General features: G+C 45.2%; 2 protein-coding genes across 2 annotated transcripts; one reads left to right on the forward strand and one right to left on the reverse strand.

Moving 5' to 3' along the window:
- The first annotated feature begins 602 nt into the window (after nt 1–602).
- LOC142184511 (ly-6/neurotoxin-like protein 1) lies at nt 603–8,172 on the forward strand. The gene is made up of 4 exons (XM_075259408.1): nt 603–654; nt 2,237–2,403; nt 6,808–6,915; nt 7,970–8,172. The coding sequence occupies exons 2-4, from the start codon at nt 2,352–2,354 to the stop codon at nt 8,167–8,169; spliced, it is 360 nt and encodes a 119-aa protein (XP_075115509.1). The 5' UTR covers nt 603–654; nt 2,237–2,351; the 3' UTR covers nt 8,170–8,172.
- A 13,916-nt stretch (nt 8,173–22,088) lies between these two features.
- Nucleotides 22,089–27,096, reverse strand: LY6G6D (lymphocyte antigen 6 family member G6D). Its single transcript, XM_075260549.1, has 3 exons — nt 26,972–27,096; nt 22,854–22,958; nt 22,089–22,431 (listed from the first exon to the last, which is right to left on the reverse strand). Exons 1-3 carry the CDS (start codon nt 27,024–27,026, stop codon nt 22,232–22,234), a joined length of 360 nt encoding a protein of 119 aa, XP_075116650.1. The 5' UTR covers nt 27,027–27,096; the 3' UTR covers nt 22,089–22,231.
- Between the last annotated feature and the right edge of the window lie 44,993 nt (nt 27,097–72,089).

A 72,089-nucleotide genomic window follows, 5' to 3' on the forward strand; every position in this document is an offset into this window, starting at 1 on the left:
TTTCTGTTGAGGTGCCCATACTTTTGCACCGGTCAAATTTTGGTTTAATGCATATTGCGCATTTTCTGTTAGTACAATAAACCTCATTTCAATCCTGAAATATTACTGTGTCCATCAGTTATTAGATATATCAAACTGAAATGGCTGTTATAAACACCAAAATATTTAGAACTAAAAATGATTAAGATTAATAGGGGTGCCCAAACTTTTTCATAGGACTGTATATCCTATTAGTATTATAAAGGTGAAAGTTTGTGAGATTGGATGTTTCTGGGTTCGGATGTTTGTTCCTCAATCTGAATGGATTTTGGGGAAATTTCACACACACACATATTTGCCAGGAAAAGGTATTACGCTACTTTAAATGTGGGTCACACCCCCCCCAAATCGCCACCGTGACCCTCCAAACAATCCCCCGGCTTTCTGCCAGCGCTGGTCTGTGCACGCACCTGCTATTGGTGCAGGGCAGGCTGTGGGCGGGCTCTGGAGCCAGGGCTGCGGCACCATAGGTTGGAGCTGAAGGTGGGCGTGCCGATTCAGCAGGGAAGCACTGAGGAAGATGGCAGCAGCCCACATGGTCCTGGCGCCGCAGCTGTCCCAGCCCACCTACACAGCTATCGGGCGGAGGAGGCTGCTGCACCCGACATACCACAGGTAAGTGCAGCGGGTACAGGGGGTTGGGGTGTCCCGGGGAGGGGGGCCACCACATTCCCCAGCTTCATGATCCCCCCCCCCCGTCATTGGCCCCAGTGTAGTTAGACTCACCTTGCCACGCTCCCCCGACACTCTCTCCGCTCGCTCGATGTACATAGGTGTCCGGCGCCTGGATTGCAGTCTACCTGCCTAGGCTGCAATACAAGCGCACGCCTGACAGGCCAGGGAGGCAGAGCGAGGCTTCGGCTGTCATAGCAACCTGACGCCCTCGCTGTGCCTCCTATAAGCCTCATGCAGCCAGCCGCCCGACACTGATGTGCAGCAAGTGAGCGGAGAGAACGACGGGGGAGCATGGCAAGGTGAGTCCAACTACACTGGGGACGATGTGGGGGGGGGGGCATGAGGCTGGGAGCAGAGATGGGGGGACAAGAAACTGGGGGAAGGTGAAGGGGGGATAAGAAACTGGTGGCAGAGATGGGGGGACAACAAACTGGGGGCAGGTGAAGGGGGGGACAAGAAACTGGTGGCAGATGAAGGGGGGGACAAGAAACTGGTGGCAGAGATGGGGGGACAACAAACTGGGGGCAGGTGAAGGGGGGGACAAGAAACTGGTGGCAGATGAAGGGGGGGACAAGCACCTAGAGGATGAGATGGGGGACAAGAAACTGGGGGCAGAGATGAGGAGGAACAAGACACTAGGGTCAGATGAAAGAGGGACAAGAAACTGGGGGCAGAGAAGGGGGGACAAGAAACTGGTGGCAGATGAAGGGGGGGACAAGCACCTGGAGGATGAGATGGGGGGACAACAAACTGGGGGCAGAGATGAGGAGGAACAAGACACTAGGGTCAGATGAAAGAGGGACAAGAAACTGGGGGCAGAGAAGGGGGGACAAGAAACTGGTGGCAGATGAAGGGGGGGACAAGCACCTGGAGGATGAGATGGGGGGACAACAAACTGGGGGCAGAGATGAGGAGGAACAAGACACTAGGGTCAGATGAAAGAGGGACAAGAAACTGGGGGCAGAGAAGGGGGGACAAGAAACTGGAGGCAGAGATATAGGGGGACAAGAAACTGGGGGAAGACATGGGAGAACAAGAAATATAAGTGGTTCAGCGCCACCGCCAACCCCCGGAAGAAGTCGTGGGTAACTGCTAGTACAGTATATATACAACGTCCAGATGAAAGTGTTTTGGTCACTTCTCCTCCCCAAACAAGCAATAAAAAGAATGATATAAAAGATGAACATACCAGAAAATGACGCCAATAAAAACTACAACATGTTCTGCAAAAATAAAGCCCCCATTAATAAAATAGAGGAAAAAATCCTTTAATAAAAATATAGAATAGCCATAAGTGTAAGGATTTGCTACCTATGTGCCCCCTCATCCCAATGGAGAGTAAACGCCATTACACTGAATACAGACCCCTCTAGTACAACCGTCACCCCCTGTAAGTCTATAATAATATGAGATATTCTCCTGTATGACACGTGCACAGGCTGGAAGATGACGTCAAGTTCGGATCCACAGCAGGTTTGCAGCATATGTGGAAAATGTTTTGTAAATTCTTTTAATTACAAAGGGGCGGAGCTGTTTTCTGGGACATCCCTTCTCCTAAAACTGGGAGGCAGAGAAGTGGGGACCACAGAGAGAAGAGACAGACCCAGAAGCACAAGAGACTACCAGACAGCGCAGACATGAACAAGTGGATAGTTCTCACCTTCTTTACTATTCTGACCTGCCATTTGGGTAACTAGAAAGAAATATATGTGTGTGTACTGTGCTGTGTATACATGACATGGTGTAGTAGTGTATATGGAGGAGATGACACTGCTGTGTGTACTGTGCTGTGTATACATGACATGGTGTAGTAGTGTATATGGAGGAAATGACACTGCTGTGTACTGTGCTGTGTATACATGACATGGTGTAGTAGTGTATATGGAGGAGATGACACTGCTGTGTACTGTGCTGTGTATACATGACATGGTGTAGTAGTATATATGGAGGAGATGACACTGCTGTGTACTGTGCTGTGTATACATGACATGGTGTAGTAGTGTATATGGAGGAGATGACACTGCTGTGTACTGTGCTGTGTATACATGACATGGTGTAGTAGTGTATCTGGAGGAGATGACACTGCTGTGTACTGTGCTGTGTATACATGACATGGTGTAGTAGTATATATGGAGGAGATGACACTGCTGTGTACTGTGCTGTGTATACATGACATGGTGTAGTAGTGTATATGGAGGAGATGACACTGCTGTGTACTGTGCTGTGTATACATGACATGGTGTAGTAGTGTATATGGAGGGGATGACACTGCTGTGTACTGTGCTGTGTATACATGACATGGTGTAGTAGTGTATATGGAGGGGATGACACTGCTGTGTACTGTGCTGTGTATACATGACATGGTGTAGTAGTGTATATGGAGGAGATGACACTGCTGTGTACTGTGCTGTGTATACTGTGTGGTGTAGTAGTGTATATGGAGGGGATGACACTGCTGTGTACTGTGCTGTGTATACATGACATGGTGTAGTAGTGTATATGGAGGAGATGACACTGCTGTGTACTGCTGTGTATACATGACATGGTGTAGTAGTGTATATGGAGGAGATGACACTGCTGTGTACTGTGCTGTGTATACTGTGTGGTGTAGTAGTGTATATGGAGGGGATGACACTGCTGTGTACTGTGCTGTGTATACATGACATGGTGTAGTAGTGTATATGGAGGAGATGACACTGCTGTGTACTGTGCTGTGTATACATGACATGGTGTAGTAGTGTATATGGAGGAGATGACACTGCTGTGTACTGTGCTGTATATACATGACATGGTGTAGTAGTGTATATGGAGGAGATGACACTGCTGTGTACTGTGCTGTGTATACATGACATGGTGTAGTAGTGTATATGGAGGAGATGACACTGCTGTGTGTACTGTGCTGTGTATACATGACATGGTGTAGTAGTGTATATGGAGGAGATGACACTGCTGTGTGTACTGTGCTGTGTATACATGACATGGTGTAGTAGTGTATATGGAGGAGATGACACTGCTGTGTGTACTGTGCTGTGTATACATGACATGGTGTAGTAGTGTATATGGAGGAGATGACACTGCTGTGTACTGTGCTGTATATACATGACATGGTGTAGTAGTGTATATGGAGGAGATGACACTGCTGTGTACTGTGCTGTGTGTACATGACATGGTGTAGTAGTGTATATGGAGGAGATGACACTGCTGTGTACTGTGCTGTATATACATGACATGGTGTAGTAGTGTATATGGAGGAGATGACACTGCTGTGTACTGTGCTGTGTATACATGACATGGTGTAGTAGTGTATATGGAGGAGATGACACTGCTGTGTGTACTGTGCTGTATATACATGACATGGTGTAGTAGTATATATGGAGGAGATGACACTGCTGTGTACTGTGCTGTGTATACATGACATGGTGTAGTAGTGTATATGGAGGAGATGACACTGCTGTGTACTGTGCTGTATATACATGACATGGTGTAGTAGTGTATATGGAGGAGATGGCACTGCTGTGTACTGTGCTGTGTATACATGACATGGCATAGTAGTGTATATGGAGGAGATGACACTGCTGTGTGCTGTGCTGTATATACATGACATGGTGTAGTAGTATATATGGAGGAGATGACACTGCTGTGTACTGTGCTGTGTATACATGACATGGTGTAGTAGTGTATATGGAGGAGATGACACTGCTGTGTACTGTGCTGTGTATACATGACATGGTGTAGTAGTGTATATGGAGGAGATGACACTGCTGTGTGTACTGTGCTGTGTATACATGACATGGTGTAGTAGTATATATGGAGGAGATGACACTGCTGTGTGCTGTGCTGTGTATACATGACATGGTGTAGTAGTGTATATGGAGGAGATGACGCTGCTGTGTACTGTGCTGTGTATACATGACATGGTGTAGTAGTGTATATGGAGGAGATGACACTGCTGTGTACTGTGCTGTGTATACATGACATGGTGTAGTAGTATATATGGAGGAGATGACACTGCTGTGTACTGTGCTGTGTATACATGACATGGTGTAGTAGTGTATATGGAGGAGATGACACTGCTGTGTACTGTGCTGTGTATACATGACATGGTGTAGTAGTGTATCTGGAGGAGATGACACTGCTGTGTACTGTGCTGTGTATACATGACATGGTGTAGTAGTATATATGGAGGAGATGACACTGCTGTGTACTGTGCTGTGTATACATGACATGGTGTAGTAGTGTATATGGAGGAGATGACACTGCTGTGTACTGTGCTGTGTATACATGACATGGTGTAGTAGTGTATATGGAGGGGATGACACTGCTGTGTACTGTGCTGTGTATACATGACATGGTGTAGTAGTGTATATGGAGGGGATGACACTGCTGTGTACTGTGCTGTGTATACATGACATGGTGTAGTAGTGTATATGGAGGAGATGACACTGCTGTGTACTGTGCTGTGTATACTGTGTGGTGTAGTAGTGTATATGGAGGGGATGACACTGCTGTGTACTGTGCTGTGTATACATGACATGGTGTAGTAGTGTATATGGAGGAGATGACACTGCTGTGTACTGCTGTGTATACATGACATGGTGTAGTAGTGTATATGGAGGAGATGACACTGCTGTGTACTGTGCTGTGTATACTGTGTGGTGTAGTAGTGTATATGGAGGGGATGACACTGCTGTGTACTGTGCTGTGTATACATGACATGGTGTAGTAGTGTATATGGAGGAGATGACACTGCTGTGTACTGTGCTGTGTATACATGACATGGTGTAGTAGTGTATATGGAGGAGATGACACTGCTGTGTACTGTGCTGTATATACATGACATGGTGTAGTAGTGTATATGGAGGAGATGACACTGCTGTGTACTGTGCTGTGTATACATGACATGGTGTAGTAGTGTATATGGAGGAGATGACACTGCTGTGTGTACTGTGCTGTGTATACATGACATGGTGTAGTAGTGTATATGGAGGAGATGACACTGCTGTGTGTACTGTGCTGTGTATACATGACATGGTGTAGTAGTGTATATGGAGGAGATGACACTGCTGTGTGTACTGTGCTGTGTATACATGACATGGTGTAGTAGTGTATATGGAGGAGATGACACTGCTGTGTACTGTGCTGTATATACATGACATGGTGTAGTAGTGTATATGGAGGAGATGACACTGCTGTGTACTGTGCTGTGTGTACATGACATGGTGTAGTAGTGTATATGGAGGAGATGACACTGCTGTGTACTGTGCTGTATATACATGACATGGTGTAGTAGTGTATATGGAGGAGATGACACTGCTGTGTACTGTGCTGTGTATACATGACATGGTGTAGTAGTGTATATGGAGGAGATGACACTGCTGTGTGTACTGTGCTGTATATACATGACATGGTGTAGTAGTATATATGGAGGAGATGACACTGCTGTGTACTGTGCTGTGTATACATGACATGGTGTAGTAGTGTATATGGAGGAGATGACACTGCTGTGTACTGTGCTGTATATACATGACATGGTGTAGTAGTGTATATGGAGGAGATGGCACTGCTGTGTACTGTGCTGTGTATACATGACATGGCATAGTAGTGTATATGGAGGAGATGACACTGCTGTGTGCTGTGCTGTATATACATGACATGGTGTAGTAGTATATATGGAGGAGATGACACTGCTGTGTACTGTGCTGTGTATACATGACATGGTGTAGTAGTGTATATGGAGGAGATGACACTGCTGTGTACTGTGCTGTGTATACATGACATGGTGTAGTAGTGTATATGGAGGAGATGACACTGCTGTGTGTACTGTGCTGTGTATACATGACATGGTGTAGTAGTATATATGGAGGAGATGACACTGCTGTGTGCTGTGCTGTGTATACATGACATGGTGTAGTAGTGTATATGGAGGAGATGACGCTGCTGTGTACTGTGCTGTGTATACATGACATGGTGTAGTAGTGTATATGGAGGAGATGACACTGCTGTGTGTACTGTGCTGTGTATATGAATAGATTAGTATTTGTGTATCTGTATACAGTATATCTCCTGTTACTCATGATGTCTTTCTTCCACTAGGTGGCGCTATTAAATGCTATACCTGTGATTATGGGACTTGTTCTGGATCCTATAAGACAACACTCTGTGGGACTTTAGAGATTTGTATGACAGAGAGAATGACGTCAGGTAATGAATTATTCTTCTCTCCGTATACAGCAGTGTGTATGGACATATATATGTAGTTATCAGTCCTCCAGTATACGGCTGTATTTTTTTGGGCAGTTGGATGTTCTTCAATCTCACGTTTCTGGTATATCTCATTGCACAATGGTGAAATCCTTGTATGCAGCCTCGCTATTGTGACATCATTGTGTGTATTATCTAATTATTGTGACATCACTTTATTTACTCGATGATGTCACAATAGCAGGATAATGGACACAACAGGGTATAATAAGACAGCACAGAGTCCGACTAGACTTGATATGTTCCTGATCCTTTATAGGGTTTGATGCTCGATGATGAAACTGTCACTTTCTTAGACTGTTTTATCTATAAGTATGAACAGGTTTTTATCACAAACAATATCTTAAGGTGCAGAATGCACCAAGTGACAAATCCTATAAGTTGGGGTCTAATATACAGTGAGATACCACATAGATTTCTCTGCTCTTGTTTCCTTGGCTCCCTCAGGGTCTTCTTAAGGCCTCCTGGCTGAGGTCACGTCCTTGGGGAACCTCTGAGGCTTGTGATTGGGCCTTACTGATCACCTGGGACATGACATCATCCAGGAGGCCAAAAGACGCCTGAAGAGGACGGTGAGGGAACCAACGATGGCACAAATGCAGTCGGGATAGGTGACGGAAAAGAGTAGAAGACTGAAGAGACCTCAGAGTATAACTTTTGCAAAACTTTGGTCGAATCCAACTCCTCTATGGTATGAATTGTGGCAGGGAGGAGGTCACCTACGTATGGCCATCCAGCTTATCCCTTGTTCAGTAGTGACGCCATTACTCCGGGCTGCAGAGTAGACTTATAAGACTATAACTAGACTACACAACCATAGCTGGGCCTTCTTTCTATCGGTCCCATGTCAAACACTGAACTATAGTATAAGCCGTTGGTGGAAGGTTGTCCATGGGTTGGTGGAATACTTGGCCATGTCTGGTCAACATTCTCTTACATCCTTTGTTTGGGTTTTCTTGCCACTTTTCTTATTCTTATCTCTTTGCCTTCTCAGGTCCATTCTCCTTGCAGAAGAAGTCTTGTTCACCACGCACAAACTGTGTTCAAGATTCTGAGACCACATATGAAGGCATAAAAGTGACAACAACTCCTTCATGCTGTTTTACCGACCTCTGCAATTCAGCCGGCGTTCCCTCGGCGTCCATTCTAACCGCCATTGCTATGGTCATCTCGTTGTGGATGGCCACACTCTGAGGGATTCCCCATATGTCATGGCTGCCTGCGGCCTACTGTATATGCCTGGTTTCTTTTGCACGTTACTATAATCTGTTCTATTCACTAGTATTGGAGGTACGCTTGTTACCTGCTCACGGTAGAGTTGAAGTTGGTCCTTTGTTGGCCCTTCAATGTCACCTTGATCAGTGGATTAGTAGATCTGTTGTAAAGTGACTTTCCTCGCTGTGAGCAGGTCGTTTCTAAGCTAGAATTTGACTTATGTGTGATATCTATATACATATACTTTTTTTTACACCATTGATGTGTACCTCCAGAAAAAAGCTATATCTTCACAGTGCTCTCAGTTCCTCGTGGGCGGGGCCTTTCCCTTCAATGCTTAGTTCTTTGTGCCGCAAATCTCTTCTTCTTTGTAACTTCCTGAAAGTAACTTCCCATATTCCACCATGTTATTGATAATGTGATGCTACAGCCCGGTCCTAGCTCATTCCCTCCTCCTCTCTGCCCTATTGTCTATTAGACTCAGCGCCGATGCTGCTGTAATCCCAGGATTAAGGTAGCAAATCCCATCTCCAGGATTACAGCTTGTCACTCCCTGGGTGGGAATAATGTTCAGGTTATGTCGGCCATACTTCTATATCTAGATCTCCCTCTGTGACTTTCTTGGCAAGGAGGAAGTAAAGTTCTGCAGTAACTGAACCCGACTCCTCCACCGCCCCCGAATGACCCGCACGGAGTCCCCCACTATAATTCCAGATTCATACACTGAGGTTGTCATACTAAGAGGCTTTTATGTACATGACTCGGATTTGTTTAAGGGTTATGTTCCTTGCTCAGTTTTTTATTATTTTTTATGTAAAATCTTGCTTTTTCTATGATATCCTGTAAAATAAAGAAGAATTGTAATATTTAATCACTTGTGACTTTCTGGTGGAATTTTTGATATCATTTAGTTACAACTAACAAAAAATCTATTTCTATTTTTCTTCCAAAGTTTATTATACAATTTGGAATCCAACCAGATTAGATGTGACCAACATGAATCCCAAATGTGTGATAACCAATATGTCTATATACCAAGATTAGCAATCCTCTGTGCCACTGTGGAGGCAGCGGCAGCTGTATTATTACTGATGTTGGGTCTGGTTCTAACCCGGTGGAAACGATCGCAGTGATCATCGACGTTAACTCTACTGAAACCTGTCCGAGGAACCATTTTGCCTGGGATTGACGCCCCATGGAACAAGATCGAGGGGTGGCAATCTCTTGCCTAAGCAGCCCCGGGGTCTATTAAAGGCTCCCAGGTATACTGGTTAGGCCTCCTGTTGCGATGGGCAACCTGTGATAGAACTCTAGAGATTTTACAATACATTGCATTGCATTAGCATTGCAATGTATTATATCAGTGATCAGAGTAGACCAGGCATCTCTGCAATCGGACATGCCCAATCTACAAACTTATCGAAATATTCTACAATATGGTGAACACCTTATATTACGCCCTCCCTGCACAATAATATTGGTGTAGACTGGTGTGACCTCTTCATGGTGTTGCCCACGTGATCTCCCCCCAGATACGTCCTCCATATAACCTTACGGTTCGTCCTTCTTGGTGCTACAATAGCAATGTCGAGGAGTGTAATTTTGTTTCAAGTTCCCTCTTGCAAATGATCCAACCACAAAAGGTTGTATAAACTTCAGAAATTCGGGGAATTACGGCTGTGAAAGGAATGTACCCAACACTCCTAGAGCTGCGGCCAGGAAAGACTAAGACATGCCAATCACTGATTATTAAGAAAATTCTCCGGGATTATCTTATATGTCAAGATGGATTCTTCACTAGCAAGTTACGGCTTAGACGAGGATTCTACAATTAACAGCTCTCAGTCAGTAAGATTGTGCCCCATTATGACTGTGTCCTCCCACAGGCTGGGGAATGTGCTGGGTCTATACCAGACCTAGGATTGGGCACCACCACGCGTTTCTTGGCTCCAAGTGAAGAGCGCACTTACTGGCCAAGTGAAATAATGAAAAACACAATTTCTGTGAAAACTTCCAAAGTGACGGGACAAGTGATCTAAGCAGGCTGAGTCAATGGTACCACACACGGTATCAGCAGACCTCTACATTATTAAGACCCCTAAGTTAATCAGACTTAAGACCAGACCCCTCACCAGCACATGATGTACTGAATACACAGCCATGAGGCTTGGTTCACACTAACTTTGCATCTCCATTGCTCAGGTCCATTGGGGAAAATGGAGAGGTGGACCGCTAAAACACATTACACATGGAGTCTGGCGGACCCCATAGACTATAATGGTGTTGGTCAGGTGCCAAGAGGTTTTAAACTGAAACTGGAGGGAGAAGATGTTCTCTGTGTAGGACATTTCCTCCACTGATTTTCACCAGAGATTGTGATTGTGTCGGAGTCTCCAATGGAGATTCCAGCACAGATGTGAACAAAGCCTGAAATGTAATGGAAGTTACACAGTTACATGGTAGATGAGGTTGGATAAAAACATGGGTTCAAAAGGTCCAACCTACAACCCTACAGCGTTGATCCAAAGAAATGCAAAAACAAGAAAAAAATCCATGAGGCTCATGCCAATATCCACATATCAGGGGAAAATATTCCTTCCTGATTCCAAATTCTGCAATCATTATAAAACCTTGGATTTTCACCAATAATCTAAAGACCATAACCTGTAATATTTTTCCATTCTAGAAAGACATTCAGGTGCTCCATGAACTTGTACAATGGGTCCACCATCACTACATCCTGGGAAAGTGACCTCCATAGTCTTACTGCTCTTACAGGAAAGAATCTCTGAACTGGTGAAATGTTCCTGCCACAAGAGGACGTCCCCTTGTCACTGTCACCGGTCTAGGTGTAGAGGACGTCCACTTGTCACTGTCACCGATCTAGGTGTAGAGGACGTCCACTTGTCACTGTCACCAGTCTAGGTGTAGAGGACGTCCCCTTGTCACTATCACTGGTCTAGGTGTAGAGGACGTCCCCTTGTCACTGTCACCGATCTAGGTGTAGAGGACGTTCCCTTGTCACTGTCACCGGTCTAGGTGTAGAGGACGTCCCCTTGTCACTGTCACCGATCTAGGTGTAGAGGACGTCCCCTTGCCACTGTCACCGGTCTAGGTGTAGAGGACGTCCCCTTGTCACTGTCACCGGTCTAGGTGTAGAGGACGTCCCCTTGTCACTGTCACCGGTCTAGGTGTAGATTATGTCCCCTTGTCACTGTCACCGGTCTAGGTGTAGAAGATGTCCCCTTGTCACTGTCACCGGCCTAGGTGTAGATTATGTCCCCTTGTCACTGTCACTGGTCTAGGTGTAGAGGACGTCCCCTTGTCACTGTCACTGGTCTAGGTGTAGAGGACGTCCCCTTGTCACTGTCACCGATCTAGGTGTAGAGGACGTCCCCTTGTCACTGTCACCGGTCTAGGTGTAGATTATGTCCCCTTGTCACTGTCACTGGTCTAGGTGTAGATTATGTCCCCTTGTCACTGTCACCGGTCTAGATGTAGAGGACGTCCCCTTGTCACTGTCGCCGGTCTAGGTGTAGAGGACGTCCCCTTGTCACTGTCACCGGTCTAGGTGTAGAGGACGTCCCCTTGTCACTATCACTGGTCTAGGTGTAGAGGACGTCCCCTTGTCACTGTCACTGGTCTAGGTGTAGAGGACGTCCCCTTGTCACTGTCACCGGTCTAGGTGTAGAGGACGTCCCCTTGTCACTGTCACCGGTCTAGGTGTAGATTATGTCCCCTTGTCACTGTTCTAGGTGTAGAGGACGTCCCCTTGTCACTGTCACCGGTCTAGGTGTAGATTATGTCCCCTTGTCACTGTCACCGGTCTAGGTGTAGAAGATGTCCCCTTGTCACTGTCACCGGCCTAGGTGTAGATTATGTCCCCTTGTCACTGTCACTGGTCTAGGTGTAGAGGACGTCCCCTTGTCACTGTCACTGGTCTAGGTGTAGAGGACGTCCCCTTGTCACTGTCACCGGTCTAGGTGTAGAGGACGTCCCCTTGTCACTGTCACCGGTCTAGGTGTAGATTATGTCCCCTTGTCACTGTCACTGGTCTAGGTGTAGAGGACGTCCCCTTGTCACTGGTCTAGGTGTAGAGGACATCCCCTTCTCACTGTCACTGGTCTAGGTGTAGATGACGTCCCCTTGTCACTGTCACTGGTCTAGGTGTAGAGGATGTTCCCTTGTCACTGTCACCAGTCTAGGTGTAGAGGACGTCTCCTTGTCACTGTCACTGGTCTAGGTGTAGAGGACGTCCCCTTGTCACTGTCACCAGTCTAGGTGTAGAGGATGTTCCATTGTCACTGTCACCAGTCTAGGTGTAGAGGACGTTCCCTTGTCACTGTCACTGGTCTAGGTGTAGATTATGTCCCCTTGTCACTGTCACTGGTCTAGGTGTAGAGGACGTCCCCTTGTCACTATCACTGGTCTAGGTGTAGAGGATGTCCCCTTGTCACTGTCACCGGTCTAGGTGTAGAGGACGTCCCCTTGTCACTATCACTGGTCTAGGTGTAGAGGATGTCCCCTTGTCACTGTCACTGGTCTAGGTGTAGAGGACGTCCCCTTGTCACTGTCACCGGTCTAGGTGTAGAGGACGTCCCCTTGTCACTGTCACCGGTCTAGGTGTAGATTATGTCCCCTTGTCACTGTCACTGGTCTAGGTGTAGAGGACGTCCCCTTGTCACTGGTCTAGGTGTAGAGGACATCCCCTTCTCACTGTCACTGGTCTAGGTGTAGATGACGTCCCCTTGTCACTGTCACTGGTCTAGGTGTAGAGGATGTTCCCTTGTCACTGTCACCAGTCTAGGTGTAGAGGACGTCTCCTTGTCACTGTCACCGGTCTAGGTGTAGAGGACGTCCCCTTGTCACTGTCACCAGTCTAGGTGTAGTGGACATCCCCTTGTCGTTGGTCTAGGTGTAGAGAATGTCCCCTTGTCACTATCCTTTTTGGAATGAGAATTCTGATTGTGTATTTGTGTGATCTTGAATGTATTATTTACATGATTCTAAAGAGAATACAGTGCGATATAGGACACCATTGGTGACCATTCATTTTGCACACTGAAATGCACAACTTATGACGTGTTCACACCAATCTCCTCTCCTCTGTTCTCAGATACTTCATGTGCTAAACATCCAAGGTCTAAGTTCCAGAGTAATTTTCCAAGCAGTAGTCACAGCGATTTGCTAACATGTCAGATTGCAGTTCTATATCGTGACTTATCTCTAATAGTAAACTATAGGTGGGGCACATTAAACATGGTGCACCCAGGTGGCGTTTTGTACACCCTATAGGCAACACTAACAATTATAATGCAAGATATAGACCTGGGACATAAAGCAACGGCAAAGTGTAATGAACAAAGTGCATAACATCACTGAACAAATAGCATGACACACAAAAAAGGCTTCTAGGAACCGATCTATAATACATAGTGTATGACACTGTCAGGGCTCCTAGGACTATATATATCTATAATACATAGTGTATGACACTGTCAGGGCTCCTAGGACTATATATATCTATAATACATAGTGTATGACACTGTCAGGGCTCCTAGGTCTATATATATATCTATAATACATAGTGTATGACACTGCCAGGGCTCCTAGGACTATATATGTCTATAATACATAGTGTATGACACTGTCAGGGCTCCTAGGACTATATATATCTATAATACATAGTGTATGACACTGTCAGGACTCCTAGGAACCTATCTATAATACATAGTGTATGACACTGTCAGGACTCCTAGGACTATATATATCTATAATACATAGTGTATGACACTGGCAGGACTCCTAGGACTATATATATCTATAATACATAGTGTATGACACTGTCAGGGCTCCTAGGACTATATATATATATCTATAATACATAGTGTATGACACTGTCAGGGCTCCTAGGACTATATATATCTATAATACATAGTGTATGACACTGTCAGGGCTCCTAGGACTATATATATCTATAATACATAGTGTATGACACTGTCAGGGCTCATAGGTCTATATATATATCTATAATACATAGTGTATGACACTGCCAGGGCTCCTAGGACTATATATGTCTATAATACATAGTGTATGACACTGTCAGGGCTCCTAGGACTATATATATCTATAATACATAGTGTATGACACTGTCAGGGCTCCTAGGACTATATATGTCTATAATACATAGTGTATGACACTGTCAGGGCTCCTAGGAACCTATCTATAATACATAGTGTATGACACTGTCAGGACTCCTAGGACTATATATATCTATAATACATAGTGTATGACACTGGCAGGACTCCTAGGACTATATATATCTATAATACATAGTGTATGACACTGGCAGGGCTCCTAGGACTATATATATCTATAATACATAGTGTATGACACTGTCAGGACTCCTAGGACTATATATATCTATAATACATAGTGTATGACACTGTCAGGGCTCCTAGGACTATATATATCTATAATACATAGTGTATGACACTGTCAGGGCTCCTAGGACTGTATATATATAATACATAGTGTATGACACTGTCAGGACTCCTAGGACTATATATATCTATAATACATAGTGTATGACACTGTCAGGGCTCCTAGGACTATATATATATATATCTATAATACATAGTGTATGACACTGTCAGGGCTCCTAGGACTATATATATCTATAATACATAGTGTATGACACTGTCAGGGCTCCTAGGACTATATATATCTATAATACATAGTGTATGACACTGTCAGGGCTCCTAGGACTGTATATATATAATACATAGTGTATGACACTGTCAGGACTCCTAGGACTATATATATCTATAATACATAGTGTATGACACTGTCAGGGCTCCTAGGACTATATATATATATATCTATAATACATAGTGTATGACACTGTCAGGGCTCCTAGGACTATATATATCTATAATACATAGTGTATGACACTGTCAGGGCTCCTAGGACTATATATATCTATAATACATAGTGTATGACACTGTCAGGGCTCCTAGGACTGTATATATATAATAGATAGTGTATGACACTGTCAGGGCTCCTAGGACTGTATATATATAATAGATAGTGTATGACACTGGCAGGGCTCCTAGGAACCTATCATTTCTAGTTCTGTAAGGCCAAAATAGTCAATGTTTTATTAAAGTGTAAGTGTCATTATTATACTCTAGTATCTCTGGAGACCCCAAAGTATAATAGGCGGAGGTCCCAAGGGAGATGGAAGGTAAGAATGAATATTTGTTTTCCATTACCTCTTTTGGGCCTCCATCTTGCTTGAGCTTCTCCTTTGCTCTGGTAACAGCATTTAGTGATCTGCTTTCCAGCATAGTCATGGCCATAGGCAGCAATAGACTAATGAAGACTCATTGAGGTCATGCTGTGTGCAGGGAGGGGGAATAGATCAGCAGTGACACCATCTAGTGTCCATCGTGGATGCAATGATGAATCAGTAGTATTATTTATAGAGATGTTATCTTCTATTGTAACCCTGTCTGTAATGAAAGTGAAGTGACTGCTGCAAAGAAAACCTCTGCAGAATTGACAAATGGTAAGCTATTAGGTTTAGGAGCCAGTGTGGAAATAGCAGGATATAAGTCATATGAAAGGTGGAATAGTGTAAGCAAGGAAGCAATACTGTAATAACATAGCAGTGGTGGAGAAGAACGCACATGGTCCATGGGTCCACCAGATCTATCAAATGATTAACAGGCCAAGACCTGGCACCATGGAGACCGAGCACTGTGTCACCAGCCTTGTCCTTCAGGCCGTCCTGCATACTGATACTGAACAGGTCAACTCAAGGCAACTGCACAGACAATTATAAAGTCAACAAACCGTATCACGACGCCCAGAGCAATGTGTCACTTGGAAAAAATAGTTACCTGGAAATTTTCCATTTTTGCATCATTGTTCGTTAGTCCAGCACTAGTCCTCCTATGGACAGCGACTATTCAGACTAAGTGCCTGTGCTGTCCCCCTGCATGTACTTGTGTACTTACCCCTGCTTACAGAGTACACTAGTCCACAGTACAGGACGACAGGCCTTCCTCACTAAGGCCAGGAGCCACCAGAGATCCCTGCCCATATTATGCCCAATGGACTGCCCATTCAGTGCCTGGTACCTCCTTGGACAGAGGGCACCAACTTAAGGGCACCGTGGGATTAAGGTACAGTTTAAGTTAGAGTTTCCAGCCTCTCTGCTGCCTGAGGTGAAAAGTCAAAGAACACAATACAGGAGTACAGAACTAGTACTGAGCAGAGTCTATATACAGGTTAGCAGAAGCTGTACTGTACAGTGTCTATATACAGGTTAGCAGAAGCTGCACTGTACAGTGTCTATATACAGGATAACAGAAGCTGTACTGTACAGTGTCTATATACAGGTTAGCAGAAGCTGCACTGTACAGTGTCTATATACAGGTTAACAGAAGCTGTACTGTACAGTGTCTATATACAGGATAACAGATGTGGTACTGTACAGTGTCTATATACAGGATAACAGAAGCTGTACTGTGCAGTGTCTATATACAGCATAACAGAAGCTGTACTGTACAGTGTCTATATACAGGTTAGCAGAAGCTGTACTGTACAGTGTCTATATACAGGATAACAGAAGCTGTACTGTGCAGTGTCTATATATAGGATAACAGAAGCTGTACTGTACAGTGTCTATATACAGGATAACATAAGCTGTACTATGCAGTCTCTATATACAGGATAACAGAAGCTGTACTGTGCAGTGTCTATATACAGGATAACAGAAGGTGTACTGTACAGTGTCTATATATAGGATAACAGAAGCTGTACTGTACAGTGTCTATATACAGGATAACAGAAGCTGTACTGTGCAGTGTCTATATACAGGATAACAGAAGGTGTACTGTACAGTGTCTATATACAGGATAACAGAAGGTGTACTGTACAGTGTCTATATACAGGATAACAGAAGGTGTACTGTGCAGTGTCTATATACAGGATAACAGAAGGTGTACTGTGCAGTGTCTATATACAGGATAACAGAAGGTGTACTGTACAGTGTCTATATACAGGATAACAGAAGCTGTACTGTACAGTGTCTATATACAGGATAACAGAAGCTGTACTGTGCAGTGTCTATATACAGGATAACAGAAGGTGTACTGTACAGTGTCTATATACAGGATAACAGAAGGTGTACTGTGCAGTGTCTATATACAGGATAACAGAAGCTGTACTGTACAGTGTCTATATACAGGTTAGCAGAAGCTGTACTGTACAGTGTCTATATACAGGATAACAGAAGCTGTACTGTGCAGTGTCTATATATAGGATAACAGAAGCTGTACTGTACAGTGTCTATATACAGGATAACAGAAGCTGTACTGTGCAGTGTCTATATACAGGATAACAGAAGGTGTACTGTACAGTGTCTATATACAGGATAACATAAGCTGTACTATGCAGTCTCTATATACAGGATAACAGAAGCTGTACTGTGCAGTGTCTATATACAGGATAACAGAAGGTGTACTGTACAGTGTCTATATATAGGATAACAGAAGCTGTACTGTACAGTGTCTATATACAGGATAACAGAAGCTGTACTGTGCAGTGTCTATATACAGGATAACAGAAGGTGTACTGTACAGTGTCTATATACAGGATAACAGAAGGTGTACTGTACAGTGTCTATATACAGGATAACAGAAGGTGTACTGTGCAGTGTCTATATACAGGATAACAGAAGGTGTACTGTGCAGTGTCTATATACAGGATAACAGAAGGTGTACTGTACAGTGTCTATATACAGGATAACAGAAGCTGTACTGTACAGTGTCTATATACAGGATAACAGAAGCTGTACTGTGCAGTGTCTATATACAGGATAACAGAAGGTGTACTGTACAGTGTCTATATACAGGATAACAGAAGGTGTACTGTGCAGTGTCTATATACAGGATAACAGAAGCTGTACTGTACAGTGTCTATATACAGGTTAGCAGAAGCTGTACTGTACAGTGTCTATATACAGGATAACAGAAGTTGTACTGTACAGTGTCTATATACAGGATAACATAAGCTGTACTATGCAGTCTCTATATACAGGATAACAGACGCTGTACTGTACAGTGTCTATATACAGGATAACAGAAGCTGTACTGTACAGTGTCTATATACAGGATAACAGAAGGTGTACTGTACAGTGTTTATATACAGGATAACAGAAGGCGTACTGTACAGTGTCTAAATACAGGATAACAGAAGCTGTACTGTACAGTGTCTATATACAGGATAACAGAAGCTGTACTGTGCAGTGTCTATATACAGGATAACAGAAGGCGTACTGTACAGTGTCTATATACAGGATAACAGAAGGCGTACTGTACAGTGTCTATATACAGGATAACATAAGCTGTACTGTGCAGTCTCTATATACAGGATAACAGAAGGCGTACTGTACAGTGTCTATATACAGGATAACAGAAGGTGTACTGTACAGTGTCTATATACAGGATAACAGAAGCTGTACTGTGCAGTGTCTATATACAGGATAACAGAAGGTGTACTGTACAGTGTCTATATACAGGATAACAGAAGCTGTACTGTGCAGTGTCTATATACAGGATAACAGAAGGTGTACTGTACAGTGTCTATATACAGGATAACATAAGCTGTACTATGCAGTCTCTATATACAGGATAACAGAAGCTGTACTGTGCAGTGTCTATATACAGGATAACAGAAGGTGTACTGTACAGTGTCTATATACAGGATAACAGAAGGTGTACAGTGCAGTGTCTATATACAGGATAACAGAAGCTGTACTGTACAGTGTCTATATACAGGTTAGCAGAAGCTGTACTGTACAGTGTCTATATACAGGATAACAGAAGCTGTACTATGCAGTCTCTATATACAGGATAACAGAAGCTGTACTGTGCAGTCTCTATATACAGGATAACAGAAGGTGTACTGTGCAGTGTCTATATACAGGATAACAGAAGTTGTACTGTACAGTGTCTATATACAGGATAACATAAGCTGTACTATGCAGTCTCTATATACAGGATAACAGACGCTGTACTGTACAGTGTCTATATACAGGATAACAGAAGGTGTACTGTACAGTGTCTATATACAGGATAACAGAAGGTGTACTGTACAGTGTTTATATACAGGATAACAGAAGTTGTACTGTACAGTGTCTATATACAGGATAACATAAGCTGTACTATGCAGTCTCTATATACAGGATAACAGACGCTGTACTGTACAGTGTCTATATACAGGATAACAGAAGGCGTACTGTACAGTGTCTATATACAGGATAACAGAAGGCATACTGTACAGTGTCTATATACAGGATAACATAAGCTGTACTGTGCAGTCTCTATATACAGGATAACAGAAGCTGTACTGTGCAGTCTCTATATACAGGATAACAGAAGGCGTACTGTACAGTGTCTATATACAGGATAACAGAAGCTGTACTGTGCAGTGTCTATATACAGGATAACAGAAGGCGTACTGTACAGTGTCTATATACAGGATAACAGAAGGCGTACTGTACAGTGTCTATATACAGGATAACAGAAGGTGTACTGTACAGTGTCTATATACAGGATAACAGAAGCTGTACTGTGCAGTGTCTATATACAGGATAACAGAAGCTGTACTGTACAGTGTCTATATACAGGATAACAGAAGGTGTACTGTACAGTGTCTATATACAGGATAACAGAAGGTGTACTGTACAATGTCTATATACAGGATAACAGAAGCTGTACTGTACAGTGTCTATATACAGGATAACAGAAGGTGTACTGTACAGTGTCTATATACAGGATAACAGAAGGTGTACTGTACAATGTCTATATACAGGATAACAGAAGCTGTACTGTACAGTGTCTATATACAGGATAACAGAAGGTGTACTGTACAGTGTCTATATACAGGATAACAGAAGCTGTACTGTACAGTGTCTATATACAGGATAACAGAAGCTGTACTGTACAGTGTATATATACAGTGCCTACAAGTAGTATTCAACCCCCTGCAGATTTAGCAGGTTTACACATTCAGAATTAACTTGGCATTGTGACATTTGGACTGTAGATCAGCCTGGAAGTGTGAAATGCTCTGCAGCAGAATGTTATTTCTTTGTTTAATTTTTTTTTAAATTGTGAAAAGTTTATTCAGAGGGTCATTTATTATTCAACCCCTCAAACCACCAGAATTCTGTTTGTTTCCCCTAAAGTATTAAGAAGTAGTTCAGGCACAAAGAACAATGAGCTTCACATGTTTGGATTAATTATCTCTTTTTCCAGCCTTTTCTGACTATTTAAGACCCTCCCCAAACTTGTGAACAGCACTCATACATGGTCAACATGGGAAAGACAAAGGAGCATTCCAAGGCCATCAGAGACAAGATGGTGGAGGGTCACAAGGCTGGCAAGGAGTACAAAACCCTTTCCAAGGAGTTGGGCCTACCTGTCTCCACTGTTGGGAGCATCATCCGGAAGTGGAAGGCTTATGGAACTACTGTTAGCCTTCCACGGCCTGGACAGCCTTTGAAAGTTTCCTCCCATGCCGAGGCCAGGCTTGTCCGAAGAGTCAAGGCTAACCCAAGGACAACAAGGAAGGAGCTCCGGGAAGATCTCATGGCAGTGGGGACATTGGTTTCAGTCAATACCATAAGTAACGTACTCCACTGCAATGGTCTCCGTTCCAGACGAGCCCGTAAGGTACCTTTACTTTCAAAGCGTCATGTCAAGGCTCGTCTACAGTTTGCTCATGATCACTTGGAGGACTCTGAGACAGACTGGTTCAAGGTTCTCTGGTCTGATGAGACCAAGATCGAGATCTTTGGTGCCAACCACACACGTGACGTTTGGAGACTGGATGGCACTGCATACGACCCCAAGAATACCATCCCGACAGTCAAGCATGGTGGTGGCAGCATCATGCTGTGGGGCTGCTTCTCAGCCAAGGGGCCTGGCCATCTGGTCCGCATCCATGGGAAGATGGATAGCACGGCCTACCTGGAGATTTTGGCCAAGAACCTCCGCTCCTCCATCAAGGATCTTAAGATGGGTCGTCATTTCATCTTCCAACAAGACAACGACCCAAAGCACACAGCCAAGAAAACCAAGGCCTGGTTCAAGAGGGAAAAAATCAAGGTGTTGCAGTGGCCTAGTCAGTCTCCTGACCTTAACCCAATTGAAAACTTGTGGAAGGAGCTCAAGATTAAAGTCCACATGAGACACCCAAAGAACCTAGATAACTTGGAGAAGATCTGCATGGAGGAGTGGGCCAAGATAACTCCAGAGACCTGTGCCGGCCTGATCAGCTCTTATAAAAGACGATTATTAGCTGGAATTGCAAACAAGGGTTATTCCACAAAATATTACACCTAGGGGTTGAATAATAATTGGCCCACACTTTTATGTTTAAAATTTATTAAAATTTAACTGAGCAACATAACTTTTTGGTTTGTAAGATTTATGCATCTGTTAATAAATCCTGCTCTTGTTTGAAGGCTCTAACTTATTTGCATCTTATCAAACCTGCTAAATCGGCAGGGGGTTGAATGCTACTTGTAGGCACTGTACAGGATAACAGAAGCTGTACTGTACAGTGTCTATATATACTTTGGGATGAAGGTGCCCTGTGTTAATGGAGCTGTAGTCAGCATGCTCGACCATACACTCTTCACATCCGTGAGATGGAGCACTGGATATACCCAATATAACCTATTGACATTATGTTTGGAAATTTGGCCAAGTCTTGCCCATGAAAAAGGAGATGAGACATCTGAATCAGGGTCAATGACTTTCTGTATAAAATGGAAGAAGGAATGCTAACAAAAAAGTTAAATAAAAATGTTTTAATTGAAAAGTGGAAGACATTCAAGCAAGTTTTTGGGATGTGCACCCCACAAAATATTACATAGTTGCATTGGTGAATACGAACACAAGTATATAGAACAAGGACGCATAGTGCAAATAACATAGGACACCAATACAATTGATCGAGGTTACTAAAATTTGGCAAGTACCAAAGCCAACATGGTGGCAATGCCAGTGATCACAGAGACTTTGGGGGCAGCTGCTGAATTACATAGGTTGGTAATACAGCAGGAACGTGTGGTGGTTATGGTCATGCCGATATAGGTGACAGAAGATTCGGTCAGGCATTCTATAGCGTTCAGGCATCCCTTCTGCTTCAAGCCAATGTTGCCTGCAAGAATACAAGAACAGAGTTAAGAGTGGGCGCCTGGTTGACCAAACCCATGTCATATAGGGGGACAAATTATGTTAGGGCAACATTAATGTGTGAGGCAAACCCTGGGTAACAGTAGGCACTGTGGGTGGGCTCCAAAAGGGGACATACTGCCCCTCCTCCTCCCCCATGTACACATCCAACCTGCTACAAATTTAAATCCCACCCCTAGGCGTGACCTTTTCCCTTTGACCCCCATTAATTCTTCTTGGGACTGCCGCCATCTTGGAGAACTAATCGCAGATCTTCTAAGGATGTAGGCTTGCTTCAATCCATCCGTCTCTCAAGTCATCCCAGACAGACTGGATCATGATGAAGTCAGCGCAAAGATTTCTACACTGTTCTACTCGAAGTGCTTAGCTCTTTCACAGATTACTCACCAGTTTTTGCTGTCGCGGTCCCACAGACTTGTAACGGACTACACGAGGTCTTCATTGGAAATAGACAGGTTCCATAGTCACATGAGTAGCACTCCATGGCATGCCCTAGAACAAAGTGCAAGAAGACGTGAGATGTGCAATACAAGAGTCTATTTGAGTTTGTGAAATCAATGGCCTGTCCTTGGGTGATTGAAGGGGTCGCTATGCTCACACGGGCACGGTGGTCACTTGGAGTGCCTGTGGAGTTTTGCAGTCTTTCAAACAACTGATTGGATTGGATGCAGAGAGCTGAACACCCTATGATCTAACACTGCAATTCACATATGGACCGGTCTGGAAAAAAATTGCAGCATTCTCAACTCCAGTTTATATCCTGGAATGGAAGACAATTGTCTCCTTCATGGACATACAGACCCAACACCAAGAAAAACCATTGGAGATTTGTTGTGGCTACAACTTGGATAGTGTTTCAGGCATCCATATGAAAAAAAAATTCTGAGGTCATATTTTTTCTAAATACGACAGTACAAAGAGTGGTTTTTGTCAAGCCTGATTTGGATGACCGACATGGTCACGTTCAACATCAATAGTATGGTCACAAGAACTGGACAAACTAATCACATGAACCAAGTATCAATCACCTATGATACATTCAGTTCACTTGAGTCAGAGATCCTTGGCCAGAATACGAACATCAAAATACTACTGTCTGAATGAGGTCTAATTGTGAGGCTCCTTCAGGACAATGGTCAACTGAAGGCTTGTTCGGCCAGCTCTACGTTGGGATTTCCATTCTTCGAATCCGCTTAGCAACTTGAAAAGTGGAACCCAATCTGCTTAAAAAGTGGCTACCCATATAAACCTGTGGACCCCATGTACTATAATGGGGTCTGCCAAGTTTCCACCCACTGCGGAATGGGGAATGGGATTCCCAAATGGTCATCGATCGCAGATGTGAACCTAGCCTTAGCCATCTCTCCTGAATTCCCCAATACATAACGTTCAGTGGAGCTTTCTCAAGAATGATGGTAGATCATATCACAGATAACATGTCCTATTCTTCTCTCTGCACCTCCACCATTATGAAAGGCAGGAAGATTCAGAAGGCTTCATACACATTAGCTAGCTGGTCAGGCCTACTGAAGGAAACCTATATGGCCACCATTAAACTGCCTTTATAAAAAAAAACCCTCTATGAGAAGCCAACACTCTTAGGACGTAATAGCACCTCACACCAGGAACCACATCATGGCAACCTATAGCTACATCAATAGATAAAAATTTCCAGTATGCGATAACAGCCACTCCTAAACCAAACAAAACCCCTACAACCTTCACACAACCGGTACCAGAGAACACCAGCTGGAAAAAAAAAGTCTCAGGATGGCGTCATCTATGACTAATCATCAGGTTTTTCCCTTTCACTTGACTCCTGTAGGTGAAGACATGTGATTTAACCCTAACCTTACCACTAAAACAGATTTTCCTATTGACCCAGTCATACAAGATTCAAGGCTGAGATGAGGGTCAACTAGACCACTAGAGAGGAGATGGTGCCAGGGGAGGAGCTCCCATAGCCAGTGGACAACACTACAGATGGTGGCATGGATCAGAGATGAGATGGTGCCAGGAGAGGTGCTCCCATAGCCAGTGGACAACACTATAGATGGTGGCATGGATCAGAGATGAGATGGTGCCAGGAGAGGAGCTCCCATAGTCAGTGGACACCACTACAGATGGTGGCATGGATCAGAGATGAGATGGTGCCATGGGAGGAGCTCCCATAGCCAGTGGACACCACTACAGATGGTGCCATGGATCAGAGATGAGATGGTGCCAGGGAAGAAGCTCCCATAGCCAGTGGACACCACTACAGATGGTGGCATGGATCAGAGATGAGATGGTGCCAGGAGAGGAGCTCCCATAGCCAGTGGACACCACTACAGATGGTGCCATGGATCAGAGATGAGATGGTGCCAGGGAAGAAGCTCCCATAGCCAGTGGACACCACTACAGATGGTGGCATGGATCAGAGATGAGATGGTGCCAGGAGAGGAGCTCCCATAGCCAGTGGACACCACTACAGATGGTGGCATGAATCAGAGATGAGATGGTGCCAGGGGAGGAGCTCCCATAGCCAGTGGACACCACTACAGATGGTGGCATGGATCAGAGATGAGATGGTGCCAGGGGAGGAGCTCCCATAGCCAGTGGACACCACTACAGATGGTAGCATGGATCACAGATTAGATGGTGCCAGGGGAGGAGCTCCCATAGCCAGTGGACACCACTACAGATGGTGGCATGGATCAGAGATGAGATGGTGCCAGGGGAGGAGCTCCCATAGCCAGTGGACACCACTACAGATGGTGCCATGGATCAGAGATGAGATGGTGCCAGGAGAGGAGCTCCCATAGCCAGTGGACAACACTACAGATGGTGGCATGGATCAGAGATGAGATGGTGCCATGGGAGGAGCTCCCATAGCCAGTGGACACCACTACAGATGGTGGCATGGATCAGAGATGAGATGGTGCCAGGAGAGGAGCTCCCATAGCCAGTGGACAACACTACAGATGGTGGCATGGATCAGAGATGAGATGGTGCCAGGAGAGGAGCTCCCATAGCCAGTGGACAACACTACAGATGGTGGCATGGATCAGAGATGAGATGGTGCCATGGGAGGAGCTCCCATAGCCAGTGGACACCACTACAGATGGTAGCATGGATCAGAGATGAGATGGTGCCAGGAGAGGAGCTCCCATAGCCAGTGGACACCACTACAGATGATAGCATGGATCAGAGATGAGATGGTGCCAGGAGAGGAGCTCCCATAGCCAGTGGACAACACTACAGATGGTGGCATGGATCAGAGATCAGATGGTGCCAGGGGAGGAGCTCCCATAGCCAGTGGACACCACTACAGATGGTGGCATGGATCAGAGATGAGATGGTGCCAGGAGAGGAGCTCCCATAGCCAGTGGACAACACTACAGATGGTGGCATGGATCAGAGATGAGATGGTGCCAGGAGAGGAGCTCCCATAGCCAGTGGACAACACTACAGATGGTGGCATGGATCAGAGATCAGATGGTGCCAGGGGAGGAGCTCCCATAGCCAGTGGACACCACTATAGATGGTGGGGTTTCCAGTTGACATGGACCATGTTCTATATATAAGAACAATAAGGACTGGGGAGTACGGTGGGGTCAGGCGGAAATTTAATGAATGATCTCCCATCAGACAGTATCCAAGACTCACTATGGCTGGTGGACACATTGGAAACCCTGGTCTTTGCCACCAAGAAACGTGTCTCTCTTCTATAAGATAACATGTAGGACACACTGGACCATCCAAACCTCGCTCCAGTCTGGGCACGTGTTATCAAGAAGGACCACCCTCCAGGGAATGGTTAACACAGATACCCAGAGATTTTAGGAAAGTGATATTATATCACATTTATCATGACGTCACCTCCAGTCTTACATGACCATCCTTCTAAGTTGGTTAACCCCTGTCCAGACAAGTTGGTGCATTATAAGATGTAATGGAGGACACGATAGATGGCACTACCTCCAACGCCACAACAAGATGGCAAATCTAAGGTTAGCCTTAGCGACAAAAACATTCATTGGCCTATATAAGATTCCCAGACCTAGCCACCGTCTTTTAGAGCCCACCATAATAGCACAAGCCCACATGTCGCAGTATCAGATTCTACAACAGCTGCAATTCCTGACAATCCTACCCCGACACCCTCTTAGAACGGCAACGTAGGGTTTCACACCAGTCCTACTGACCTCCATGTCGTGTGATCATAACATTGTCTATGCGTATTCACAGGCCATTTCTGCAGTCGGTCAATCTGGACTGCAGGACGTTAACCATTTAGAAGCTGCAAGAGCAGAGTCCAGACATAATGTCCATCATGGACATGAGATTCCTTGGATTTCATATACACATCCCATCATATAATACAGTAAAACCAGGCAGTAATACAAGGCTCGTTCTTTGAATCCACCTGCCAAGACCCATGCAGGTGCCAAAATACATCACATAGGTGTATACATAGAGGGTTACATACATCACATAGGTGTATACATAGAGGGTTACGATACCTATATGGCAGCCCAGTAGGAGGAGGCTGGCAACTAGAAATGCTTCCACCTTCATGTCGTCCCCAGGTTCTGGCTCAGCTTCAGCTCTGCAGCCTGTGTTTCTTTGTCTGGATTAAATAGAGACCCCTCCCCACCCCGCTGGTTGGAAGGAAAGGGATGTGTGTGATGGGGGATGGAGCAGTGATGGGCAACTTAGAGGAAAAAGAAACTCAGAAGTCTCAGAGACTGATTTCCTAGTTACGACCTGTTTACACATTCAGGTTTTCAGATGCAGTTTTTGAAACCATCATTGTAAAAAAATATATAGAGAGAGGACCATCTGTCTGGTAAACGTCCCTTCATTTATAAGCCATTTCTGGTTTTGGCAATATTGCGATCTGAAAATCTGAACCATTGTATCAAAGCAAAAAAAAAAAAATGATGCATTTTTTTTAAAGTAACAAAGAAGCAAAAAATTCAAAGAAATGTTCAAAAACAAACAAAAAAGTTTCCCAGTCCGTAGCCAGTAACACGTAATATTTAACAGCAATTTTTTTGCTGCTGTGAGGCTAAAGTCCCCACGTTGCGAAGACATTGCAGTTTACAGTCCCGGGAAAGTGAATGAGATTTTGTTTCATTTCATTTCACACATTCCAGAAAAAAAAAAATTGTAGAAAAGCAGATTTTTCAAAAACTTGTGCAGTTTTGAAAAATGCAACATTGTAATTCTAGCTGCAGAGTTGCAAGTGTTTTAATAGGGGAAGGGAAAAAGCAGAGAAAAAAATACAGGAAAAAATGAATGAAAAACACTGCAGAAAAATATGCCATGCATTTTATAGTTGCATTTCGTTATACTCTGGTCACATGTTGCAGAAACGCAGCAGGATAAAACGTGCGGTGTACAGTCCCAGGACAGGGAATAAGATTTTATTTACATAACCCTTATTTACATATACTTGAGAATAAGCTGAGTTTATTTTATTTTTATTTTTATTTTTATTTTTTTTTTTGGGGGGGGGGTCTATGACCAGCTGCAATTTCAATGCATAGAATCTCCCATAAAATAGTGGGAAAAAACACTTGTAAATCCCTCCTTTCCCTAGAATACATACAAAAGTAGAAAATTACTATGAAACACATACACATTAGATAGATATCCCTGTGTCTGACAGTGCCCGGTCTACTGAATATAGGGGATCTGCAGTGCTCCTGTTCCGTCGGGAAGGGGTTAATAGGAGCACTGCAGATCCCCTATAGTCAGCCAGGCTGAATTCCAAGTGGGGAAAAAAACTCTGTCCTCAAGCTCAGGGAAGGGGCAGACAGACAACCAAAACACCCCCTCCCCTCCCCCAGCATCTACTGCACCCAAAACTGTGACCATTTTAATTTTTGAAATTTTCCAGTAGCTGCTGCATTTCCCCCCCTCGGCTTATACTCGAGTCAATAAGTTTTCCCAGTTGTTTGTGGTAAAATTAGGGGGCTCAGCTTATATTCGGGTTGGCTTATACTCGAGTATATACGGTAAGTAAAAAACCAAAAAATTCTACTACTCTATTGGATACAGTGCCATACAGTGACCACCACCACAATGCAGTGCCCACAAGGGCAGCGACCTGGTGGTCCAGCAATAGCCTTTTCCCCAGACTCTGGGCCACTCCAAAGTGTCGGGCATTTTTGAGGGCGGGAGACCTAAAGTGTTTATACTTACTTATATATGTGATCTATGGAAGGGGGAGGGGAAGTGGGATGGGGGATTTCAATTTGTGTTTTTTTTTTTTTTGCACATTGCACAAAGCGAAGTTCATGATGGCATGGTAGTGGGAGTTTGATGTAGAATGACTTGACTGTCCGCAGAGCCCTGACCTCACCCATTACCCAAGGCATGTAGCAGGGCAGAGATGGCGAGCCGAGTCCTCTCATCCAATATCAGTGTCTGACCTCATCAATGAAGGTTGCGATGAGTTATACAGGAAATCTAGGCTGGTCCCCGGCAGATGTAGATTTCAATTCTGGTGCACAGGACTTTCCAAAATTATTAAGAGACCAGAACCTCTTAATTCTACTGCATGTTTTGCCACCAGGGAAATTGGTTAAAAACATTAGAGATGGGAAAACATCTCAGGATTTGTTTTGGGTGGCTCAGGTCCCAGATTCATGTTGAACAAGTTTAGTCTGAACCACACCTTATATGTATGACACTGTCAGGGCTCCATGGAACATATCTGTCATGATAATAGTTATCAGATCTGGAGTCCAGTTGGTGAGGAAAACAGCACAATACTTCAACAGCTGGAGATGAGCACTAAATAGAAGGAACAGAACCTCAGGAGTCGACCAGTCATGGTAAGATATTTGCAGAATGAGGCAAACAGGAGCAGTGTAGTAGTGGTAAGGATCAACAGGATACAGACAGCCAGAATAATAAGGCACAAGATGGAGTCTATCCATAAAACATAGTGTATGACACTGTCAGGGCTCCTAGGACTATACTGTATATATCTATAATACATAGTGTATGACACTGTCAGGGCTCCTAGGACTATACTGTATATATCTATAATACATAGTGTATGACACTGTCAGGGCTCCTAGGACTATACTGTATATATCTATAATACATAGTGTATGACACTGTCAGGGCTCCTAGGAACCTATCTATAATACATAGTGTATGACACTGTCAGGGCTCCTAGGAACCTATCTATAATACATAGTGTATGACACTGTCAGGGCTCCTAGGAACCTATCTATAATACATAGTGTATGACACTGTCAGGGCTCCTAGGAACCTATCTATAATACACAGTGTATGACACTGTCAGGGCTCCTAGCAACCTATCTATAATACATAGTGTATGACCCTGTCAGGGCTCCTAGGAACCTATCTATAATACATAGTGTATGACACTGTCAGGGCTCCTAGGAACCTATCTATAATACACAGTGTATGACACTGTCAGGGCTCCTAGCAACCTATCTATAATACATAGTGTATGACCCTGTCAGGGCTCCTAGGAACCTATCTATAATACATAGTGTATGACACTGTCAGGGCTCCTAGGAACCTATCTATAATACATAGTGTATGACACTGTCAGGGCTCCTAGGAACCTATCTATAATACACAGTGTATGACACTGTCAGGGCTCCTAGCAACCTATCTATAATACATAGTGTATGACCCTGTCAGGGCTCCTAGGAACCTATCTATAATACATAGTGTATGACACTGTCAGGGCTCCTAGGAACCTATCTATAATACACAGTGTATGACACTGTCAGGGCTCCTAGCAACCTATCTATAATACATAGTGTATGACCCTGTCAGGGCTCCTAGGAACCTATCTATAATACATAGTGTATGACCCTGTCAGGGCTCCTAGGAACCTATCTATAATACCAGTGGTGTAACTACCACCATAGCAGCGGTAGCAGCTGCCACAGGGCCCGGGACATTAGGGGCCCGGTGACAGCTGCTACCGCTGCTATCATTATTCTCGGAGGTCTTTTCGGACCCCCGAGTATAATGATCGGGGCCCCCTGTTGGTGGAATACTTTCCACCAACAGGGGGCCCCGAAGCTGCAGCAATGGCTGAGACACAGGAGCTGCAGGTCTGGCTCCTGTCAGCGCTTCAGGACGTTCCCCCTCTCTCCCCCCTCCCTTTCTCTGCTGTCCTCTGCCCACCAATGAGAGGAGGAGGCGGGGCTTATCCCTGCCGAGCTCCTGCCGTCTGCACTGGAGGAAGAAAGGAAGAAGGAAAGTGAAACTAAAGCTACACAGGTACGTACTGGGGTTACTTATTAATGTCAGGCATTACTTGTGTTTTAGTAACTTCATGTGCCTCATATTAATAGCAGTTAACCCCATCATCTCCCTCACATTAACCCCCTGTTTGCCTCACCATAAGAGTTACTGATATGTGAGACATATGGGGGTAATAGTAATGAAGATACTTTATTATTACCTCCATGTCTCTCACATATCAGTAACTCTTATGGTGAGGCAAACAGAGGTTAATGTGAGGGAGATGATGGGGTTAACTGTTATTAATATGAGGCACATGGAGTTACTAAATTGTAATGCACATGACCAGATTTTTTATCCACAATTTGTCCTGGTATAGCGGTCAGCGGGTGACGTGACAGTATTTAGTCCTGTAGGGGCCACTATAGGACATAATACTGTGTGCAGTGGCCACTATTGGGTATAATACTGTGTGCAGGGGCCACTATTGGGTATAATACTGTGTGCAGGGGCCACTATGGGACATAATAGAGCGCGCAGGAATGCGTAGGAGGGACTCGGTCGAGATGTTCGGTGTCGGGGGGGCCCCATGTCAAAAGTTCGCCATGGGGCCCCGCCATTCCTAGTTACGCCACTGTATAATACATAGTGCAGGAGTCCTTAAACTGTGGCCCGCGGGCCACATGCGGCCCACCAAGCACTTCTGTCTGGCCTCGCCGACAACGCCGGCAGGCATGCATTTATACTGAAGCTCCTGGGGAGCTCGGGCCAGGCCATGGAGTGCACTTCACTTTACCTATTGGAGGGCACCGCTCCCGATTTCTGTGCGACCTGTTCTGCCTCCAGCCCACTGTTTAAAAAGTTTGAGGACCCCAGACAGTGTATGACACTGTCAAGACTCCTAGGAACCTCTCTATAATACATAGTGTATGACACTGTCAGGGCTCCTAGGACTATATATATCTATAATACATAGTGTATGACACTGTCAGGGCTCCTAGGAACCTATCTATAATACATAGTGTATGACACTGTCAGGGCTCCTAGGACTATATATCTATAATACATAGTGTATAACACTGTCAGGTCTCCTAGGACTATATATATCTATAATACATAGTGTATGACCCTGTCAGGGCTCCTAGGACTATATATATCTATAATACATAGTGTATGACCCTGTCAGGGCTCCTAGGAACCTATCTATAATACATAGTGTATGACACTGTCAGGGCTCCTAGGAACCTATCTATAAAACATAATGTATGACACTGTCAGGGCTCCTAGGAATCTATCCAGTCAGAGTATAATAGGTGGAGGCCCACAGGAAGAGTAAAAAATAAAAAAATCATACTCACCTTCCATTACCTCTTTTGGGCCTCCTCACAGCGTTCCTGATGACATTATTATGCGCCCAGGGTCACTGCTGGGGACTGTGATTGGGCCTTAGTGATGACATGGGATCGTGACGTCATGATGCTCGCCATGCCCATGTGACTACTGGCCTCAGTGGCAACCTCGGTCCCATGTTGTCACCAGGGTCTCCACCTATTTTAATTTGTTCACCTCCTCTGACCTCCACCTATTATACTCTGTTGTTCGAAACTACACAAGACAAATCTACATTTGTTCGGTTTGGTAAAAAAACGTTCAGAATATTTGGGTCTAACCCGGCTCGGTATGGATTGGTTCACCCATCTCTATAAAGCAACTCTTAATGAATTCCCCCTAATGTTACATGTATTTCCTGCGGCCTATGTGTAGGGATCGTCACCCCTCCTATCAGTCACGTTCCTCCATAGGGCTCACAGTTCAGTTCTGATATTTTAGGCAGGGGCTTCATGGCCCACGTGTGGACTCCTTCTGCATAAGGTTTGGCAATGTCAAGTCTCGATTGCATCACAAATTGGTATCTTATTTGCTACCCAAATAATAGTAAATAGGGAGGCTATATTTACTGCCGCACATCACGCATGGATGACACTGCATGTACCTCTAGGATCCCGTAGGAATACCTTGTATAACAACAGCCGTACATATTTATACTGTGATGTTCTCACAAGGGACACAAGCCTGATCAATGTATGCAGTGTCCTCCATAGAACCAGCCTGTTATTTGTCCTGATGTGCCAAATTATGGAGGTGCACTGGAGTCTTTTTTATTGAGGTTAGATTTGCACCATCTTAACACAAAGTGGCGAAACAGCATTGGCGAGCAGAATAGCCAAGAGTTCAAGTCAATGGTGGAAGATGCTGGATGGGGTTGGATGTACTCGAGCAGTAGCAATGGGGGATCATGTAGAGTTATGAGAAAGGAGATATATAATCGATGTATCCAACCTACATAGACACTTGTCCTCCTGTAATGGAGGTGAAGCTGGACCTCCTTAGTCTAGCGACCTTAGGGTAACCATAAACGGCCATATATTGGATCCCTGCCCAGGAGAGATTGGTAATTCCCATCCAGTAGTAGGTAACAGTTGTAATGTGATGGATTTGACATCATGTCTGGGTCATGTAGTCCTGGCGATCAACTTCTTTCCGCATCTTTTTTTGTTCTATCCCTTATTGCTCCACTGTCACGTGTGAACTCAGTCCTGCAAGGTAGAGCTGAGAATCTGCTGGTGGCCATAAGAAATGACTGGGTGAGTCCCCAATTTAAGGGTCTCCTGGAACATTATGCTTGAGGGACCCATAGTGGCACATCGCCATTCTAACAATTTCTGGTCTCCGCTCTGCGGCGTCATGACTCGGGGCAGAAATACTCCTGGTGTCTCCTTAAGTGGTCGAGCTCCAATGGCATGAAGATGGGGCCTTGGCTTAAAGATGTTGTTGATCTGAATAGCAGATGCATTGAATATGATATATAATACTGTATAGTGTCAAGTGGTGAAACTAACACAACCTGTCTCCGCACCTAAACATATACGGGTCATTTAATCCCATTGACTCCATGGAACTAAAGAAAAAGGTGAAACAAACACCACAGTATGAATGCAGCCACATTGTCTCGGGGAAACGAAACTGCTTTCCAACCATGTAAAGGCCACCAATTTCCCAGGAACAATATTACACTACCCCTCCCCCCCTTATTTTCCAGTAGTATGAGATACATGAGCTTTACTAAAAATACCCAAATATTTTGGTCCTTGTAGTAGGACATTGTGAAGTTCTACTCTACAGGGAAGAACACTTCCCTATATTGACAATGAGGCTCTTTGTTCCCCTGGTCTGTTGTATTCTTCCTCCTCTTCCTCTTCTTCCTCTTCTTTGATGTGGATAATCTAAACAGTAAAAATATACAAATTCCTCCTCATGTTGTAGTAAATAAAACAGTGGGTCAAGCCAAATATAGATTAATGTCAATGGGCTCTCCAGGCGGTGGGCAAACCATGCCATTTCCAGGATTGGAGACTAACAATGCATCTAGGGTGTCTTATATTAGGAGACCGGAGGAAATAACCGAGGCGGTAGGGCACTGTTGGCCGAGGTATCAGCCACCAAAACCGTGGAAGTAAGTAGGACCACAGCTGTTTCCACTTCACTCTGTATTTTGTAGCCTGAAGAAAACATAGGGGCCATTGAGCTGATGTCAAAGAGGCCGGGCGGGGGAAGACTTGAGGCAGGATTATCTTGACTTTTAGCACTAGGTCTCTGCCAAAACTCTTCTTCAACAACATAAATAATAAAAAAGTAAAAATTCACAATGTGGATCCTCGCAAAAAATTATCTGGGTGTAATGGTGGAGGAGGATAAGTAAAAGGCAGATCTAGGAAATGCCTTCTTCACTACTGTATTTAGAAAATCCACTGACCGAAGACAAGATTAGGGGTAAGGCAAATTTTTCATTAAGTTTCACATGTTTAAATCAGTGGACAGTTCAGATCCGCCTTGAAGATACTAAACAGACTGGACACTGGTAATGGAGTGGACGTGGTGTATCTGGACTGGACATGGGTGATGCGGTGGACGTGGTGTATCTAGGCTGGACATGGGTGATGCAGTGGACGTGGTGTATCTAGGCTGGACATGGGTAATGGAGTGGACGTGGTGTATCTGGACTGGACATGGGTGATGCGGTGGACGTGGTGTATCTAGGCTGGACATGGGTAATGGAGTGGACGTGGTGTATCTGGACTGGACATGGGTGATGTGGTGGACATGGTGTATCTAGGCTGGACATGGGTGATGCAGTGGACATGGTGTATCTAGGCTAGACATGGGTAATGGAGTGGATGTGGTGTATCTGGACTGGACATGGGTGATGCAGTGGACGTGGTGTATCTAGGCTGGACATGGGTAATGGAGTGGACGTGGTGTATCTGGACTGGACATGGGTAATGGAGTGGATGTGGTGTATCTGGACTGGACATGGGTAATGGAGTGGACGTGGTGTATCTGGACTGGACATGGGTAATGAAGTGGACGTGGTGTATCTAGGCTGGACATGGGTGATGCAGTGGACGTGGTGTATCTAGGCTGGACATGGGTAATGGAGTGGACGTGGTGTATCTGGACTGGACATGGGTGATGTGGTGGACGTGGTGTATCTAGGTTAGACATGGGTAATGGAGTGGACATGGTGTATCTGGACTGGACATGGGTGATGCGGTGGATGTGGTGTATCTAGGCTGGACATGAGTGATGCAGTGGACATGGAGTATCTGGACTGGACATGGGCAATGCAGTGGACGTGGACATTTGTATTGCGATCAATGGGATAATTGCAGGTTCCAGCCCCCTAGGGGTTAGTAAAATAACAAAAAATAAATAAATAAAGGTTCCAAACTGCCTTTATTTCCGCTGTTTCCCCTTTGATAAAGAATTTTAAGAGAAAGTGATTAATTGTGTGATTGGTGTTCATGGAAAAAAATAAGCCCTACCCTATAGAATAAGCCCTGGTCCTTTTTTTGGGAGGAAAAGATAATATCAGATCCTGTCTTATTTTCCAAAAAACACAGTAATAAAAAAAACTTATTAAAATAAGTATTTAGGAATGTTTTTTATTGTTAAATGGTTATAAATAAAGTTATATATATTCAGTATCGCCCAAAAGTATTTAAAGTGATCACAAAAGGGCATAAATAACAATGTTGCAGTTTGATCCATTAAAAATCTGGGGTCTAATATTGTTATGTGGGGTCTGAATATATATATATGTATATATATATATATATATATATATATATATATATATATATATATATATTAGCATCTGCCTGCGACGTCGTCTACAGGTTGGTGTTGGCGCTGAGCCACTTATATTTAGCCAATTGCTGTTGTGGATGATCCGCCTGCTCCTGCGTCTCGGCTCTGCTACATGGCAGCATATGCGCAGCATACTCAGTTGTATGTACATCTCTGCATATGGAGAGTGTACTCAGCTGTGCTACAGCGCTTCCTAAGCTCTGCTACATCTGGCCATTTAGATTAGAGGGGTGCTCTTATGTCAGTGTCTGAGCAGCTTCTATGTTGGAAACGGCTGAACGGATGTTGCAGAAGTTTGCCACAGTTCGATCAGCCTGCTCCCGTGTCTCGGTCTGCTACATCGCTGCATATGTGTAGGATACCCAGCTGTATGTACATGTTTGCATATGGAGAGCCTATAGAGGTGTGTTACAGCACTGCCTAAACTCTGCTACATTGGTCAATTGTGATTACAGGTGTTTTGTTATGTGACTGTCTGAGCAGCTTCTGTGTTACAAAGGGCTGAATGGATGTTGCTGAAATATGCCAGAGTTTGCTCCGCCTGCTCCCGCGTCTCAGTTCTGCTACTTAGCTGCATATGTGTAGGATACCCAGCTGTATGCACATGAGCTTACCTAGCTTTGCTACAGCGCTGCCTAAGCTCTGCTACATTGGGCAATTGTGATTACAGGGGTTTGGTTATGTGACTCTCTGAGCAGCTTCTATGTTACAAAGGGCTGAATGTATGTTGCTGATATGTGCCAAAGTTCTCCCCCCTCCCCCATCAGAGGCAGAACACCATATTCCCCGTTGTACTCACTAAAACTCTACACCCGTTATACTCCTCTTGCCCACACACAGCCTGCATGTTCTGTAGTCTCCTGAGCTTCCATGAGACTCCATTTTCTTCGGCTTTCACGCTGTGCAGCTTCATCCTATATAGCTCCGCCCACAAAATAGTGTGTAGCTCCGCCCACTGCCTAGCATGATCCTATCCTAGAATGGCTCAAGGACCTGAGATGACGTCATCACAGGTCCTTTAGGGGTTTGTGAACCTAAATTCCCTCACTGCAGTCGTGTAGTGACGTCATTTACTGAGATAAAAAGTAGCCTATGTTTTAATCGGGGTTCCTATCTATGTGTGTGGCAAATTGCCATGTCCCATAAAATGTGAATGATGCGAGTGATGAGCGCATGTGTACAGCACTATGGAGTATGTTAGTGCCATACAGTATATCTGATAGTAGTAAAGCAGACCCCTATATACTGCAGAGGTGAAGCTCGATATATTGTTTTAAGATGGGTGTTTGTGCTTGAGAAGGAGAAATCTGAGACCAGAAGAACAATGAGACCTGATATTGCTGCACCCACAGCTGTCAGCGGCGACTTCCTGCATCAGACCCTATGGCGGGAAATTTATCGAAATCTTTAGGCCATAAAAATGCTGCAACTTTGTAACATGTCAGCAATTCGCTGGAGTCTTAATCAATTCCCCTTAATGTAGCTGAGAAGAATCACACACAAGACGACAGGTCCGGGCTCACAGGCAGTGAAGGTCTTTATTTTTGGCCACAGGTACATGATATGATCACAGACAGGACAGGTACACGCTAAACATGACCAGTCCGAAGGAGACCACAGAGAAGATGTCAGGGATGGAGCCAGCGTTGCAAAGGTCGGTATCGCAGCATTCTCTAACAGCGTGTCCAACTGTTGTGTTACATTGGTCCTTGGCAAGGCAGCCTTTAAATATAGCTTCAGAGTCACCTGGAGATGGAACATAGGTGTGAGGGTAAAACAATGTATATGTATAATGTGTAGGTAACAGTATACACCACACACTACAGGGTAATAATAAGACTTACCCAACTGACTCTCTATACTGTAACAGCTCTCAGTATCAGTGCAATTGGTCTGTGACATAGACTTACAATAGTCACTGCACGAATAACATTGTAGAGCGTCGCCTGTAATGACATGGAGAATAGAGTCAGTACAGTCACCCAATACACCATGACATGTATACAAAGCAGTGTAATATCCTCCATATATACTACTACACCATGTCATGTATACACAGCACAGTACACAGCAGTGTCATCTCCTCCATATACACTACTACACCATGTCATGTATACACAGCACAGTACACAGCAGTGTCATCTCCTCCATATACACTACTACACCATGTCATGTATACACAGCACAGTACACAGCAGTGTCATCTCCTCCATATACACTACTACACCATGTCATGTATACACAGCACAGTACACAGCAGTGTCATCTCCTCCATATACACTACTACACCATGTCATGTATACACAGCACAGTACACAGCAGTGTCATCTCCTCCATATACACTACTACACCATGTCATGTATACACAGCACAGTACACAGCAGTGTCATCTCCTCCATATACACTACTACACCATGTCATGTATACACAGCACAGTACACAGCAGTGTCATCTCCTCCATATATACTACTACACCATGTTATGTATACACAGCACAGTACACAACAGTGTCATCTCCTCCATATACACTACTACACCATGTCGTGTATACACAGCACAGTACACAGCAGTGTCATCCCCTCCATATACACTACTACACCATGTCGTGTATACACAGCACAGTACACAGCAGTGTTATCTCCTCCATATACACTACTACACCATGTCATGTATACACAGCACAGTACACAGCAGTGTCATCTCCTCCATATACACTACTACACCATGTCATGTATACACAGCACAGTACACAGCAGTGTCATCTCCTCCATATATACTACTACACCATGTTATGTATACACAGCACAGTACACAACAGTGTCATCTCCTCCATATACACTACTACACCATGTCATGTATACACAGCACAGTACACAGCAGTGTCATCCCCTCCATATACACTACTACACCATGTCATGTATACACAGCACAGTACACAGCAGTGTCATCTCCTCCATATACACTACTACACCATGTCATGTATACACAGCACAGTACACAGCAGTGTCATCTCCTCCATATACACTACTACACCATGTCATGTATACACAGCACAGTACACAGCAGTGTCATCTCCTCCATATACACTACTACACCATGTCATGTATACACAGCACAGTACACAGCAGTGTCATCTCCTCCATATACACTACTACACCATGTCATGTATACACAGCACAGTACACAGCAGTGTCATCTCCTCCATATACACTACTACACATGTCATGTATACACAGCACAGTACACAGCAGTGTCATCTCCTCCATATACACTACTACACCATGTCATGTATACACAGCACAGTACACACAGCAGTGTCATCTCCTCCATATACACTACTACACCATGTCATGTATACACAGCACAGTACACAGCAGTGTCATCTCCTACATATACACTACTACACCATGTCATGTATAAACAGCACAGTACACAGCAGTGTCATCTCCTCCATATACACTACTACACCATGTCATGTATACACAGCACAGTACACAGCAGTGTCATCTCCTCCATATATACTACTACACCATGTCATGTATATACAGCACAGTACACAGCAGTGTCATCTCCTCCATATACACTACTACACCATGTCATGTATACACAGCACAGTACACAGCAGTGTCATCTCCTCCATGTACACTACTACACCATGTCATGTATACACAGCACAGTACACAGCAGTGTCATCTCCTCCATATACACTACTACACTATGTCATGTATACACAGCACAGTACACAGCAGTGTCATCTCCTCCATATACACTACTACACCATCTCATGTATACACAGCACAGTACACACAGCAGTGTCATCTCCTCCATATACACTACTACACCATGTCATGTATACACAGCACAGTACACAGCAGTGTCATCTCCTCCATATACACTACTACACCATCTCATGTATACACAGCACAGTACACACAGCAGTGTCATCCCCTCCATATACACTACTACACCATGTCATGTATACACAGCACAGTACACAGCAGTGTCATCTCCTCCATATACACTACTACACCATGTCATGTATACACAGCACAGTACACAGCAGTGTCATCTCCTCCATATACACTACTACACCATGTCATGTATATACAGCACAGTACACAGCAGTGTCATCTCCTCCATATACACTACTACACCATGTCATGTATACACAGCACAGTACACAGCAGTGTCATCTCCTCCATATACACTACTACACCATGTCATGTATACACAGCACAGTACACAGCAGTGTCATCTCCTCCATATACACAACTACACCATGTCATGTATACACAGCACAGTACACAGCAGTGTCACCCCCCTCCATATATACTACTACACCATGTCATGTATACACAGCAGTGTCATCTCTTGCTTGTATATATATATCATTTCTTACCATGGTACACGTAGATGTAGATACATAATATAATAGCTATGTAACTTCTAGTCATAGTTTCCTCTCTTTGTCTCCTCTGATCTTCTCTGATATAATGCTTCTTACTAGATTGTATCTGGCTCGCTCGGTGGGTACATACATTTTGGGGTGTGCACTTTTGACGCCTTTTCTAAGTATCTAGATGAACAAGACATGCCAGTTATTGCCCAATATGAGATGTAATTTATTGCCGGCTCTACATAAAGCTGAACTTCCCTTTTACAACTGGCATTGAATAGAGATGAGTGAACAGTGAAATATTCGATATTTGATATTCGTTTCGAATAGCTCCTCAATATTCGACTATTTGAACGAATATAGAATCCCGTTATAGTCTATGGGGAAAAAAGCTTTGTTTCAGGGGAAACCACTATTCCACTCAGGAGGGTCACCAAGTCCACTATGACACCCCAGGAAATGATGACAACACCTCTGGAATGCAACTGGGACAGCAGGGGAAGCATATCTGGGGGCATATAACATGCCCAAGTACCTGTATTACACCACTAATAATGCGGGAGCTGACTTTTTCCCATAGGAATGCATTGACTAGTATTGATTGGCCAAATGCCATACAGCAGAGTTGAGCGCACAGCTCTACTACATCTCAGATGTAGCAGAGTTCAGCGCACAGCTCAACTCTGCTATACCTGAGATGTAACAGAGCTGTGCGCTCAACTCTGCTACATCTGAGATCGGACCACAATGGAGACTACTGTGGACCGATCTTAGACTCCGCCTCCTCACAGACGAGCCTCCGGCAGAACCAGCGTTGATTGGCCAATGCTGTACACTGTATGGCATTCGGCCAATCAACACTGGTCAATGCATTCCTATGAGAAATAGGCAGCTCCCGTATACTGCAAGCTGCCAGGGATCCCGACTAGCATACAATGGGCTGCCATGAGATGTGCTTGCAGGTGAAGTTTGAAAGTGATGAGACCTTGCCAGCCAGAGCTAAATGTGAGAGTAAGTTCAATGCAAACACATCATGGCAGCGCACCATATGCTAGTCGGGATCGCTGGCAGCTTGTGGTTTGTGGGAGCTGACTTTTTCCCATAGGAATGCATTGACTGTACTCTTGCATGTATCTCGGGCTGGCAAGGAAGGTATACAGAGCTGCAAAGAGCTGTTTGAGTAGATTCCTACCTAAATAAAGGTAATCCCTAGCTAACCCTGCCTGTACATCTGTCCCTGTCTAGTTCACAGTCTCATATGAACCGAATCTGAAATCCACCATTCGTATAAAGTGGAGGTCACCTGATTTAGCCAGCCAATTACTTTTTCCGATTTTTTTTCCCATGCCTACATTTTCCTACTTCCTATCCCACCTCCCCTGCACAGATATTGGTGCAAAAAAAGCGCCAGGGAAGGTGGGAGGGGATGCAAATTTTTAGTGCCTTTTTTCGCATGGTATTTGAATCGAATACCTCGAACAGCCTGATATTCGATCGAATCCAATTCGATTGAACGCCGTTCGCTCATCTCTAGCATTGAAGTGTCTTTCCCAGCGTATTCTGCTGCACTCCGTCACTTCTATGGTATTGCTTAGGTAGTCCCATAGATGTGAATGGAGAGGTGTTTGAGCCGGTGCTTTGCCACTCACATGGGGTGCGTGGAGGAACTCGCAGGCTCCTGTTGTCCTCATCTCCAATCCTATATAGGGGATATATTCTGCTTACTTATATTGGGATTATTGCATTTAAAGAGGACCTTTCATGGTTTGGGGCACAGGCAGTTCTATATACTGCTGAGTGCACTGTCGGCTTTCCCGGTCTGTGTCCCAGGTACAGAGCTATCGGTCCCGGTACCGGCTCCAGTCTGTCAGGAACGTCCTTCTGCACAGCAGCGCCTATAGCACTGTACAGTGTGAGCGGGGAGGAGTGCCCTCTCCCCTCCTGATAATACTCGTCTATAATTGAGCACTGTGATCAGAGGGAGGGAGCGTTCCTCCCCGCTCACACTGTACAGCACAATAGGCGCTGCTGTGCAGAAGGACGTTCCTGACTGACTGTCTGTGCCCAAATCCATGAAAGGTCCTCTGTAATAGAAAACTCCATATAACTGTGAAAACACCACAAACACAAAGGGCACATATTTTAAAATACCAGAATCCTCAAAAATGATCGTCTGGACGCCTGATTCTAATGGGACTAGGATCCTAAGATGACTGTCCTTAGATGTTCGATAGAATGGGCAGGAGGGGGACGCAGATACAGTTAGTGATGGGGTGGGGGGCTTACAAGATTTGTCACACGAATGTCTGCCAGGAAAATTAGTTTTGAAGTGAACTTGTTTAGTTCTAACAAGAAGTGATGAGTGAAGAAGATTACTATTCTCTCTTCAGTGTAACAACTAGTGAAAACTTCTATCATGAATGATCCCACCGAGAGACAAGAAATCTTTTTGCGTTATTGTGTTTTATTCACAAAGCTTCTCCCAAATGTAAAGCACCATGGAATTAATGGTGCTATATAAATAAATAATAATAATAATAATAATAATAATAATAATACAATGCTTGGTGAGAATGAAAAATAAACGTTTTCGGCCTGACCGGCCTTCATCAGACTCTACAAAATAAGTATAATACAAAACAAAAGACAAAAGTGAGTATCACACCATAGCATGTGTCTTATACATTAGAGGTGGGTGAACAACAATGACTAGACATAATATACAAAGTCATCACTACTGCGTTATGTTGGAAACAAGAAAAGATTATCAAGTTGATATCACGAGAAACAATCCTGGAGCGTGCAAGCTGGTTATCATAAAGTACATAGAAAATATTTCGCCGTCTCCTCGTGTATGTCCTTGGTCACTTATAAGTAAGTATGAAGCATAGAATTGTACTGAAAGATAATATCACCGTCACACTGATAGTTTCTGTAGTGATCTCTCCATCCTCTCCGCACCCCTATAAGATGTAAGTAGAAATAAGAAAGTGATTAGAGATAAATGTATAATAGGACATACTGTTTCAGGTTTTGGTAAGGTAAGAGATAAGAGGACTTCCACAGAAGGGTGTGTGGTCCTGTGGGTGGATGCACAATGTTATACGATACAAGATAGTTGGAGAGCTATTTAATGCAGAGTTAGGACGTGGCTTACCCTCAGTAATTGTCTAGAGTGTTAACTGATTGTTGTTACCAGGACAGGGTATTGGTGTCATCACAGATACAGTGTAAGAGAGCTGTAGGCGAACACACAAACGTATGATTAGGGCCATGACAAGAGCGTGTATGGTTACATAGCATGGATAAGTAGCCAACAGCGTAGAGATAAAGTGTAGCTTACCCTCTGTAAATGTATAAAGTAGTTCTGCACAGACCAGGATGCTGGTATCATCAAAGGGAAAGAATATGATAACTGCGGGCAAACATACAAATGATGCTTAAACCTGAGTATGACCATGTATGTGAGTAGTTACCCTGATAAAGAGGTTTACCTGAATGGCTTGTCCTCACAGTCCTGGCTGAAGCATTGGTGGTGCAGTGTGCCCTATGGGGTAGAGGGATCACAGATGAACTGCTGAGACCACTAAGCCATTTGCCTAATTGTGAAGTAGATCGGGTCCCCAGATCACCCCCTTACCTGTGGAGGAAGCGCAGAGTGTGTCCTCTATCATTGCTGGTGTGGTAGAGACTGCGAGTGGCCCGCGCTTTATCGCGCGCTGAGCCGTCCTCGCTCTGACGTCACGATGCATGCGCGTCACTCGTCATGCCGTCTCGCCCGACGTGCGTCTCCTCGCTATGCAAGGGATTACGGCGTGCGGGGAGACGGCAGGACATTAAATAGCTCTCTTACTATCTTGTATCGTATAACATTGTGCATCCACCCACAGGACCACACACCCTTCTGTGGAAGTCCTCTTATCTCTTACCTTACCAAAACCTGAAACAGTATGTCCTATTATACATTTATCTCTAATCACTTTCTTATTTCTACTTACATCTTGTAGGGGTGCGGAGAGGATGGAGAGATCACTACAGGAACTATCAGTGTGACGGTGATATTATCTTTCAGTACAATTCTATGCTTCATACTTACTTATAAGTGACCAAGGACATACACGAGGAGACGGCGAAATATTCTCTATGTACTTTATGATAACCAGCTTGCACGCTCCAGGATTGTTTCTCGTGATATCAACTTGATAATCTTTTCTTGTTTCCAACATAACGCAGTAGTGATGACTTTGTATATTATGTCTAGTCATTGTTGTTCACCCACCTCTAATGTATAAGACACATGCTATGGTGTGATACTCACTTTTGTCTTTTGTTTTGTATTATACTTATTTTGTAGAGTCTGATGAAGGCCGGTCAGGCCGAAAACGTTTATTTTTCATTCTCACCAAGCATTGTAGAAGCTTTGTGAATAAAACACAATAACGCAAAAAGATTTCTTGTCTCTTGGTGGGATCATTCATGATATAGACTACGGATTGGGACCTTATCCCACCCTCTACCCACCAACATCCATCACACTCCTTCATATAACTAGTGATAACTTCTCGTATTTGGGTTTAACGGCTCAGGCCCCTGATTTGTGGAACAAATTTGGAACAACCAAACCTTAAATTTGCTTTAAACATTATGTAGAATACTATGTATCACATTGCCAGGGCTCATGGGAACCTATCTATAAAACATAGTGTATGACACTGTCAGGGCTCCTAGGACTATATATATCTATAATACATAGTGTATGACACTGTCAGGGCTCCTAGGACTATATATATCTATAATACATAGTGTATGACACTGTCAGGGCTCCTAGGACTATATATATATCTATAATACATAGTGTATGACACTGTCAGGGCTCCTAGGACTATATATATCTATAATACATAGTGTATGACACTGTCAGGGCTCCTAGGACTATATATATATCTATAATACATAGTGTATGACACTGTCAGGGCTCCTAGGACTATATATATCTATAATACATAGTGTATGACACTGTCAGGGCTCCTAGGACTATATATCTATAATACATAGTGTATGACACTGTCAGGGCTCCTAGGAACCTATCTATAATACATAGTGTATGACACTGTCAGGGCTCCTAGGACTATATATATCTATAATACATAGTGTATGACACTGTCAGGGCTCCTAGGACTATATATATCTATAATACATAGTGTATGACACTGTCAGGGCTCCTAGGACTATATATATCTATAATACATAGTGTATGACACTGTCAGGGCTCCTGGGACTATATATATCTATAATACATAGTGTATGACACTGTCAGGGCTCCTAGGACTATATATATCTATAATACATAGTGTATGACACTGTCAGGGCTCCTAGGACTATATATATCTATAATACATAGTGTATGACACTGTCAGGGCTCCTAGGACTATATATCTATAATACATAGTGTATGACACTGTCAGGGTTCCTAGGACTATATATATCTATAATACATAGTGTATGACACTGGCAGGACTCCTAGGACTATATATATCTATAATACATAGTGTATGACACTGTCAGGGCTCCTGGGACTATATATATCTATAATACATAGTGTATGACACTGTCAGGACTACTATGACTATATATATCTATAATACATAGTGTATGACACTGTCAGAGCTCCTAGGACTATATATCTATAATACATAGTGTATGACACTGGCAGGACTCCTAGGACTATATATATCTATAATACATAGTGTATGACACTGGCAGGACTCCTAGGACTATATATATCTATAATACATAGTGTATGACACTGTCAGGACTCCTAGGACTATATCCTATTAATATTATAAATGTGAAGGTTTGTGAGTTTGTGGGTTTGTGTGTTTGGATGTTTGGATGTTTGCATGTTCGGATGTTTGTTCCTCAATCACTGAAAACCCGCTCCACCGATTTGGCTGAAATTTTCCACAAACATAGTTAATACACCCGATTGCGCAATAGGCTACTTTTCGTCACAATAGCGCACATATGTTTGTGCCAGGACCCCCACAAAATCCAAACTCACACCACCATCTCTGCAATCTCACACACTTTGGACCATAGCAAGCCACAAAATTCCTATTACCCTCTACAGCCTCGCCCCTAACCCCACACAATCTCATATACATAGACTTTACCACTTTGCCCCTCACCTTAATGATACTCCAGGAGGCTACCTCTTTAACGCTCCGGAGCAGCCATGTTTGCCGACCCCCATCACTCTGATAATCCGCGACACCACCCACCCATGTCAATACCCCTAGGCGGTCTAATAAATGCAAAAAAAAAGTTTAAAAAAAGTAAAAAAAAAATATAAAAAAAAAAATAAAAAGGATTAAAAATTCAAATCACCCCCCTTTCCCTAGAACACATATAAAAGTAGTTAAAAACTGTGAAACACATACATGTTAGGTATCCCCGCGTCCGAAATCGCCCGCTCTACAAAGCTATACAAATATTTTTCCTGTTGGGTAAACGCCGTAGCGGGAAAAATGGTCAAAAGTGCCAAACCGCCATTTTTTCACTGTTTTGATTCTGATAAAAATGTGAATAAAAAGTGATCAAAGCAATAACATTTCCCGAAAATGGTAGAACTACAAAGTACACCCGGTCCCACAAAAAAATACGCCCTATACATCCCCAAACACTGACGTATAAAAAAGTTACGGCTGTCGGAATATGGCGACTTAATTAAGACCTCCTATGGCTCTGGGAGCGGAGAAATAAAAAAGTTATGGGGTTTTGAAGGAGGGGAGTCAAAAATGAAAATCAAAAAACGCCATCGGCGGGAAAGGGTTAACTTCAAATACTTCTGTCCCAAAGTCACTATGTAAAGTTTCTCACAACACCGTATATATAGCAGCTCAAATACAAAGTAACTTCAACACAAAAGTCTCACGTATTCTCTGAATTACAGCAAAAACAAGATACAAAGTTACATTTCATATCCCATACCTTATACACACTACGAAAACCTTACCCGCGCCTGTATATACCCACTGCTACAATCACCGCAGACCAAGTCGCGGGTACCAGCTAGTATATCTATAATACATAGTGTATGACACTGTCAGGACTCCTAGGACTAATAGTGTAGAATACTCTTAGGGCTACAGAGTTTAATAGTTGGGGGTCCAGGGAAGATGTAAAAAATAAAAAAAAACATTCCCGAGGACTCTGTGTTGGGGTCCAGGGAAGGTGAGTAAATGTTTTTGTTTGTTTTTTATTTTACATACATTTTCTGCACCTCTGAAATTTCCATTTCAGTAGAACCCCTGACTTTTTGGGAAACTTTGTAACAAACCCAGCTCATTATGAATCAGTTCACCCAATGCTACCATGACATGTTTCAGTGTAACACTATGAGAGGAGGGGGCATTGCAGAGGACACAGGGGCATTCGGGCAGGGAGCCATTTTTTGGCTGTGACCCTGACTATGATTCGTAGCAGGGAGCGTCTCTCCTTCCTGGAGCCCATTGTTGCTCACCACAGCCCTTTTATGTAGAGACTGTAGACAACGCCCGCCTGTTTATATTCTGGTTTGTGGTTATTACTTCCTAATGAATTCTGCTCGGTGTGTAAGTGATTTGCTGGCAGCCCAGCCCCAAGATGATAACAGCCGCCAATGCAGGGCAGATGTTGTTTGTGACCTATATATGTCAATTCTTTACTGTGTCGTAAACAGATTGGCCAATGTTCACACAGCTAGTGATATCCCTTATATATTAATACTACAACCTGTACAACGACGTCTACATAACACTTAACACACATAGTATATAGTAATGTAGCAAGCGCCAAACAAATGCTGGCTGCGCCAATGGCCACAGGTTTGGCTCTCTATGCAATTTCCATTGCATGACCACAAGTGAAAGATCGAGGGAAAGAGCCAAACAGGCTACTAAGAGTGTTCAGGAGACCACGTGGGCAACACCATGGAGATGCCTTCACATGGGAACGTCACACGGGTCCTACTCCTGGGATTGTGGTGTAAGGCGACATAATGTAGGGTAGTCGGACCCCTCTAGTCTTCATTTCAGGTACATTGGCAGTTTGGCATTACATGGACTTGGACATAGAACCAGAGATATGGCCATTTCCCCAATGTGGGACTATTAAAGGATTATCTTATTACTCCAAAGGTTTTCATGTTGGTCGCACTACTGTGAGCAACCTGTGTGGCATAAACATGTTACCATGGCCCGTAGCGTCTCCAGACTTGTCTCTCATCGAGCACATCTTGGACGCCATTGTTTGCAAGCCACCAATCTTAATATCTTAACCCATTAATATCCTAATTGATAACATCCATATTATAACAATATATTGTTATCGTGTCTGTCCATCCCGGGATATCCGGAATTCCAAAACTTTCTCATCGATGAGAAGTGTGGCTATTACCCCTGCGATATATGTCTTGTACTGATTCGTGAAATCTTCTGGACTACATCTTGGAGGACATTGTGTCCCTTACAGATCCCAGTAGCTGTCTGTAGATTACAGAGTAGGCGGGGCTTGTGGTTATTAATTTTTAATTAAAGACTTTTAATTAGTTATGTTTGATGTAATGTGTAACCAATTAGCAGCTGAGCCCCGAGATGATGACAAAAGCAGAAGATGCGCAGATGTTGTTTGTGACTTATATATCGGGAGTTCTTTACATTCTTTGTTAATAGATTGGTCAATTATTATCCATAAATATCTGCTAATTATGTCAAATAATAATATTAATAATCTATAGATACAGCTAATGCACATTATTAGTCACATCGCTAATAGGACTGATAAAAGACATGGGGTCATCAAGTCCAACCTTTAACCCTACCGTGTTGATCCAGAGGAAGACAAAAAAAACAACCACCGGCCAGGAAGTTTTTTTTTCCCATAATAGAAGAAAAATTCCTTCCCAAATCCAAATCAGAATAGATTTTGGGATCACTGTCTTTTGTAATGTTAGACTTTTTGAGAACTGCATCCACGCCCATCATGAACTTATGGCAGAGACTTCAATAGTCTTAGGGTTCTTGTAGAGCTCGATACTGGCGGTGAAGACGAAGAGAATGAGCCCTTGTCGTGGTTTCTGTAAAGCTAGGGCTTTGCTCTTGCCAGCGCACTACCTTTCCCAGCAGACCTTGTGACCTGTTACTGTTGCAGGTTCTCCTGTTTATGTAAGGATTAGTGTGCTCACCTGCTTCCTTCCTCCCGCCAATCCCTGACTATCTGTGTGTATATAAGTCGACATTTAAATTTAGATTTTTAGGAGAAAAAAGTAACAATGAGAAGAATCTGCAGAACTAATGATATGCTAAATAGTTCCAAGTCACATTAATGTATGAGATGACCAAGGTGGTTGTTTATACAATGATGGAAGTCTCACGTTCCAAGCTGTAGCGGATGGTGAGATCTGGAGCCTGAAAGTCACAAGGTCAGAACATTGTTACCCTTTTGCTTGTCCGTGTATTCCCAATGATAGATTCTTATGCTCCATATTCTACTCGTGACACTATAGACTACCAATATCTCACAGTGATATCTTCTGGACTACAATTTGGAGTTGTCTTTTGGAATCACTGACAAGTTCCAGTAGCTGTCTGTAGGTTACAGAGGAGGCGGGGCTGGTGCTGATTAGTTTTTAATTGGCTTTAATTACATAATTATGTTTGATGAAAGAATAATCTGCTTTATATTAACAGCTGCGCCCGGAGTGATGACAACAGTGAAAGCTGATCAGATGTTTGTGACTTACATTCTATATAAGGAATTTATCAATTATTTTTATATTCGTTAATAACGTGTCCATTACTGATGACATCACAGATTGGTAAGGTTTTGCCCGGGTTGTTTTTTTCAGCCGGAACTTGTTTGCAATAAGGTTGATACGTCCCACATTGCCCAGGAGGACAGAAGATGCCATATACAGCTCTTATACTTTATTTATAAAATCTAAATTTTTTGAGGTTCATGGACAATTCTAATTTTAATCTTCTTACTTTTTCTACTAACTAAAAAAGTTCAATGACCAGGCAAAGGTAGAAGGGATTGACCATACCTGATGCAGGCGTCCTCATCTATCAACCCAACATCTCAGGAGGTCCAAGACACCAGAAATCTACCCCAGCCAGGTTTCTGGCCTGATATATATTACATCTGATGGACTGAGACATCTCCACCCCAGTTGACTTTGATTCTTGGCTACCTCTGCCTACTTGCTTAAAAAGTGGGGACCCATCCCCTGTCCCTACCTAATTGCCACAATTGTCCTAATGACAGAGACAACTGGGCGACAGTCCCTTCTCTAAATAAGTGCAAACACTAAACACAGACAAGACAACACAACACAGAAGAGGAGTCGGCAAGCCAAGGGTCAAAGCCAGAGAGACAAGCAGTACAAAATCGTAATCCAAAAGAGAAGTCACAAGGGAAGCCAAAGGTCAGAAGTCAGTAACACAATACAATAGCAAGAGAAGAGCTTAGCAAGGACAGGGTCACAATAGCCAGCAAACCTGTGTGGGCAGATGACCAGTTTATAGGAAGTCCAGAACCCGACACAAACTTTATAGGAAGATCGTCTGTCAATCACACACATAAAGCTAACATTAACTATTAGAGGAGCAGAGGGCAACCAAGGTGAAGAAGATGGGTGTGGTGGAAAATCAATCACGGAGGTGAGAAAGTAGGACAGTGTTCAGACAATACAAGAACCTAAAGCAAGGAATAATGACTAGAGATGAGTGAACGGCGTTCGATCGAATTGATATTCGATCGAATATCAGGCCGTTCAAGGTATTCGATTACAATCGAATACCACGAGGCAAATGCACTAAAAATTTGTATCCCCTCCCACCTTCCCTGGCGCTTTTTTTTACACCAATCACTGCACAGGGGAGGTGGGACAGGAACTACGACAACGGAGGCCTCGGAAAAAAATCGGAAAAAGTAATTGGAGGCTAATTCAGGTGACCTCCACTTTATACGAATGGTGGATTTAATATCCGGTTCATATGAGACTGTGACCTATGTGACTGTGAGACAGGGATAGATGTACAGGCAGGGTGAGCTAGGGATTTCCTTTATTTAGGGGGGAATGTTACTCACCCAGCTCTTTGGGGCTCTATCTGCTCGGGATCCCTGTCCGCTTGCGATATGCGCGAGATGACTTTTTCCCATAGGAATGCATTGACCAGCGTTGATTGGCCGAATGCCATACAGAGTACAGCATTCGGCCAATCAACGCTGGTTCTGTCGGAGGAGGCGGAGTCTAAGGGTGAGTTCCCATGGAGTAACGTGCCGCGTGATGTGGCACGTATACGCCGTGTGAGCTTTTGCGGGCCGTATATGCTCCCATTGATTTCAATGGGAGCCGGGATCGTATACGCGGCGCTATTTTGCGGACACAAATTCACGGCCGCAAAATAGCACAGCGTATACGATCCGGGCTCCCATTGAAATCAATGGGAGCATATACGGCCCACAAAAGCTCACACGGCGTATACGAGCCACATCACGCGGCACGTTACTCCGTGTGAACTCACCCTAAGATCGGTCCACAGCAGTCTCCATTCTGGTCCGATCTCAGATGTAGCAGTGTTGAACGCACAGCTCCTCTACACCGGAGATGTAGCAGAGCTGAGTGTCTATAGGTCTAATTACTGACTGTGAGCAGCACATTATCCTAAAGGTAAAAGACGTGGAGGAATCAAAACATTCTATATACAATGTATCCATATTATCTATTACAGGAATTCTATCTATCTATCTATCTATCTATCTATCTATCTATCTATCTCCTATCTATCTATCTCCTATCTATCTATCTATCTATCATCTATCTATCTATCTATCTATCTATCTATCTATCTATCTCCTATCTATCTATCTCCTATCTATCTATCTATCTATCTATCTATCTATCTATCTCCTATCTATCTATCTATCTATCTATCTATCTATCTATCTATCTATCTATCATCTATCTATCTATCTATCTATCTATCTATCTATCATCTATCTATCTATCTATCTATCTCCTATCTATCTATCGATCTATCTATCTATCTATCTATCTATCTATCTCCTATCTATCTTTCTATCTTTCTATCTATCTATCTATCTATCTATCTATCTATCTGTCTCCTATCTATCTATCTATCTATCTATCTATCTATCTATCTATCTATCTCCTATCTATCTATCTATCTATCTATCTATCTACCAAAACGAGCCATTACCATGTTGTAAATACTAAACAAGTTGCTGAGTGAGATTGCGTAAAATCACTTAATTCTATTAATGTTATTATCTTGATTTTCTTTCATCGTGTCTAGACTATCCTGCCGGGCAGAACACATTACAATGCACAGCTTCCACCCGGGGCCAGGCAGTATCCTAGGATGGAGCGTATACATGGAGTCTACATATAACTACGCATACGTCTCACCGGTCAGGAAATAATAATCCACTAAAATGTTCTTAAAGATTTGGCCGTTGCTCAAGGACAGTCTGATATAGGAAATTGTTCTTGTCTTTGTATGGATTGGTGATGGCTTCACATCCGGTCTCGGGCAGGTCTAGATTCTTTTCACGTCCTCACCAGTGGATGAGATAATTGGTTCCATCCATTAGTGAGGAGGGGTCTCCATCGGTGACCCCTGTAGGGTAAATCCTCAGCTCATCCTTGTGCTGTAATAAGACTAAGTGGTCGCTCAATTCGACCAAGAATAGATCGAAGCCATAAAACTTGGTGCTGTTATTAAAATGCATAAGAACATGGAGCTGAAGGCCTTCGGGGGGCGCCGAGTAGGGAATGAAACATACTCAAATGCAGAGTAGAGATTGTGCATGGCGGAGGGGGCCGCCTGACTCTCCACCAACAGATGATATCAGAGGAAAGAAAGATCGGACATGTTGAGTTTTACTTACCTGATACTTTTGTCCTCACAGGACATAACCTAGAGGTGAGAGCCAACTCTCTTTCACCCATAGCACATGCACACTCAGCCGAGCCAAGCATGCAGGTGTATGGGGAGTATGAAGGAATAGCTGCCAGTAATAATAAGAGTAAAAAGACAGTGAGCTTTAGTAGAACATACATTGGAGGGAATGTATGAAGACTGATGTGCGGTAGTATATACATAGCACATTACAGGTCTATACAGTATATTGTCATATTTTTGTTCACATGTTTTGTACCGTCTGCAGGTTATTTGCTTCCTTGAGTGGGTGCAAATGCAGAAAGTTTCCCCAGATCAGCTCTCTGCTAGTGGTATTACTGCTCGGTCTACTGAATATAGGAATACTTGGATATGAGGTTCTTAGCCCACAGTTTGATCAAATTGCAAGAGCCCATCTGCTAGCGACAAGCAGCGCCGCACCTCCCATGAGGCGACCTAAAGCGACCACTTCAGGCGGCGCTATGTCAGGGCCCCGGGGAGCGTGGCATTTTTGCTGACCTAAGCCAGTCCAGGACAAGCTGTCCTGGACTGGCTTAGGGTCACCGTCACTGAGCGGTGGATTGGGGAGGCCGCTGGAGCAGCACTGCTCCAGCGGCCGCCCCTCACGCTCAGGCAGAGAGCAGGTCCTCTCCCTGCCTGCTCTCTGCCTGCTAAAGACGCTGGCTCCGCTCGGCCCTGCCCCCTCCGCGCAGCCCCACCCCCTCCGCTCCGCCCCAATAGGGCGGAACTGCAATTGGGAATTACACCAATCGGGGCTAGAAACTTTTCTCCAGGATCCCCGTTGTAGGTGCATGGTCGGGATTTCTGATACATCTGGTATGATATAGAAATGATCTACGTTACACCGCTCCATGGGACAGAAAGAACAGAACATTATGGCGTCTCTGATGGTCAACATATATTTTTATTTTTGGGATTTATCTTCTATGAAACGTCTTCTATGTGAAAAGTGAAAATAAAGTCTGATTTTTTTAACTGCATCGACAGCTCCTGCAATATTCACAGGGGCGAATGCATCAAAGAAAAGACGGCTAAAAACAGCGCTCACAGTATATACAACACCGGCCTTAGTGAATGTGACCCAGGGTAAGTTTGGTCTTGAACATATTTCCATTACTATAAGGTTGTTTTGCATAGAAAACCCTTTTAGATCAGTCCTGTAGATCCGATACTCCATCATCAACATACATCGGTGTCATATCTGTACTATCGAGAAGGTGAAGCATTTCTCACTGGGTATTTCCAAGCTGATTCATTACACGTAACGAACCTTGAACTGTTGTTCAAATGGGAGGAGTATTGTGCTAAAATTTCTCCAGTGGTCACTGGACATTAACAGGGTGCATATTTAAGGACAGACCTGTAGATAGATAAGTTACTATGGACTGGGGTGATATACTGGTTATGGTGACAGTAACCTATCTATCTGCAGGGCTGGAGTGATATGCTGGTTCTGGTGACAGTAACCTATCTATCTGCAGGGCTGGGGTGATATGCTGGTTCTGGTGACAGTAACCTATCTATCTGCAGGGCTGGGGTGATATGCTGGGTCTGGTGACAGTAACCTATCTATCTGCAGGGCTGGGGTGATATGCTGGTTCTGGTGACAGTAACCTATCTATCTGCAGGGCTGGGGTGATATACTGGTTCTGGTGACAGTAACCTATCTATCTGCAGGGCTGGGGTGATGTGCTGGTTCTGGTGACAGTAACCTATCTATCTGCAGGGCTGGGGTGATATACTGGTTATGGTGACAGTAACCTATCTATCTGCAGAGCTGGGGTGATATGCTGGTTCTGGTGACAGTAACCTATCTATCTGCAGGGCTGGGGTGATATACTGGTTCTGGTGACAGTAACCTATCTATCTGCAGGGCTGGGGTGATGTGCTGGTTCTGGTGACAGTAACCTATCTATCTGCAGGGCTGGGGTGATATACTGGTTCTGGTGACAGTAACCTATCTATCTGCAGGGCTGGGGTGATGTGCTGGTTCTGGTGACAGTAACCTATCTATCTGCAGGGCTGGGGTGATGTGCTGGTTCTGGTGACAGTAACCTATCTATCTGCAGGGCTGGGGTGATATGCTGGTTCTGGTGACAGTAACCTATCTATCTGCAGGGCTGGGGTGATATGGAGGGGTCTGGTGACAGTAACCTATCTATCTGCAGGGCTGAGGTGATATGCTGGTTCTGGTGACACTAACCTATCTATCTGCAGGGCTGGGGTGATATGCTGGGTCTGGTGACACTAACCTATCTATCTGCAAGGCTGGGGTGATATGCTGGTCTGGTGACAGTAACCTATCTATCTGCAGGGCTGGAGTGATATGCTGGTTCTGGTGACAGTAACCTATCTATCTGCAGGGCTGGGGTGATATGCTGGTTCTGGTGACAGTAACCTATCTATCTGCAGGGCTGGGGTGATATGCTGGTTCTGGTGACAGTAACCTATCTATCTGCAGGGCTGGGGTGATATGCTGGTTCTGGTGACAGTAACCTATCTATCTGCAGGGCTGGAGTGATATGCTGGTTCTGGTGACAGTAACCTATCTATCTGCAGGGCTGGGGTGATATGCTGGTTCTGGTGACAGTAACCTATCTATCTGCAGGGCTGGGGTGATATGCTGGGTCTGGTGACAGTAACCTATCTATCTGCAGGGCTGGGGTGATATGCTGGTTCTGGTGACAGTAACCTATCTATCTGCAGGGCTGGGGTGATATACTGGTTCTGGTGACAGTAACCTATCTATCTGCAGGGCTGGGGTGATGTGCTGGTTCTGGTGACAGTAACCTATCTATCTGCAGGGCTGGGGTGATATACTGGTTATGGTGACAGTAACCTATCTATCTGCAGAGCTGGGGTGATATGCTGGTTCTGGTGACAGTAACCTATCTATCTGCAGGGCTGGGGTGATATACTGGTTCTGGTGACAATAACCTATCTATCTGCAGGGCTGGGGTGATGTGCTGGTTCTGGTGACAGTAACCTATCTATCTGCAGGGCTGGGGTGATATACTGGTTCTGGTGACAGTAACCTATCTATCTGCAGGGCTGGGGTGATGTGCTGGTTCTGGTGACAGTAACCTATCTATCTGCAGGGCTGGGGTGATATGCTGGTTCTGGTGACAGTAACCTATCTATCTGCAGGGCTGGGGTGATATGGAGGGGTCTGGTGACAGTAACCTATCTATCTGCAGGGCTGAGGTGATATGCTGGTTCTGGTGACACTAACCTATCTATCTGCAGGGCTGGGGTGATATGCTGGGTCTGGTGACACTAACCTATCTATCTGCAAGGCTGGGGTGATATGCTGGTCTGGTGACAGTAACCTATCTATCTGCAGGGCTGAGGTGATATGCTGGTTCTGGTGACACTAACCTATCTATCTGCAGGGCTGGGGTGATATGCTGGGTCTTGTGACACTAACCTATCTATCTGCAGGGCTGGGGTGATATGCTGGTCTGGTGACAGTAACCTATCTATCTACAGGACTGGGGTGATATGCTGGGTCTGGTGACAGTAACCTATCTATCTGCAGGGCTGGGGTGATATGCTGGTTCTGGTGACAGTAACCTATCTATCTGCAGGGCTGGGGTGATATGCTGGTTCTGGTGACAGTAACCTATCTATCTGCAGGGCTGGGGTGATATGCTGGTTCTGGTGACAGTAACCTATCTATCTGCAGGGCTGGGGTGATATGGAGGGGTCTGGTGACAGTAACCTATCTATCTGCAGGGCTGAGGTGATATGCTGGTTCTGGTGACAGTAACCTATCTATCTGCAGGGCTGAGGTGATATGCTGGTTCTGGTGACACTAACCTATCTATCTGCAGGGCTGGGGTGATATGCTGGTTCTGGTGACAGTAACCTATCTATCTGCAGGGCTGGGGTGATATGCTGGTTCTGGTGACAGTAACCTATCTATCTGCAGGGCTGGGGTGATATACTGGTTCTGGTGACAGTAACCTTGGGGTGATATGCTGGTTCTGGTGACAGTAACCTATCTATCTGCAGGGCTGAGGTGATATGCTGGTTCTGGTGACACTAACCTATCTATCTGCAGGGCTGGGGTGATATACTGGTTCTGGTGACAGTAACCTTGGGGTGATATGCTGGTTCTGGTGACAGTAACCTATCTATCTGCAGGGCTGGGGTGATGTACTGGGTCTGGTGACAGTAACCTATCTATCTGCAGGGCTGGGGTGATATACTGGTTCTGGTGACAGTAACCTATCTATCTGCAGGGCTGGGGTGATGTACTGGGTCTGGTGACAGTAACCTATCTATCTGCAGGGCTGGGGTGATATACTGGTTCTGGTGACAGTAACCTATCTATCTGCAGGGCTGGGGTGATATGCTGGTTCTGGTGACAGTAACCTATCTATCTGCAGGGCTGGGGTGATATACTGGTTCTGGTGACAGTAACCTATCTATCTGCAGGGCTGGGTGATATGCTGGTTCTGGTGACAGTAACCTATCTATCTGCAGGGCTGGGGTGATATGCTGGTTCTGGTGACAGTAACCTATCTATCTGCAGGGCTGGGGTGATATACTGGTTCTGGTGACAGTAACCTATCTATCTGCAGGGCTGGGGTGATATGCTGGTTCTGGTGACAGTAACCTATCTATCTGCAGGACTGGGGTGATATGCTGGTTCTGGTGACAGTAACCTATCTATCTGCAGGGCTGGGGTGATATACTGGTTCTGGTGACAGTAACCTATCTATCTGCAGGGCTGGGGTGATATACTGGTTCTGGTGACAGTAACCTTGGGGTGATATGCTGGTTCTGGTGACAGTAACTTTGGGGTGATATGCTGGTTCTGGTGACAGTAACCTATCTATCTGCAGGGCTGGGGTGATATGTTGGTTCTGGTGACAGTAACCTATCTATCTGCAGGACTGGGGTGATATGCTGGTTCTGGTGACAGTAATCTAAAAAAAATGCTGCAGTTTACTCGTGTTGGTAATAGTACGAAAAAATCGAGGTATTGAAAACCGCAGCACGTTAGTTACACCAACAGACACCCCCGCAGTTTCCCTTTGAGTATATTGGAAGCAGAAAGGAAACCTCTGCAGAATGTCTGTGCTGTGGGAAAAACTGCAATGTGTCGCTGCACAATTTTCCTACATCACTTTATAGCTGCAGGACGCTATATGGCGCCGTAGCCTAAGGTGGTTTTATATTCCACATGTAAATTTCTGCTTTTCATTTGCATTTACCAGTTGGCTTATAACAGTGGAAAAATTGAGTTTTTACGGCTGCGGCTTGCATGATGATGATGATGATGATGATGAGATGGCTACAGACTGGTCCTATTGGTTCAGTTATCACTGGGGAGTCTCCAGCTGGCAGAGGGTGTGGTGAGGAGCGGGCAGGGGGAGCAGCGGCTGATAGCACCGCATTACACACATCCTGCGTCAGAGGTCAGGTCACTAGACTGTCAATCACTGTAGTTCATTTATGATGATCGCAACGCTGATAAGGGGGATTGGTCCTATCAAGGCTCTGTTTAAGGCTTTGTGGCTTCCACCACCTTACATGACCACACGCTGCTCTATAGCCCTACCCACTATGGGTTAAAATAAAACCTCCTTGAATTCCCAAAATGTTCGCTAAGAACAGATCAGCATTTTACTGTACGGACAGCACTAGGATATCAGTCCACGTTGTAAAGTGATGAAACTATGATGATGGTCACCAGATATGACTCACGGGCCTCATAGTCATCCACCAGTTCCGCCCTTACTTGGCCTCCTCTGGGATACGGACTCTGACCCCGCTGATTGGTTTTATTGTTAGGTTGTGATAACATATTCAATATATTCAGTACTAGCTGTTACCCGCGACTTGGTCTGCGGTGATTGTAGCAGTGGGTATATACAGGCGCGGGTAAGGTTTTCGTACTGTGTATATGGTATGGGATATGAAATGTAACTTTGTATCTTGTTTTTGCTGTATTTCAGAGAATACGTGAGACTTTTGTGTTGCAGTTACTTTGTATTTGAGCTGCTATATATTCAGTGTTGTGAGAAACTTTACATAGTGACTTTGGGACAGAAGTATTTGAAGTTAACCCTTTCCCGCCAATGGCATTTTTTGATTTTCGTTTTTGACTCCCCTCCTTCTAAACCCCATAACTCTTTTATTTCTCCGCTCCCAGAGCCATATGAGGTCTTAATTTTTCCTGGGACAAATTTTTCTTCATGATGCCACCATTATTTATTCTATATAATGTCCTGGGAAGCAGGGAAAAAATTCAGAATGGGGTGGATTTGAAGAAAAAATGCATTTCTGCGACTTTCTTACAGGCTTTGGTTTTACGGCGTTCACTGTGCAACCAAAATAACCTGTCCCCTGTATTCTGTGTTTCATTACGATTCCGGAGATACCAAATTTCTATGGTTTTATTTACATTTTGACCCCTTAAAAAAATCCAAAACTGTGTTAAAAAATTATTTTTTGAAAAGTCACCATATTCTGACAGCCGTAACTTTTTTATACGTCCGTGTACGGGGATGCATAGGGCATCTTTTTTTGCGGGACCGGGTGTACTTTGTAGTTCTACCATTTTCGGGAAATGTGATTGCTTTGATCACTTTTTATTCAATTTTTTATCAGAATCAAAACAGTGAAAAAATGGCGGTTTGTCACTTTTGACCATTTTTCCCGCTACGGCGTTTACCGAACAGGAAAAATATTTGTATAGCTTTGTAGAGCTGGCGATTTCGGACGTGGGGATACCTAACATGTATGTGTTTCACAGTTTTTAACTACTTTTATATGTGTTCTAGGGAAAGGGGGGTGATTTGAATTTTTAATCCTTTTTATTTTTTTTATATTTTTTTTTTACTTTTTTTAAACTTTTTTTTTTTTGCATTTATTAGACCTCCTAGGGGTATTTACATGGGTGGGCGGTGTCGCGGATTGTCAGAGCGGTGGGGGTCGGCAAACATGGCTGCTCCGGAGCGTTAAAGAGCGCCTCCTGGAGTATCGTTAAGGTGAGGGGTAAAGTGGTAAAGTCTATGTATATGTGATTGTGTGGGGTTAGGGGCGAGGCTGAAGAGGGCAATATGAATTTTGTGGCTTGCTATGGTCCAAAGTGTGTGAGATTGCAGAGATGGTGGTGTGAGTTTGGGTTTTGTGGGAGTCCTGGGAAAAACATATGTGCGCTATTGTGATGAAAAGTAGCCTATTATTTAATCGGGTGTATTATCTATGTTTGTGGAAAATTTCAGCCAAATCGGTGGAGCAGTTTATCCGTGATTGAGGAACAAACATCCGAACATGCAAACATCCAAACCCACAAACTCACAAACTTTCACATTTATAATATTAATAGGATAATACACATGTGTGATTTGGATCACTGACCGTGCGGTATTACACTATTGGGGGGCAACCATGTTATTGGGGGGGGGGGCTCATAGCGCAGTCTGTCACATAAACTCTTACAAGCGGGATCCTCAATCCCATCGACTCCTTACTCTGCAGTGTCTCATTTTGTCCGTATTAGGTCCCTTTGTCATTCATAAATCAGTCGTACGTTGCGCCCATTGGGGCCTTTATTACAACTGGCATATAAAACGCCAATCTTAATAAATCCACCACATTTTGGATTAAACAAAAATACACAATTTTTGTCTTTACAAAATGTATTTAGTGATTCTACAATCTTCACATTTACAGAATCAAATTGTCAGCCGCAAAAGTTTACTTTGTGCCCGGAATTCTATTCTGTTGCAGACTGTTACTTTGTTGCACGGACCATTCGTTTATGACCAAGTTATAATGTGCGACATAATGTGTTTTGTATTAGCAACTTGTGCCTTACAAAATGACATCCCTTGTCACATATTAACAATGTCCACAAGCAACACCCATCGCCGACGTTGGTTACAAAATGTAATTTTGTCACGAGGGGGGCGTGGCCTAGGACATGGCGCTGTAAAGACGTGGTCTCCCTGAGCTCCCGGACCCCGTCGGCAACTTACCTCTCTCCACCGGTCCTACCGCTTCTCTGCCTCTTGCCTCACGATGGTCCGACGGGTGGGCCGAAAGACCTCCACTCCGGCCCGCTTGGAACCCCCGATAGCGAGGTTTCTTCTCGCAGCGGCCTCCTCCAGCTCTCCGGCGGGGACATCCAAAATGGCGCCGGCGCGCGCCTCCGACCTGCAGCCTGAAGTTCCGGCTCCCTCCTCGCTCCGTCTGTCAGTGTCGGCTCCAGCTCCGGACCTGTCCGGCTCCTCTCCTGCCTCTGCTCGGCTCTCCCCTGGCATGGGGACTCCTGGGGCTGCTGCTGACAAGGTAGGCCTGGCTCCTGAGACTGTCTGCCCTGACCGCATGGCGGCCCCCCTCCCCCAATCACTCTCCACTGTGCCTGGCCCTGGCTGTCCCTGGACACTCCACGCTGACCCTGTGTCCCAGTGCAGTGGTATGCCTCAGGATCATGGCTCCCCTCTCCCTCTGGACTCTGCTGGACTACCTCCCCCCCGGGCCCTTTCCTCAGTTTTGGCTCATGACCCAGATGATCCACTGGCCCAGGTGGCCCAGGTTTTGGCCCCCCAGGCCTCCTCCACTCTGCCTGCAGTTCTCCCTCCTGGGACCCCTCCTGGGTCTGTCTCCCTAACTCTGCAATCCTCCCTATCCTCCTGGGCTGACCCCCAAAGGCCTCAGCGACCCCCGGATTGTGATATGGATTTTTCTTCTACTCCGGCAGCCCTCCGGGCCCCTGTGGACTCTGATTCCTCTGGCTCTTCCTCACATGCCTCCCTGTCTCAGGGACGACCTAAACGCCCTAAGTTATCGGATGTCTTGGAATTGCTTCGTGCTATGCCTACTAAACGAGACATCGAGGCTATGGTGCGCAGAGTGGAGGAGAAACAAGACAAGATTCTGTCGGGGTTCAAGGCGGACTTGCACACCCTTTCGTCTTCTGTCACGTCCCAACAGCAACGCACGGATTCTATCGATCAACGTCTCCTTGCAGTGGAGGACTCTCTATCTGCTCAACGCATGTTTAATCGCCATCTTATCCTGCAAGTAGACGATCAGGAGAATCGGGGTCGCCGGAACAACATTAAACTGAGAGGCATCCCCGATGCTGTTGCTTCCAAAGAGCTTCGCTCTATTGCAGTTTCGGTTTTCAACACCGTTCTGTCCCGACCAATGGATACAGAAATCAATATCGATAGGATCCACCGGGTGCTTGGACCTAAAAGAACCTCCTCTTCTGACCCTCGGGATGTCCTATGCCGGGTGCATTTTTATAAAGAGAAAGAGGACATTCTTCAGGCGGCATGGCGCCATGGTCCGGTTCCGTTTCTGGATGGCTCTATTTCCTTACTCCCTGATGTTTCCCGCCGCACTCTGGCGATGCGGCGCCTGCTGAAGCCTACTCTTCGTAAAATCCTGGACTCTGGAGCTACTTATCGCTGGGGTCACCCCTTTCATCTCCTGATCCGCCGAAATGGCGCTAACTTTGCTTTGCATTCCCCTGACCAGGTGGAGGATCTCGCCCATTTTCTGGACATCTCCGATTTAACTTTGCCGGACTGGCTGGAGTTCCCTCTTCCGCCCCCTTCATCTGCTGCTGGCTCTTCCTCACCCCCACTGCCCCGTCAGGGACGCCGTGGGAGGGACCCCTTGGGGGCCCCCCTGGAGAACGTTTCATCTGAGCCGATGGTCTAGACTGTGCTGGGCCCTCCGAGGCCGCCTAACTTCTATTGTTTTATGCTCTTTTGTATTTTTTCGTTAGTGTCTCTATGTCTACCCTGTTATTTGCTCCCTATGTCCGGTTTTGCGCCCTGGGGGTGCAAGGGGTGGATTCCTGTCCCCCCCTTCCCCCTAGCTGTACGCTGTTTTGCCTGCCTTCCTTCTTGCCCCCCGGCCGACCAGGGTTGCTCCATGTATGCTTTCCCTACGCCGTGGTCTCTGCCTGTTGAGGCTTCGTTGTACGGTGACCTGTTTTGGGAACCCTTATTGTGTTTGCCCTTTCCACGGGGCGCCAGGATTGGCCGGGGGGTGGGCTGTTTGTTCTCCGCAATTGTGGCTGGCCTCTTCAGCTGGCTTTCCATTGCGACCCCCGTTGTTTTCTCAATTGTTGCCGTGTTGCCGATGTGGGAATGGGTGGCTCTGTGTTTTGAGTTACCTCTCCCCCATCTAGTTAGGTTTAGCGACTCTCTGGGTGCACTCTGCGGCGTGCCCCTGAGACCTGCTCTAGTGGGTTTTTTCCCACCGATTGGTGTTTTCCCGAGCTTGGATTAGCTAAGCTCGGTCTTAGCAGTTGTTTGCTTTTTTGTCCTCTTGTTTCTGTTTGTCTGTCTGCTTTTTTTTTTCCCTTGTCTCTCCCAGTTCTTCCTCCCTTTCCCCCTCCCCCTGCCCATTCCTCCCACCCCTCCTCCCTGGTCCCCTCCTCCCTCATCTGCTCCCTCCCTCGCCTTCCTTCCTCTCCCTTCCTCCTGGGGGCGGTCCCGGGCCCCCTGCCATGGATTCTTTAACCTTCTCCTCCGTTAATGTGAATGGGCTTAATACTCCTGAAAAGAGGTCCTCCCTTTTGCGATTGCTTTGGAGTAAGAGAACGGCTGTGGCTTTCGTGCAGGAAACACACTTCAGGGAGGGTTCTGTCCCCTCTCTCTCCTCTTTCAGATACCCTGACGTATACCATAGCTGCTTTTCGGAATCCAAGTCTAGGGGAGTTAGCATTTTAGTGGGGCGTTCGGTGGCTTGGAAGTATCGAGCAGCTCTTTCAGACACTTCGGGTAGGTTCCTGTTTGTTAAGGGGGAGCTGGCGGGAACCTTGTTTACCTTCGCTAATCTTTACCTTCCCAACTCGGATCAGATTGGTTCCCTGGAGCGCATCTTGGATAGGCTTTCCGATTTTGCTGAAGGGACCCTTTTGGTTGGAGGAGATTTCAATCTAGCTTTAGACCCCGCCCTGGATGTCTCTCGTGGTGTGTCGTACATGTCTTCTCGTGCCTTATGCCGGGTCCGTAAGCTTCTTCATTCTCATCAACTGATTGATGCTTGGCGCACGATCCATCCGGATGGTAGGGACTACTCATTTTATTCGCACCCCCGAGATGTCTACTCGAGATTGGACTATTTTTTCGTCCGTCATTCGGATGTCCCATTGCTTCGGGGTTCCGTGATCGACCCTATCACTTTCTCTGATCACGCGATGGTCCATGTTGAATTGTCGTCCCCCTTGAGGAGGCCTAGATCTTGGCAGTGGCGCCTCAATGAGTCGCTTCTGCAGGATGTCCCGACTTCCCTGGCAGTCACTTCTGCTCTGGAACTCTATTTCAAGGAGAATAACACACCTGACACCTCCCCTGTTATGCTTTGGGCGGCTCATAAATGTGTTATCAGAGGGGTGTTGGTCCAACATGGTTCTCGCTTGAAAAAGGAGAGGTCTAGGGATCTTGCTGCTCTGATAGCCGATGTGGTCTCTCTGGAGCAGTCTCATAAGCGCTCGCATGCGCCTGATGTTCGCGCTGCTCTTCTTCTGGCCCGCAGGAAATTGCGTGAGAGACTCGACGTTCGCACCCGTCGCCTCTTAGCTAGGGGGCGCCGACATTTTTATGAGTACGGTAACAAGTGCAGCAGAACGTTAGCCCGTTCCCTTCGGGAACAACGCTCGCGTAACTTTGTCCCCCTCGTCGCTGGGCCCTCGGGTACGCGCCTCACGGATCCGAATCGCATCGCGGAGGAGTTTGCTAACTTCTACCGGCGCCTCTATAATTTATCTCCCCACTCCGAGGTTCCTTCGTGTCCCCCGGTCCTCCCGTTGATTGATAGGTACATACGTGAATCGGGTCTACCTCGTCTTTCGGAGGAAGTGCTGGCGTCCCTGGAAGCCCCTATTTCTGGTGAGGAGGTTGCGCAGGCCCTTGGTTCTATGCAGCCTAGTAAGGCCCCCGGCCCGGATGGCTTCCCCGCCGCTTACTATAAAAAGTTTGCGCCTTTGCTCTTGGGCCCCCTGACGGGTGCCATTAATGCGGTTTCTGATGGTGCGCCATTACCCCCAGACATGACCAGGGCCCACATCACGGTCATACATAAGGAGGGTAAGGACCCCTCCTTGTGCTCCAGCTATAGACCCATCTCCCTCCTTAATGTTGATCTAAAGGTTTTTTCCAAGGTCCTGGCCACGCGCTTGGCTCCCCTCCTTCTTGACCTAGTGGATTCGGACCAGGTTGGTTTTATCCCCTCTAGAGAGGCCAGAGACAATACTGTTAAGGTCCTTAATGTTGTTCATCTCGCCCGCTCCCGCAATCGCCCGCTATGTCTTCTCTCCACTGATGCGGAGAAGGCATTTGACCGGGTAGGTTGGCCCTTCCTCTTTGCGGTGCTGGACCATATTGGCCTTGGCCCCTCTATGAAGACTTGGATTTCCTCATTGTATACTGACCCCTCCGCTTCCACGAGAGTCAATGGGTTCTTGTCCTCCCCTTTTCCGATCCGAAATGGCACTCGCCAGGGCTGTCCGCTCTCCCCCTTGATTTTTGTCCTCACTCTGGAGCCCCTTCTCCGGACACTCAGAGCTAACCCTGCCTTATTAGGTGTTGAGATGGGGGGCAGACATGTGAAAATAGCGGCTTATGCCTCAGGGCATCTCTTGCCCTTGCTTTCCCTTTCCGTTGGTCTCACACTGCCATAAAATATCTCGGTGTTTGGATCCCTAGTTCCCTTGACGAACTCTTCTCTCTTAATTATCTGCCGCTTCTTAGGACGGTCCGCCTTGATCTGAAAAAGTGGTCCAGGGGCACTTATACTTGGTTCGGCCGATGTGCCATCTATAAAATGAATGTCATGCCCAGATTTCTGTATTTGCTACAAACCTTGCCCGTCCATATTCCTCCTAGTTTCTTCAAATCGCTCTACTCGGATCTGATTCGGTTTGTTTGGCAGGGTAAGCGTGCCAGGCTGGCGCGTACCATCCTGACGCTCCCAAAGACTCGGGGCGGCCTGGGTCTTCCGGATCCTCGCCGCTACTATGAGGCTGCCCTTTTGCACAGGGTCCTTGACTGGTGCCGTCACTCTCTCTTCAAGCAGTGGATATCTTTGGAGGGTTCCTTTTCCCATGTCCCGTTGCATCTGCTCCCCTGGCTTGACTCGGTCCCTGCCCCTGCCCTCGCCTCTCACCCCACGATTGGACCTACCCTTCGGGTGTGTCGACTGCTCTTTCGCAAGGACGGCCTTTCTCCCTCTCCTTCCCCCCTCCTTCCTGTTTTGGGCTCTCCGTCTTTCCCTCCGGGGCTTTCTCCAGGCCCTTTTCGATCATGGTTGAGGGCTGGGGTGCAGAGGGTGTTCCATTTCCGGGCCAATGGTCAATGGCGCCCCCTGAGTGACATTCAATTGGACTTGGCTCTCCCTTCTCTGGGGCCCTGGGGAGGCCTGCAGCTTACCCATTTTCTCTCCTCCTTCGCCGACTCGACCTCCTTTGATAGATCTCTTACGGTCTTTGAGAAAGCCTGTGTTGGCTCTGGTCTTCAACGCCACTCCCTGTCGGAGTTTTATGCCCTTTTGGTCTCCCCTCCTCCGAACCACAGACCCTCTTTCCTCTCCAAGTGGGAGGCGGATCTTAACCTCTCCTTCTCGGATGCGGACTGCTCTAGAATCTTGGAGCTCGCTCACAAAAGTTCATTGGCCTGCAAATACCAAGAGGCGGGCTACAAGATCCTTACCAGGTGGTACCATGTCCCTTCCCTTCTACATAAATTTTTCTCGTCTGCCTCTCCTCTTTGCTGGCGGTGTGGTTCGGAGGAGGGGACGCTCCTCCATGTTTTCTGGAGCTGCCCAGCTCTGAGGGAGTTCTGGGATGGTGTTCATCGCTTGACTTCCCAGATCTTTCAGATCGACCTGCCTAACTCCCCGGCCTGCTTCCTCCTTCACTTGTCTGGGGTCGCCCGCAAGACCTACCGGAAGTCAGCTTATAGGCACCTGATTAACGCAGCTAGGGCCTGCATCCCGGCCTTGTGGAAGTCCCCTCATCCCCCGTCTCTTTGCCATTGGGTTCGCAAGGTGGAGGACCTCCAAGCTATGGAGGATTTCACGGCGTCCTTGCGCGATGCCTATGACGCCTTCCTTGGAGCTTGGACTCCTTGGATCCTTTTCCAGGGCTCTGACCAATACAGGTCCATTGTGGGCAGTGGGTGAGGTCTTGGAGTGGGTGTTTCCCGGGACTCCTCCCCTCCCCCCCTACCCCCCTCTCTTTTTCTCTTCCCCTTCTTTTCTTTTTCTTTCTCCTCTCTGTTGACTTCCCTCTGTTTCTCTTTCCCCTCCCCCCTTCCCCCCCTTGTCTACCTCTCGTCCCCCCCCCCTCCTCCTCAGGCGGTTTTTCTCCCGCTTTGTTGTCCCCCCCCCTTTTTTTTTACTCTCCCTCATTTTTTGTATTGACTCTGTGTTGGCCCCTCCTCCCCCGTATTGTTGGTTGTGGTGAGGTTTGGCCTCTGATTTTGTCGGGCGACCCCGCTTTTGGTCGGGTCCCCCGTGTTTTGCTATGTGTTTGTTTTGGATTCATATATCCTTTATTTCCTCTTTTATGTGACCTTGCTTTCATAAATAAAGAATTTATAAAAAAAACAAAATGTAATTTTGTGTGCACAAGATTTATTTTGTGGTTCGATGGTCACAAAGATGATCAGTGACAAAATGAATTTTGTGATACAAACTGAATTCCCTACTGAATGACCCTGAATAGCGTAATATGTAACTGTAACCCAAGGTATATACTCACTAATAAAAATACCAATAATTAACTGGATCATAAAATAACATCAGAGATACTGGATATAAAGAGCCAAGGAAGGGGCCACACGGTGGCTCAGTGGTTAGCACTGTAGCCTGGCAGCGCTGGAGTCCTGGTGTTCAAATCCCGCTAAGGACAAAAAACCATCTGTAAGGAGTTTGTATGTTCTCCCCGTGTTTGCATGGATTTCCATCCCATATTCCAAAAAAGACATACTGATAGGGAAAAATGTACATTGTGAGCTCTATGTGGGGCTCACAATCTATAAAAAAAATAAAAACAAATAAAGAGCCAAGGAAACTGGGAAATGCAAGAAGAGAAAAGGAACCATGAAAACCGTTATATCGCTTGTCTTTATCATTCTACTGAGCAGCCAGACTGGTAAATCATAATGTAAAAGTGCAAGAGTGTGACTGTGCTGTGTATACATGACATGGTGTAGTAGTGTATATGGAGGAGATGACACTGCTGTGTACTGTGCTGTGTATACATGACATGGTGTAGTAGTGTATATGGAGGAGATGACACTGCTGTGTACTGTGCTGTGTATACATGACATGGTGTAGTAGTGTATATGGAGGAGATGACACTGCTGTGTACTGTGCTGTGTATACATGACATGGTGTAGTAGTGTATATGGAGGAGATGACACTGCTGTGTACTGTGCTGTGTATACATGACATGGTGTAGTAGTGTATATGGAGGAGATGACACTGCTGTGTACTGTGCTGTGTATACATGACATGGTGTAGTAGTGTATATGGAGGAGATGACACTGCTGTGTACTGTGCTGTGTATACATGACATGGTGTAGTAGTGTATATGGAGGAGATGACACTGCTGTGTACTGTGCTGTGTATACATGACATGGTGTAGTAGTGTATATGGAGGATATGGATACAGTGTATACACTTTATGGTGTGTTATGTGGTGATATTGAGTATATAGATATATATTCTGTGCTTTGTAATCTCTTACAGCTCTGGCTCTCAGATGTTATTCTTGTATCAGTGACTGTAAACATCCTGTGGTTCAGACCTGCTCGGGTTTCTTTGATGTTTGTCTTCAGCATACACTTAATAACTGTAAGTCACTATAGACCCAGCCCTGCAGATAGATCGGTTAGTGTCACCAGAAACAGCATATTATAGACTACTAGCCACTGCCCAGGACTTTGTCTGCGTGTTGTTGGCGTTGAGGATCCGCCTATATTCAGCAAATTGCTGCCGTCGATGGTTTGCCTCCTCCGGCATTTGGCAGCTCTTAAGCTGTCCTGTTGCTGAACTCATTCCTCGCGCTGTGCCCATGATTGTTCCGGTATCTCAGCAGCTCGCTGGGACGCCATGTAATGAATGTGTTGTTGGCACCGATGATCCCCGTCAGCTCCGCTTGAGGAGAACTCTGTGACTTCTGGCTCCTTCATAGCTCTCGTTGTTTTCGAATTCTGCAACAAATTAGATTTTCTTTTTCCCGACATGTTTAATAGTAGCAAACTGACAATGTGGATTAAAGGTGTTTTCCTATCCAGTGTGTCTGCACTGCCTGGAGCAGATCAGATAATATGCAGATGCTTGTACACAATCCACTGAGGGTTAGATGAGTTTTTACATAGAGAGATAACAGCTCTGGGACCTGAGATAAGGCCGCTGCAGGAGCAGGGTAATATAGTATGTGAACATAAATTCATAACATTTGTGAAGCCATGTCATTTACAGGGATAAAAAGTAGCCGATGTGTTACTCCAGGTTACAATCTATCTATGTGCAAAATTTCATTCAAATCCATTCAGATGTTTTTGCGTGATTAAGGAACAAACATCCAAACACACAAACTGTCCCATTTATAATATCAGTAGGACATATACTGTGTATATACATATATACTATAGACTACATCTAGCATTCCAGATTGGTGAGTACTGACCATTTGGCTTCTTTCCTCTGTGTCCTCCCCTGTGTCCTTCTGCTGCTCTCACATGAGGATCCACCACCCAGATCTGCTTTATATTCTCACCTCCAACCTGTTCCTTTGACATATCCAGTAATTGTTCTTGCTACAATGTAATTCTCATTGTTTCTATGTTGCAGTTCCTATTAAAGCTTGTGCACAGAGCGTTTCCTGTGTCAGTGGCGTCTCCTGCTGCGAAACCGATCTCTGCAACTCGGCCATCAGCCCCAGGATGTCCATGCTCCTTGGAGTAACAGTCCTTGTGGTCTTGTGGGTCTCCAAAGTCTTCTGAATACAATGTAACCATTGATAATCCTCAGGGGATGATACATTGGCAGATATTTAGGTGGTTATTCTCTGTTAATCTTCAGGTAAATTCACACGGAGGAATTTGCTCTTCATTTTCTGACTTGTGAACTTTCCCTGAATACTATAGGGGGGGTCAGTCACCAGAAGCAGCATGTCACCCCAATGTCACCCCCTCTACCTCATAGATTGTAAGCTCTTGTGAGCAGTGCCCTCGGTCCCTTTGTGTGACGTGACTTCTCTGTCATGTATCTTTGTCTGTACTTGAGCCCTACATTTTGTACAGCGCTGCGGAATATGTTGGTGCTATATAAATAAAATGTATTATTATTCCTAAAAGCAGTGAATGTGTGAGGTCCTGAAGGTTCGGTCCTGATGGGTTCAGTAGTTTTTGGAAAAATCCAGACATTAAAGGTTCCTTGTGCCGACATTTACTGGTGAACTTCTGTTATACATTGCACCGTCATCGCTATTAGATGCACCTTGTCATGAACGTATAAAAAAGGTGTAATGTGAACACTCGCCTAGGCGTAAAAATAGCAAAAAGCATCAATGGAAACCGTTACAAGTTATTTATATTATCTGTGCACCGCTGCCCCCTAGAGGCCAAGCTCAATTATGACAATCTATACTATATTCATACCTCCCAAATTTCAAAGGACAGAAAAAGGGATGGAATGTGCAGCGTGTTATGTGCACCGCAGCGAATCTAGTCCCATACACTTTTATTATGACACTTCCTGTTCCCATGCATTTTTTGTGCCCCCCACACCGTTTAATGCTCCTACAATCACCCTAACGTGATATACGAGAGCTATGAAGGAGCCAGGAGTCACAGAGTTCTCCTCAAGCGGAGCTGACAGGGATCATTGGCGCCAACAACATGCTCATTACATGGCATCCCGGCAAGCTGCTGAGATGCCGGAACGATCCTGGGCACAGTGCGAGGAATGAGTTCAGCGGCAGGATGGCTTAAGAGCTGCCGAAACGACGGAGCAGGCAAACCATTGACGCATACCTCCCAACCGTCCCGATTTCCCGGTTGGAGGGAGGTATGTCCCAATTTCAACTCAGATCTGCGTCCAGAGGACGCAGATCTGAGTTGAACACATATGCGGCTGAAGCAAGGAGCTGACACAGGTCAGCTCCTCGCTTCGCCGCTGCCCGCCTCTATCCCTGACCCATGCAGCTGAAGCTGCTCGCGTGCTCGCTTCGCCGCTGCGTCTCTCTCTCGCTGACACATGCGGCTGAAGCGAGGAGCTGACCTGTGTCAACTCCTTGCTTCGCCGCTGCCGCCGGCTCCTGGCTTGTACATCGCGTCTACAAGCCAGGAGCCGGCGGCAGCAGCGAAGCGAGGAGCTGACACAGGTCAGCTCCTCGCTTCAGCCGCATGTGTCAGCGAGAGAGAGACGCAGCGGCGAAGCGAGCACGCGAGCAGCTTCAGCCGCATGTGTCAGGGAGAGAGGCGGGCAGAGAGCGGCGAGGGAGCGGAGGAGAAGGTAAGTTTAATGTGGAGGTGGAACGTGAATCTGGGGGCAGATGAAGGAGAGGACGGCATGACACTGGGGGCAGAGATGGAGAGGACGGCATGACACTGGGGGCAGAGATGGAGAGGACATGAATCTGGGGGCAGAGATGGGGGACATGAATCTGGGGGCAGAGATGGAGGGACAGGAATCTGGGGGCAGAGATGGAGTGGACATGAAACTGGGGGCAGAGATGGGGACATGAATCTGTGGGCAGATGAAGGAGAGGACGGCATGACACTGGGGGCAGAGATGGAGAGGACATGAATCTGG

This window comes from Leptodactylus fuscus, chromosome 11, assembly GCF_031893055.1.
Source record: "Leptodactylus fuscus isolate aLepFus1 chromosome 11, aLepFus1.hap2, whole genome shotgun sequence".
Taxonomy (NCBI): Eukaryota; Metazoa; Chordata; class Amphibia; order Anura; family Leptodactylidae; genus Leptodactylus; species Leptodactylus fuscus.

Excerpts from the sequence above, each read along its gene's own strand:
- LOC142184511 (XM_075259408.1), top strand. The coding sequence starts at position 2,352 with ATGAACAAGTGGATAGTTCTCACCTTCTTTACTATTCTGACCTGCCAT. Across the intron at positions 2,404-6,807 it reads TATTCTGACCTGCCATTTGG|GTGGCGCTATTAAATGCTAT; the intron begins GTAACTAGAAAG and ends TTCTTCCACTAG. Across the intron at positions 6,916-7,969 it reads GACAGAGAGAATGACGTCAG|GTCCATTCTCCTTGCAGAAG; the intron begins GTAATGAATTAT and ends TTGCCTTCTCAG.
- LY6G6D (XM_075260549.1), bottom strand. The coding sequence starts at position 27,026 with ATGAAGGTGGAAGCATTTCTAGTTGCCAGCCTCCTCCTACTGGGCTGC. Across the intron at positions 22,959-26,971 it reads CCTACTGGGCTGCCATATAG|GGCATGCCATGGAGTGCTAC; the intron begins GTATCGTAACCC and ends ACTTTGTTCTAG. Across the intron at positions 22,432-22,853 it reads GACCGCGACAGCAAAAACTG|GCAACATTGGCTTGAAGCAG; the intron begins GTGAGTAATCTG and ends GTATTCTTGCAG.